Source organism: Vanellus vanellus (assembly GCF_965231255.1).
Source record: "Vanellus vanellus genome assembly, chromosome: 2".
Lineage (NCBI taxonomy): Eukaryota > Metazoa > Chordata > Aves > Charadriiformes > Charadriidae > Vanellus > Vanellus vanellus.
Genome location: NC_138906.1, coordinates 118,646,649 through 118,709,815, shown reverse-complemented (window position 1 = coordinate 118,709,815; position 63,167 = coordinate 118,646,649). Strand labels below are relative to the sequence as shown.

The 63,167-nt window shown below is 37.4% G+C and overlaps 1 protein-coding gene across 1 annotated transcript; it reads right to left on the bottom strand.

The window, feature by feature from the left end:
- Positions 1-3,654: 3,654 nt before the first annotated feature.
- Positions 3,655-38,116, bottom strand: RBBP8 (RB binding protein 8, endonuclease; the record flags this gene model as incomplete). Its single annotated transcript, XM_082479824.1, has 18 exons — positions 3,655-3,752; positions 6,339-6,480; positions 10,824-10,920; positions 11,930-11,999; positions 12,601-12,771; positions 13,647-13,719; positions 14,530-14,630; positions 15,741-15,867; positions 15,962-16,847; positions 17,796-17,923; positions 18,576-18,673; positions 19,763-19,864; positions 21,302-21,471; positions 24,562-24,637; positions 26,355-26,467; positions 28,450-28,545; positions 32,768-32,810; positions 38,005-38,116. 18 exons carry the CDS (start codon positions 38,114-38,116, stop codon positions 3,655-3,657), a joined length of 2,703 nt encoding a protein of 900 aa, XP_082335950.1.
- Between the last annotated feature and the right edge of the window lie 25,051 nt (positions 38,117-63,167).

The window sequence follows — 63,167 nt, the reverse complement described above, 5'->3', positions numbered from 1 at the left end:
GCAGCTCCACTGACCTCCTTGAAGTCTTTTTTAAAATCTGATGACAGAATCGTCACTTTGTACTCCTTGACCATCAAAGCTGCTCTAAGTGACAAGTTCCATGCTACAGTGAGGGTGTTAGCAGTTTCTTCTCTCTTTCCAATCCAAGGGAGTAGCCTCCGGTCCTGGCAGCTCGCTGACACTCGGTTCATTGACCTTTTCTGCTATTTCAGTTTACAACAGCTCTTCCCGCCCTCCCTGCAAAGAAAGGTTCTTTAGCACTTTCAAAATGCACAACAGTGCAAGAATCCCAGCTTTTGCCACCTTACCTTTAAACGTTCTCGTCATAGTTTGATCATTTATTCTACCAACTTACTCTGAAGCGTACTCTTTCTGATAGTTCTCAAAAATAGGATTTATAATTAATTCTTTAAGAAACTTTTTCATATAGCCTACTTTATAGCAAATTTTACATTTGATGAGTTACAATGTGCCTCCACTTTTCATTTTGGGAACGTAACTTCGACTTTGTAAAGGTTCTCCCTCGTTAAAAGCAGTCTCCTATCTTACTTTCTTCATCAAAAACTTTTTTTTGATGGATAAATATTTATTTAGAGCATGTAATAGTTGTCTTCAAACAAGATACTTGAAAGAATTCTGCCTTTTTGACAGCACCTGTTAATTTTCTCCAAAGTTTTCTAATTTTCAGGAAACTAGACTTTGGCATGGATTCTTTGACTACCTACTCCAAGAAATGAACTTTTACAGTGTGTAAACATTTAATGTCAGCACATGTTAGTACATATGGGAATGACTCAAGATTTTCATTATTTGGCTTTATGCCTTTGCTATCCCTTAGGATATATCCCTGTGAAACGCTAAAGCAAATCAATCAGCTAAGCAGGTAGGATAGGGACAGCGCCTAGCGATACACCTTCTGTTTTTCTGCAAGGCCTGTGAATTCAGCCTAAGAGGATTTTGTTACTTAGTGTTACATTTAATCTTTTTTGTTTGTTTGTTTTCTTTTTAGGCATATGCCATAACCTCTCCACCTGCAGAACCTACTGCCACTCCTATATAACTACACCTGGGATTAAATGGTCCTATCCACCAAGTTTTTAAAGACGTATCTTTTTATATGCACACACACTATATAATACAACAATAGAAAGTACAGAAATATTTTGTAAATATATGTACAAAATAAAAGCATCTGTACTTTCTATTCTTTCATTTTGGTTTAAGGCATTTAACTAGTTGCTTGCTTTATGATCTCATTTTAAAGAGAATTCTCACTGGTTGAACCTCACTCTGTATGCTGCTTGGACATTTTATTCTATTCTAGAATGCTATTTTGTTCTTAAGTATCTTATAGTGGTCTGTGGCCTGCCTACTTACGTAAAAGCATTACACTGCCTCTGTGATACTGTACGCTTTTACTCTCCAAATGCAAGTACGAAACGATATTCTCTGCTATAAAAAAATAATTTAAAATAGAATCATAGAATCATTATGGCTGGAAAAGACCTTTAAGATCATCAAGTCCAACTGTTATCTAACTCTACCAGGCCCACTTCTAAACCATGTCCCTGAGCACCATACCTAGACAGCTTTTAAATACACCCAAGGATGGCGATTCAATCACTTCCCTGGGCAGCCTGGTCCAGTCTTTGATAAGACCTTTCAGTGTAGAAGTTTTTCCTAATGCCTAACCTAAACCTTGGCACAACCCTGGCACAACTTGATGCCATTTCTTCTTGTCCTATCAGTTGTAACTTGTGAGAAGAGACCAACACCCACCTCTCTCTACAACCTCCTTTCAGGCAGCTGTAGAGAGCAATATGGTCTCCCCTCAGCCTCCTTTTCTTCAGGCTAAAAAACCCGTTGCCTCAGCCGCTCCTCTTAAGACTTATTCTCAAGACTCTTCACCAGCTTCATTGCCCTTCTCTGGACACTCTCCAGCACCTCAATGTCCTTCTTATACCTCGGTGCCCAAAACCAAACACTCAAGGTGCGGCCTCACCAGTGCAGACTACAGTGGAACAATCACTTCTCTAGCCCTGCTGGCCTCACTATTCCTGATGCAGGCCAGGATGCCGTTGGCCTTCTTGGCCACCTGGCCACACTGCTGGCTCATGTTCAGGCGGCTGTCAGTCAACACCCCCAGGTCCTTTTCTGCCAGGCAGCTTTTCAGCCACTCCTCCCCAAACCTGTAGCACTACATGGAGTTGTTTTGACCCAAATGCAGGACCCGGCACTTGGCCTTGTTGAAGCTCATACTATTGGCTTCAGCCCATCAGTCCCGCCTGTCCAGGTCCCTCTGCAGACCCTTCCTACCCTCAAGCAGATCAACACTCCCACCTAACTTGGTGTCGTCTGTAAACTTACTGAGGGTGCTTTCAATCCCCTCATTGAGCTCATTAATAAAGATATTAAACAGGAGTGGCCCCAACACTGAGCCCTGTGGAACACCACTTGTGACCAGCTGTCAATTGATTTAACTCCATTCACCACCGCTCTCCGGGCCTGGCCATCCAGCCAGTGTTTGATCCAGTGGAGTGTATGCCTGTCAAAACCTTGAGTAGCCATTTTTTTTCATGAGAATGTTGTAGGAACAGTATCGAAGGCTTTACTGAAGTCTAGCTAATTAACATCCACAGCCTTTTCCTTGTCCACCAAGCGGGTCACCTTGTCATAGAAGGAGATGAGGTTTGTTATGCAGGGCCTGCCTTTCATGAATGCGTGTTGACTGGGCCTGATAGTCTGGTTGTCCTGTAAATAATATGTAATGGCACTCGAGATGATCTGCTTCATGAGCTTCTCCGGCACTGAGGTCAGACTGACAGGTCTGTAGCTCCCGGATCCTCCTTCCAGCCCTTCTTGTAGATGGGCATCACATCTGCTAATCTCCAAATACCCCTGGAGAATCCCTCATAATCTAAGAGAACTCCACACATAGCTGTCATCCAAATTTAGAAGTAACAATGCTTATCTTCTTATCAATAAATGAGAGAGAGATACACAAACAGATCCAAATTAAGAAAAAAGATAATTGGATATTCTAATTTAAATGCTGAGGAAAACATGGTGCTATACCTTTAACACACAAATTTAAGACAGACACTTAAACTACAGGGTTTGTATACCTCCAAGCTATTAACAATAGATACCTTTCATATTTAATATAGCTTTATTACAAGTAGATATAACCATTATTGCCAAAAGAGAAAGGCTATATAAAAAAAAATCCAGTGCAAAATAAAAGCACCCTATAAAATCTGCATTTCTGTTCCCCATTGACAGGGATTTAGACCTCGCAAGAACAACTGATTTCAGTGACTTCAACGCAGTTACTCACTGACACAAAGTTTAGACAGGATTTGCTGGAATTTTAGCTGTTGACTCCAAAGGAAAAAAAAAAGGGAGACTCATTGTCTGACAGGTGCAAAAATTAATACAAAATGTATTAACAAAATATGAAACAAACATACATTAAATAGTTTTGTTTCCTGGTACATCAAATTTTCAAATGAATGTTATAAAATTTACATATTTAATTAAATGATTTATCTATCATTGTGGAAAACAGTTCTTTATTTCAAGTTTATATTAACTATAAATATCTAAGATCAGGAAAGATACTCTTCAAGTTGGTGTGCCTTATTTCCCCATCCTTTATGTCTTCTGCTCTTTGCCTTTTGGAGAAAACATTACAGCATAAGGCTGCCGTCGTTTTGGACGTTGACAGGGAGCAAGATCCTCTTTAATATATCCTTAAAAGAATAAGCACAAATCTGAGGTAAGAAATACAGTATAAAAACATGCATAACTTCAGTTTCATTTCTTTGTTTACCCTCAAAGAATAAATTGTCAATTTTTTTCTTTTATGACCACTGGTTCTCACTTGACAAAGTGTTAGAGATCCCAGGGTACAATATCATTAATGAAAACACTCAGCTGCTTTCTAGTAGATGACTGTATAGTAATGCAATACGGACAGATAATACTGAAGAGAATGGAAACTATGAAATGTTCATCTATTCAAAACAAAATTGCATTTTTCATGTCTTTTCTACAGAAGATTTTACATAAGAGTAACAAAGTATATAGGTACTGCAAATCAAGTTGACTAATAAAAATCACTTTAAAAAAATGTATTTCCTAGTCATACACAGGAAACTTCAGGCACGTGTGTTTTGTGGGTCTAAATAGTACATCCCTCTCTTTTAAAGGCATTGTTATTTATTAAATACTTGTGCATTTAAAAAAGCCAAACATGAACCTATGGTCAAAACACACCTTGAAAGCTCTCTGATAAGAAAAGTGTATAGAAAATTTCTAATGTTCAACTTAGCTAGTGTTGATAGTAAGCAGACATTTTATGCAAATCAGTTACAGTACCTGACTTTTGTCAAACCTTTACTGTTTATCAGCACTAACATCCACTGAAGTGGGAGTAGTAGATTCCTACTTCATAGCTGGAAAATGCTGTCTATGCAACCCAGTTATTTAAAAAAAAAAAAACCCAAAACAACACAAACCACAATTGGTTCAAGATACCAATTAAAAAAGTAGAAAATACATCCTTTGTACCCCACTGCTTCCGAGTGACAGCTGCAATTGCTCATCACGGGAAGTCTCCCCATTGTTATGGTTTTCTTGCTGCAGTCTTGTATAATATGGCTTTTTACCAAGAAAGGGCTGGTCTAAACTCTGCCCCTGATATGCTGTTGAAGACCATTAGCAACTGAACAGCTCTTACTCTAGCAGAACAAGAAGATAGCCAAGAAGCTAATTTTAACAAGGTTGCAAGCAGATTCCAAATGGGTAGTAACAGACAATCTCCCTAACAGGATATAAATGGACATGCCTAGTTTAAACCAGCTTTCTCATCGGCTTGAACAGGTAAGAGGCAACCAGGTTGGAAGAGCAAAGGCTATGATTTATTCATTTTAAAAGATAATGATCAAGAACCAAAGCTGGTTCTAGAGCGCTGAGAACTCCCTGTCGTTACTTAAGGAAAGGAGACATGGATTAGCCTCAGCCAAGCCTTGTCTAAGTGGACACACAAGACAGGAAAGAGACTACTCGCAAAGAAAGTGGCGATTCAGCAGCGTTCCTGAGGTGCTGGCTAGCTGGATTGAGGGATTCACTTTCCATTATGTTATCAGAGGCAAAATGATGAGAAAAAAAAAAAAAAAAAAAAAAAAAAAAAAAAAGAACCATTTTCCCAAAGCCTAACCAAGCCTGAGGAAGCTTAAAAGACTGCAAATTCTATGACTAGCTTAAACCTTTGCAGTGGATATTTAAGAAGGGGAACTTGACTAGGGCTTCAACAGCGAATTTGACATTTTTCCCCCAGAATGCAAGGAGAGGCTTAAAGTTCTGAACACCATGTTTGGAATACATACCTCTTGGAAATACAGCTTTAAATTTAAATGAACTCAACTGAATATATTTTGATTAGGCAGTATGATTTGCACTATGGAAGTTATGCAAGTCCCTAGAAATCAAGGCTCCCTGTTCTGAAAGATTAAGGATGACACTGCAACACTATCACACAAGAACACATACACATCTCTTGCTACATTTCCCTATGCCTAACCTGAAACTGTTACAAGAACAGATAAAAATGAGTGAAGATTAATGCTTCACAGCTAATAACATATGCACAAAGGTATAAGTAACTCGAAGAGAGTTCATATAGGGCTCCTAACCTCAGAGCTTCACCACTTCTAAAGAAATGTACGTATAGTACACTACAAACTCATCATGCTTTAACATTATTAGTTGAAACTCACTTTTACACTAAGCTCCAGGATTTAGAAGAATTAGTTAGGAAAAAACAATCTTCTGTGTGAAGAGGAGTGGAAAAAAAAAAAAAAAGACAAACCACTAACCAAAACAGCTTTTGAGTGTCACTAACAAGCAAGGTACCTGTATTAAAAACTATCTAATCACAGCTTACCTTCAACATTTCCCATATCATGTGGCATTACGGAGCTCTAAAGACACAGACAAAGGACATCAACAGTGCTGCCTGTCTCTCCTCTGCAAGTACAATCTCTTAGACTTTGCCTCTGAAAACGTTGACCCAATTCTTGCTTTGGTTCAAAGAGACGTAGGGTTTTAATTAAGTTCTATGAAAATCCCAATTATTTCTGCCTTGTCTATCTAGGCTCTAAGAAAGTTTCCTTATATTCCCTTATATTCAAAATAATGGCTGCTGATAAGTAAACAGCTCTACAAGACTGGGTTAGAAAGGCTGCTTTATGAAAGAAATAATTTCAGGAAATCATTTTAGAAAAAAAATAAATTAGCTTTCAAAAGTGCTTTGTAAGCCTTTTTTTTGCACAAACCTCTTTCCACACAAGTTTGGGTGGAAGGAAACCCAACCTCCCAGAAATTTTCAGGAGTATTTGGAGGAATGTAGCGAAATCTATGTCTTGAACAGGAAGCTAATTTCTTTTCTCTCTCTTCTTCTGGAATGTCTGCATAATACTGAATGTTAGAGGGGGGGAAAAAAATCCAAGTTAACAAATTCATACATATAGAGCAACTGCTTTACACAACAACATTGTCAATCACTGTTTATTAACACATTTATCTAAAAAATAATGGTGAGGATAGCCAAGAGTAGAGATTTGTTATCCAAATGACAAACACCTGGCCATTATCCTAAAAGCTTGCTGAAATTACAGATTACGTATAACCTTATGGTGGCAAGTTTGTTAGCTTTATATCTTTAAACATACCATAGGTACAAGGTTTAGGCATGTGTACAATTACCTATGTCAACAGTTATACAGATTTTACAAAGCTAAGTAGCCCAGGTGTTGAAATAGATGGGAATTTTCTAATAAACTAACTTTCAGCTCGCATTTGCCAATAAAATAAAAGTGAAAAAACGTACCACAAAATCCATGCTGCAGAATCACTTCCAGTGTCTAAATTTACAGTAGTAACAGCAAACTTAAGTTAAATGCTTCCTACTTTATTACCCTCAAATAAAGAGCTAGTTTAACTATCTGACTGACACTGGGACTCCAGAAACTATCTGCCAGCTGGGCATTCTCTAGAGTATACAGTAAATTAGCTAGCTACTCTTTCATCCCTGTCAGCTGTACTGGGAGCTGCAACAAGTACATACTCTCCAAACTTTTTTCCTGGGTTGTTCCCATGAGTAGCATCATAGAAAGACAGCTTTTTTTTTTTTTTTTAATGCAGTTTTCTACTGGTTTAGTTTGCTATTTTTAGGAGATGCTAACTAGAATCACAATCTGGCACTTTGAAGTTGTAGAGTACGAAAATATTTTCAAAGCGAATGCACTGTTTGATTCAAGTGGCAAGCCAACAGTCACCATCTGGATTGCACAAGAAACCTCACCCTCATAAAAGTGGTAAAACAATTCTACTGAAATGATAGCGTTACAATTCAAAAAGGCAAACTAAAGTTTAAAACATTATTCAAACAGCTGGAAAGTGATCTAGACTGGTGAAATCAGGAAACAAACAGAATACCTCTGTCAGTAGAGATTACTTCTCGTCCCCATCTACTGGCAGGATTTCAGAAAACCTACTTACTTGGAATCATGAAGTACACTAATAAATTCCTTTCTTCCTACTAGATGGTAGACAAAGTATAAAATGGGCATAAAAATCCTCCTCCAAAAAATCCGGAGAGATAAATATTGATGATTGTGTAGAAAAGAGTAATCACAGCTCTGAAAATATTAGTGACAAAACTGAATGAACTAAGAAAAGTAGACTTGTTTCATTTTGTGATTCTGCAGTCTGTGGGAACTGCAACTCTGCCTGAAACCGAGGCACATTTTCTTCCCCCTCAAATCAACTCAGATTTCTCACCATTCTATAAAGTGTGACACCAGAACACGTTCTGCTCTCAAAGCCCTTACTAGTACAGAAATCTGATCTAGTAACATGCGGGTCTCCTGGTCAAGAACAGAGATTCAGGTTGTTAGCAGGTTGTACCCAAAATTTCAGATTGCTGGTCTGTCTACTACAAAGTCCTGGTACACAGGATAGAATAAACTGCCAGTTCCAAAGATAACATTCAGAAATGGTTATAAGCCCCCAGTGAAAAGTTCTTCAAAATATATTGTGTATAAGCCCAGGATACTCCCACACTCTTGACAGCAGAACCCCTTTCAGTCTCTGAATTTGGAGACACTTAGTTTGAAAATGTTTGCTACTGTCTTATACAATGTTCCCTTAAACAGGAAAAAGCCTACGCCAAGACCAGCACTTAAGTGGATATCAGCAACTTGGGGATTGAGTCAGATATAGTAAGGTCACTTATGCACCTGGACTTCAAAGACCCCGCTGGAAAAATACCTGTGTAACTCAGTTAAAGATCTAGAGACTAATGAAAGAAGAGGAACGGGTAATTATCATCAAATACACATCGATTTTCACTGATAAAATTTAAGAAATGACATGGTGTTAAGTCAACAAAATTAATTATAAGAATTCCATGGTATCTGTGTAAACCAAATAGATTAATAGCTGAGTCTTATTTACAGATAATTAGCAGTGCAGCTTATGTTTGTCCTTTAAATAGCCTGGAATTTTAGAAGTTCACCCACTAAAAGTTTGCAGCGTGCTACATTTTTTGGGGGAATTAAAATGTTTATGATTGATGAGGAATATTTATGGATCAAACAATGAAAAATATAGTACAGTTCTGTAGGAACAGAAAATAAAAAGACCAATGAATAATCAAGCTAGGTGTATATTCAAAAGAAATTAGTAACTTTTTTTTTTTTGGCTTGTTTAGAAATCTGTTAGGATTGACAAAGAATAAGAAAGTTACATATATGTCTGCTAAACAGCAAAAAGAACTCTCAGCTTTCCACATTGATCTCACTATACACAGCATTTTCGACCCACACAAAACATTTGAGCTAGGTTTTTCCATGTGTGAAAAGATATGCAAAACCTCATCTTGCAGAATCTTCACTGCAAAAGAATTGTTTACAGAACTGCACAATTTAGTCTCAAAAAGAGACCAAACCCTTAAAAATGTTCCGCTCATTAATTTGGCACAGTTACTTACAGAGTAATTTCTGTAATCTAAATATATATAAAAGCATCTGACTAATTCTCCTACTTATCTAAAGCATAGCTAGACTTAGTAACCACACTAACAAACATTACTTTTACAAGCTAACAGTAACTTCTGCATACAATCTTTCTCTGATCACATTGCAAAGTCATAACAAACCAAAACAAGACCTCTTATCAAATGTTCTACACTGTAAAGTTAAATCTCTCGCATCTACTTAAAATGACAGATAACTCTCCCTACTCTCATACTGCATGCAGCACATGGCCAGAAACAATTTACTGATTTCTACCCCCTCCTTAAGTATTTCCTTAGACTTTGGAGACTCTTCAAATCCATCTGACTAATAAGTAAGCCAGTACTTTTTTAAAAACATCATTTATGCTTTGTCCAATACTCCCTTTTTCCATAGGCATTTCATTCAAAGCTAGTTTTATTATGGTGCAATGACCCAGCCAAGCATTTCACACATTAATTTTGAATGGTGTAGACTTAAAAAAAAAAAAAAAGCCAACAACAAAACCCCCTATAAACCCAAACTTTTCTGAAGTTTAATGCAGAAACCTAATATTGTAAAATGGGAGCTGTAAATGTTTCCAAACACCAGTTACCACTCTAACTTGCCAGAAAGCAACAAGAACTGGATTTGCTGAGAGGAGATCTGTAGCTTCCAGAGACAGGAAATTAACACACTTAACAAGTCTCTTGGCCAAGAAACAGAATAAAAGCTTGGGGTTTTTTGGTTTTGTTTTTTTCCCCCAACACTTTGTTTTCTTTCAAACTCTTTAAATCAAACATGGTTTTGAAAATGGTATTTCTAGTTGACTGTAAAACTTAATTATTTGTCTTTAATGAGTTTTACAAAAGCTATTTTTCAGGACTGGGTTTTTATTAAAAATATACTCTAATAAATTTCTTCAGCGAAGTAAACATGACTTAACTACAAAGTGAATAGCAGGAGAATCTATGAAATGTGTTGGTTCTATATAGGTGTGGAAATTAAGATTCCAGAGAATCCATCATCATTCAGTCATTAATCCACACTACTGGTGAGTCATAATGTACAAGATCATTGCCTAATTAACTCCAGCCTGAAAGTCTATTAATGACCAAATGAAGTATGTCCTTATTATACATGTAATTAATTCAATATTTTATCTCTATACCAAGTATCTGAAAGCAGTTTAGTAATTTGAAAGGGAGGGAAAGAGTGCGATGTGAAACCTTAAATTTCATACTTTTTAACCTGCTAATGTAAATATTTTTTCATGCATTTACACATATATAGACATTGGCATCTATGTTGGTGCAATTATCTGAAAACACAGACACCCCAGAAAACAAGGAAAAAAAACCCAAATCAAGATATATCTCTATATAGGTACAACAGGACATAGAACAAATAGCCGTAAATTTCAGTAGAGCTTTTGAGCTAAGTTTAGAAACTTGTAATCATTCTTTGACTAGCTAATGTATTTCTGATTAACAAAAATCTTGCTAGAACCATGATGTGAGAAGTTTCTATCCTCAAACAGATACACAAAAAAAATAAGACTTTCTAAGTTATATGCAGTTACAATACTTAAAAACAAACCAACCCATCCAAAACTTGGTAAAACAGCTTTGGTAAACACTTCTCTGCTACTGTATGTACTGATGATGGTGCAATCAGATTCATAATCTCAACAGCACTTTAGCACTTAGACACTAGTGGAGTTGGAAGAATGGAAGACTGACCAAATTTTAAAGAACTACTTACTAGTTCACATTCCTTACAAGTATGGCCAAGCAATTTTCTTCTTTCTTCTTTTTTTCGAATAACCTCAATATGAGGAAAATCTAACACAGTATTCTTTCTGAAAAACAAAAATGTTTTCACACGATAGTACATTTATTTCTCCTACATGTCTGGAAATTTTCAGTTTTTAGAACATAATAAAGGAGAGTCTCAAGAAATTAAAAAGTATCACAAAATGCCTGCAAAACTCAGAAAATTCCTACAAAACCCAATCATACTGCATTTCATAGCTGAATAGGACTATCCTTGTAACTAAATGAGTTCCAGGACTTTTTAAGCGTACTATATCTTTTACGTAACCAGATGTGCATCTCCTCATTATGGCTTTTCATAGTGTGAAAGGAATTACTAGATCAAAATCACTTTAATATAGATCTTCTGTAGAATATTTATTTTGTCCATGACACAGTTGTGCTTGCACTGATTCCTGCAAGAGGAATATATGTTGGGTTCAATAAAAGAAGTAACAGATTCTTTTCAAGTTATCTGATCACAAAACATTAACTGAGTTTTCTCTACAAAGAAAACATATGCTGAGGTAAAAAATAAGCTAAAAACTATTTAACTGAAGGGGCTGATATGATTATGAAATGAAGATTCAGACTACCAACGATAATTATACAGAAAGGCAAGAGAGGAAGCACTAAGAGGTACAGTTGTAAAACACTACTCATTTATTGCCTAGAGGAAGAGGCAAAAATGACAAAGAAGGAAAGGTTTATATTTGCACAAGCAACTCATAAGCTCTTTGCTCATAAACTTATGCATGATCACATGTGTGTAAGAAATAACATGGATTACAAAATACTGCATTCAAATAATTATAAAAAGCAGAAGAGGCAATCCCTTCTCTTCAGCGAATGTGATAGATAGGCATCTCAATGTTTATTTTTTCCCCCACCCCAGCTTTTATCTAAGGCTTTTATCTAATTCACTAGGTCTTTTACCTGTGCATCTTCAGCTGCTAGTAGGTTACACACAAACATGTTTATTTTAGGGAAGAACAAGTTCCCTATAGGGAGGATATAAAAAGCCTTGAAATGCCTGTACAGAACAAACTAAATTACCTTTCATCACTTTTGAAATATGGCTCCACAAAAGCTTTCTGCTTGGCTTTATCTTGTTTATCCTCATATTCTGCAAATATACATGCAAGACAAAAAATTACATCATAAAAAGTTAACAGACTGCCTGGAGAAACGTCTGTAAAATTATTAGCCAGCTATTAAAGAATACAAAAATGCCATGTAAATTCAGTCTGAGACAACAGATTCAAAATACTAAAAATAATGTAGAACGAGCAATCAAAAAGCGTTACTGGAGTAGAAGGAAATCAGCGAGACAAGTGAAAAAGATAAACAGAATAGCAAAGGAAAGGTTGCTTAAAATACAAAATACTGTGAAACCTTTGATAGAACCTAGGATAGGGAGAAGAAAGGAAGCAAGTAACCTGCAGCCAAAAACTGGTGTTTTCTGTAAGAGTCACTTTGCTGTACAGTTCCTATGCCAACTTCCATTACACATCCCATATTTGTGTGGTGGTTATACAAGTGAACTACCAAAATAATTTTCACATTGGTTTACGTTATGTCCTTACACTAAGTAAGTTTTCCCATGAATTTATGAAAAATGAACTAATGCTTCTTTGGCATATTTGTTCCTAGAGAACAGAGCCCAATTTCAAATCAAGTTTTGTAGTTTAACCAGGCTAATAAAGACAAAACAAATTATATCCCACTCTTTAGTTTCTTGCTTGCTGCTGTTACTCCCTTATCCTGCTCTTCATCATGAAGAATTTCTTTTTCATCACATGCAGAAGGACTATCTTCTGGTAGGCAGGATTCATATTCTTCATGGGCTGTCCGCTCAAACATTTCTGTTAAGGTATCATTCTTTTTTTTTTCTCCTCCTATTATAAAAAGCATAATGAACATCCAAATCAGACTCTCACCAGTTTAAGTCAAACAAGCTTATTTTGATTGAATGTGTATCAAAAGAACTAACATTTACTTCCTGCTCCAGTACTGCTTAACTCAAGTCCAACAATACAATTACTCTTTCTGAAACTTCTCTGTCAATCTTTTAGATGCAGCCAATGTTCATATATTTTTCATAAAGATATCTTGATTCAATTTCTAAAATATGATTAATTACTAAATCATTTTGATATAACTTTAACTGGATATATGAAATTTTGTTCTTGTAGATTATGAAGTTATCCAAGCAGAAGGAAATACTTTCTGTGGGTAGGAGATAAACTACGGATGTGTGATCAAGATGCAACAGCTTAAAAAACACACCATTAAAAGTCACTGCCCTGCAGCCATGATTCACCACATACCATAAGTTAAATGCGATATAAACACATTTGGATTTATTTTAAGTATATTAGTTCTATTTATATGCCATTAAAAACTAAATTAGTCTTCCCATAGTAAGTCCTATATGATTACACAGCAAACTCAAAGCTGTTTGTTGTAAGAATGATTGCAGCAGGTGAGATCAGAACTATTATATGGTTATTTAGCTCTTTAAGCACTGTAAAAGCATAGCTACAGGCTCTGACTCAGCACAAATCCTATCATTTTCTTAATCTAAGTCAAAAAAAGCTCAACAACCTCAGCTCCACTATGAAACAGACTGATCTTTGTAACCTACAAAAATACATCAGTGCTGTTGTACTGCAAAAAATTTTCAACTATCTATTCATACAGGGGAAAAAAAATGCACTCTTTCTTCCTCCAAATAAAAAAAAAAGCAAACCAAAGAAAAAAAAAGTCTTACTTGGACTGCTTTGACTAACATATGTATAATCCATATCAACAACTTCCTCTCTGACTCTTGACTGAGAACCATCCTAAATAAAAAAAGCAAACATGACAATTACACTCAGAAACAACTGGTGTAGTCAGTGTCATCACTGCATATCTGAAATGTTTTCACAACAGTTACTGGCATCTTTTTGGACACCTTCTGTGATGTTTGTTCTGCAGTAATGTCTGCATGATAAAGACATAAAATCTAGGTAAGAGAATAATGTTTTGAAATTCAAGTGTGAAGCATTAATCTGGTGGATTACTTTACTTGATGGGGCAGAAATGTCTTAAAAGTTTTCATGTTAAATTCTACAAAGATAAAAAAAGTAACAATGAAACACAGAGAAAGTAAAAACTGGACAAATTAATACATGTTAAGATAGTCTTTAAGTCAGACAAAACAAACAGACGGCAGGAAAATTCTCAAAGATCCTAATAAACAACCTGCACCCAACTCAAAGAAAGATAATAGTCATTATCTGCACTTTTTCTATTACTCAACATAAAGAGATATCAAAGTGAATATTTTCACAAGAAAAAACTATGATATTTTGACTTTTCTTTTTTTTTTGTCTTAAAAGAAACCCCAAACCACCCCCAAATGCATCAGTTTCATACTGGGCCACCTGGCTGAGTTTATCAAATACAATTAGGCAGTGGAAATGTTTTAAGATAACTGTAGTGTACTATGCATAAATAAACATTTCAGGAGTGCAAACAAATATCAAATGAGCTGAATTTGGATTTTTCTTAAAAAGTGGTTTTAGCCTGCCCAGAATAAAGTTCATGATTCTACTTTTGTAAGCATTTTTTGGTATCATAGAACATGCAGACTTGTTACAGAAGTTTACCTTTTTATCAATCATGGTAATGTCTGTTTTATACTGTGAAAGATCAGCTCCTGGGTCTATGCTCCACTGGAGGTTTTCTAAAGAAGGTTTATCTTTCAGGTCTGGATGCAAAGAATGTGAGAAAAAAGGCAAATAATCAGAATCCAATTCTGCCAACAGCATCCTATAGTATCAAAATTATAAGTTAGCTTTCTTTTTATCCATTCATCTTTGGGTTTAGGGATTGATTTTTCTCAAACAATAAACATGTTCATTTGGTGTACATCATATTTTGTCTGAAGAGTCAGAAATAGATCTGTAAGTTTTTTGTCATATTCAGGCAGCACACCACCCCTTTGTGTTTGTATGAGGTACGTAATACATAAAATACTCTTGCAAGAATCTCTGTACTGTGTAAATCCAGTAGTATTAATACTGGATAGAAGACATTAGATTGATAAGAATACAAAAGTCAGGTCTTAGAATACAAAAGAGTATAGAAGTGTCTGGTCATTGTTCCAGAGGTGGCTCTTGATTTGTCTTTGAAGTAGAGATTTAGATTGCAAGCTACATGGCCACATCAACTGCTGACAGATTTCTTAAATTTACAGTGCAAGTATTTCTAAATAAAGCATGCAGTGTAACAGCTCAGTTGAGGAGTACAGAAGCAGCGATTCTACAATCCCAGTTCAAAAAACAGAAGTTTTCAGACTGGGACCACTTAACAGGAAAGAAGATACAACTTCCAGGATGAGTACTTGGCAGCATCTGTTCATTACCATTAAATGAATGGTACAAATTTCTTTAACAGATCATCAGGAATCATGAAAAATATTAAGTGTAAGGATAAGCCATTTTATTAAGTATAGTTTTCAAGTATTTGATACAGTTTAAACTCAAACTTCATGAGATTTTATTTCAGTATCTATTATTCATATGCTGCATTAAGAAACAACGTTAGAACAATGAGAAAGAACAAGATCCCTAGCCTGATGAGTTTACAGCTGAATGCCAATGGTATATTTATTATACAGTGGCAAAAGAATGCCAGGAAAACACAGATTGAAAATGTGGGGGGTGATCTTGAGAAGTCCTGAATGGGATGAAACTAAGTTAGAAGCAGAACAGAGAAAGCGATTAAAGCAGAAGAAAAGAAGATACGCAAAATTCTATTCGACCATAGCACAGGCTGGAGGTGGGGGACAATAAAAGAAACATTTGCATCAAGTTACCTTGCTCATTTTGCAGTGCTTTATTTTTTGATACTCTACAAGGGTTTGGTTGAAGTACAGATGCTGGTTCAGACTCTCCACGTCCTATCCTTGTTTTCTTTCTATTTGGTACATGGCCACTGGCAACCTAACAACATATTGCAATTTTACTATTTCCCAAAACTTAAATATAGTATTTCAAAGGAGAAGAAAAAAAAAAAAAAAAAATCAGAAAAGCATACCTGCACGTCCTCAAAAAGTTGTTCTGTTTCTGTAGAACTTCGCAGTGGTGCAATTTTGAAGGGAGGAATTTCTTCTTTCATTTGGAGCTGATTTTTCTTATCTGGGAATGTTTTCCCTAGCATTGCCTCTTGTACATAGGATTCCTCTTGTAAATCTCTGCCAAACAAACAGCTTTCATTGTTGGCATTTTGAATGGATGATGAACCTTCAGGAATGGGCTTCCCTAGCTGTGAAAAAATGTCATGCAGAGTCACTTGTTTCAGTCTATTTTTACAGGTCTCCTCACTTCCTTGTTTTTTCTCTTGACAACGAACTCCGGAGAAGCGATCAGACAGATCCAAGGGCTTATCAACTGTATGTTCCCCATTAACATGCTGAACGTCTGATTGATAGGGCATAGAGTTCTCTTTGTTGAAGGATGCTTTTTCACAGCTTATTGCATGCTCATCTTCAGCTTTCTTTCTCTTAGCACACCTGCTTTCTAGCTGTCTCTGGTGTACGAGAAAGAAATCGCTCTTGATCACCTCATTTTTAGCTGCACAAGTGTTTCCAACACAGGTTACAGCCTCATTAGTATTCTTTTTCACAACCATTTGCCGATTGATAGAGGGTTGGCTGATAACAGAGTTGCTCTCAGTTCCAAGATTAAGTGGTGCAACAAAAGCAACATCTTCAGATTTTGATCTACTTTTGTGACATTTGGAACTGGAAGGATTGTTGAAGAGGTTGGTTTTCAGATTAGGCTTCAATCCTGAATCTAAGATAGATGAGGCATGACTTGTACTTGAGTTGTTCTTCATATTGCTAGGAGCTCCAAAAACAGGAGAGGCTACCTGAGAATCCCAGTCAACATGTGGTGGAGTATTCTGAGATGGATCTGAAAGACTGAATACAACGAGAGATCAGATCTTTTTCTGGAGTACACAGGGGGCTGGGAGGAAATAAAGGGATATACAAAAACAAGTTTCCTATCAGTGATCTACTTTAAAGCTGTCAGAGCTGATAGTATCACATAAAAACAGGAGGAAAAAGAAAAGGGAAATATTTGGTCTAGGAGTAACTACCTTTGCACTTTGAGTTGTAAAAGACAAACAAAACACAGACCTTGTCCTTCATTTTAGTATGGTGTGAAATTCTGTTCCACATTCAGCTGAGAATCAAGGACAGAATTAAGCCTGCCTAGGAATCTCTTCTACCAAAGACTCCTTACCTTTCAATGCAGCGAAATGGAAGAAAGCAAAAATGGTTGTGATAGCAGTCTATCTAGGTTCTTGTATAGATCTTATAACAACAATAACAGATTCTCAAAGCTTCTGCAAGTGAAAGAAAAATGTGCAAGCTTCTTTCAGGTACTCTGTTTTTCACTTGTCATCAATAAAACATATATTTAAGATGACAAAGAGGGGCTAAAAAAAAAAAAATCAGTTTAGACCACAACATCCTGAGGATAGTGGGAAGGGCAACAGTCAACTGGTATGACATCCAGTCAGCAGAAAGTTTTATGATCATTTTCCTAGCTCCAGACCCCTTACCCCCATGTTTATGGGCCCCAAAAGATATGTCGCAATAACAAGTCAGTGACAGAGGGACTGTGTACATAGAAAGCCCAAATCAGAAGTTTGAGAATGAAGTAAAAGGTCCACAGTTTTGCATTCTATCAGTTCCTTTGCTTCTAATGTTATTTACTTGAAGGAAGCCTTTATAATATGAAAATATTTATTTCCATGTTTCTACCTTTAAAGCAAACTGCTGTAAGGTTTTAAATTCTCCTAAATCCAGAACTTCATATAAGCCCGTTTAAAACAATATTATTATAGCCATGTGGAAACATACCCTAAATTGTTGTCATCATTTCTTGATTCAGAAGCTGGATGTTTTCTTGAGTTTTCAGACTGCATGGTCTCTGGGGCGCGGCTCATAGCAGTATTAGTGCAGGGAGGACTCAGTACACTCTGGGACTCCTTGCAAGTAGTGAAAGAAAGCAAAGAAAGGAAGTGTGAGAAGCTATTAGAATTAAAAATTAGAAATATGTTAGGTTTGTACATAAATACTCTAAAGACCCATTCAAATGGAACTATTCAAAATTCTGAAAAATAATAAAAAGTTACAAGTGTGATGAAGTTTTGACTAACAATTTTCAAGAAAACTTACAAAAATTAAAAAATTTCATAATTCCAAAGGACATTTTAAAAAAAAAATAGTCTGCACACTATCTTTTTCAGTATAGTTACCAAGCAAAACATCAAATAATCTCACCTGAGTCACCAAACAGTCTCATCACCAAATTATCGTTTTTAGTGTCCTAGACTTGATTACTGCACAAAGGGAGTTTGGCAGACCCAAGGATTTAGTCCACTGTCCTAGTCAAACTTGGAAGTTGTATACACAACAGGAACCTTACCCTCGTCCCCAACCCCTGGACAGGTCAGCACAGTTGTATCTCTTCTTGCTAAACCAAATCTATAACAACTATGTAAAAGCAAATCAAAGTGAGCTTATTGGTACTCGGAATACTTTTGCAGAATTTTAATGGAAAAGAAAAAAAGACAGTGTTTTCAAAAACAACTGGCACAAAAAGCTGATTATGTAAAAAAATCTGGGAATACTACTTACAGATTCGTCTTGAACAGCAAGTCCAATTGTTTCTGCCACAACTGCAGCCAAGTTAAAAGATGGCTTTGGAACAGGATAGCCTCCCATCCTTGGCTTATCTTTATGAGTAGAAAGAAGCTCACAATAAATTACACATACATTATAATATCTTACACCACTCACACAGATGGTACAAAAGACAGAACTAAAAAGATCACAAATTAAAATCCGTAATTATGAAAATAGTTTGACCTCTGTCAGACAAAAATTTTATCTGGAAGTGGTAAGTGAAGAATTTCTGATGAGAGCAAACTGCTGCATCATCACAGAGAAGTATCCTTCCAATCTGAATACAGCTCCCCAAAATCAAAATACAAAGACAATTCAACATAAAAGTTGTTTTCAAACTCCCAGTCCAGTGCATGAATACTCTGAGAAAAGCACGAAGAATGGTAGCAATGTGTATTTATAGTAAAATGCCTGTGTTCCATATTTAGGAGGTGACACATAATTATTTTTCTTGTGTTTTTATTAGGAAAACAAATAGATGAGTTTCCCTCCTTTCAGGGGGTTAACATTGCTCAGTTTATTAAACTAGGGCAAAGTAATATGATGGGAAAGTACAACAACTACAACCACCACAACCCTGACCTGCATGAATAATTCCAAAATTCTTACTGTCGCAGCCATTTATAGTTAAATACTTCACAGAAAAAAATCAGGGACACAGAAAGTTTTGTCAAAGAACTGTTTATGGAGAAAGACATAAGACTTAAAGACTTGGACCAATTCACAATTGCAAAAAAGGGAGTAATTAACAGAAGCACTTTTAAATGTTACATATTCATGTAAGACAGAAATGCAATCCTCAGAATATTTAATCTCCTGTATGGTTGGAAAACCAGATATGAGACCATTGGATAAGTTGCCTAAAATATAAGATATCTGTAGAAATACCTGCACTGAGCTTCTTTTTACTTCTTGACTATAAGCCCTGATGCTATGCCACTAGATCATTCATCTAGTGGCATACAGACAGGCATCACAAGATAGGCATTTCAGCAGCAATTCTGTGAGTAAACATAATACTCTTTTTCTGGCTCCTGTGTTTAGAGAGATGAACCCTCAGCTGTTGATGAACCCTCAGGTTTACAATATTTTTGCCCTATTTTGAATAGAATTAGAATTAAATCTGTTAATACACTTACTTGGTACAGGGGACAGTTGTGCATCACAGGTGTCTGCAACTAGTATCTCTTCTTCATGGTGACTGTTCACTTGTGTGGAATACAGCGGAATTTTTCCAAACTCTAGGAGAAGATGTAGAAAAATTTTCACACAATGAAATTAGGTATCCTGTTGTGGTAATTTTGTGTAGATACTGACAATGATCCTGATTTTAAAAGCACTTGAATGTGAATTTTGATATGTCAGTATATCCGGTAACCTAAGGACATCCAATTATTTTTATTCTGTGGTATCACTATGACAATTAGTCAAAAATATTTCATATTAATCCTTTCTCTCACAAATACGAGCCTAGCCAGTCAGTGATAAAACAATACTGACACATGATTACATCACTTTCTATACTAACCACATAAAAAGTACGTATGCAATGTATATTTGACCTGTTGATATGGCAATAAAACTACTAAAGAGTAAACCATCCAAGGGAATAATTTTCTGCATCATGTGAAAACCCTGACATTTTAATCATGACCAACTTTGTGCCATGTAGTCCTTTTTATCTGGACAATGACAGCTTTTTCATGGCTATTAACTGTGATAGGTATTTGCACCATTTCCATACATATTTAGCTTTGCTTTAATTTAGGAGCTCATTTTTTTATTCAGAAAATGGAGAGGAGTAGGTATGTTTAGAAAGGAGAAACTACTCACAGCCCAAAAATTACATACGTAAAATAAAGGGCATGAATAACCAACCTACTCTCTTCACCTCACAGATGTGCTATTTTTATTCTTGGAGAGAAGCTTTTAGTCAAAACTTACATTTAAATATAATCATATATTATTTAAAATATGTTTTTATTCCACAAGATAAATTAACACATTAAGGGCACCTGGATTGTTTATCATATGTCCTGTGTATCATTAAAATACAAGACTAAAGTCACTTATTTCACAAAAGTATTTCTTACAGTTAAAATACATTAGAGGTATTTCAATGACATTACAGAACGAAGTTTGGAAATTAAATGTGAACAGTATTTCTGGACGTAAACACAAAGCAAATGCAAACAGTATATCAATACCAGAAAAAGAAAGATCACGTAGCTGCTAAAGTTATGTATCTACCAGCGTCAGTAATATTACTTTAATTGCAGAATAATTGCTGAGCCGCAAAACATTTATTTCACTCTCCACTAGGTGGTGGCATAGCTGTACGCACAAGTCAAACCCTAGCAGATTTTAGTTCATTCACAGTTACAGAAGAGATAAGGGTTGGAAATCTGTTGGTTTTGCATGTGCATGTGGATGAAGAAAAGTAGAAGGTTGTGATAAGTTTTGAGCATTTCACTGATATAATAGTTACTTCTAAAGACGTTTTTTCCTGACTCATGCATTATAGCATAAGTGGAAAAAAAGCCAAACAAAAAAACCCACAAGATTTTTTTTCTTTAGTTTTCACCACTTGCAATCAAATTTATACATCATCTTTTTCTTTAGCCCTTAAAAATATATTTTAAAATTAATTAAAAAAAAAGTGAATACAATACTCTTACCACTGTTGCTTTCTGCAAGTTCCAAATCTGGGTGTGTGTGTTCTGTGTATCGGATATGCCTATTCTCTTTTTTTCTTCTCATACGATTAACCACAGAAAAAGAAGCAGCCAGAACTGGAGAGTCTGGAATGACTCCTTCTTCTGATTCCACTGCTTGTTGCTTTTGCTCCCTGGAGACCAAATTAGGTCGTCAAACAAAACATCAAGTCAGCAAGTTGAAAAGCTTGCATTTCAGCAAGCAGGACAATCATATAGTTCAAGAAAGCAACAATTTAGAAAATACAGCCATCTCAGTAACATCACAGTGTAAAAACGTAATACTAGAACTCAGGTTTTAGACATATTCACACTTGTTCCATCAAGCCTAAGAACAACCTAGGTCTTCAGATTCAAAGTCAACATTTAACTAGTGCACTATGTAAGACTTTCTCCCTGGAAAAAAAATAGGGACTGCAGAGTTTCTAGCTTATCCTCCGAAGCGTGTGCTACTTGAATGAAAGAATGCTGAAATGGATGGACTAGTGCCTCTCTCCCCGTATAGAAGTCCCTGCATGGAAGTCCCTGCACACCCCCAAGAATACTAACTGTCTTAAAAACAAAACAGAAGCTTTTGGACAATTTTAAATGGTAATGAACTGCACTGTATTAAAAATAATCCCTCTCCAGACCATTGGACAATACCTCCTATTCACCTTACGAAGGTCTTCAGAGAGGAGCGTAAAAAGCAATGTAAACCACATAAAACAAGTAATGTAAAACACAACACGAGCTATGAAGTTTATTTTCTCTCAGAGTCAGCTCCAACAGCATGTTGCAGAGTCAGTATATAAAAATTAGCGTAACAACTATGTCATTTCTCTCCAAAAACTCTTATCCAGACATAGCAAGGAAGTAACAACAAAAAATGTTAATGTCAGTTCTTTTAACTTAAATACAGTTTGTTTAGTACATAATAACGGCATTGCTACCTGTTGTATGGTGGTGGCAGTAGCAAGAAATGGAAGAGGCAGTAAAAGAAAAACACGAGGAAATCTAACTCAGCCTGCTTGGTCATCATTTTGCAGTAGCACTTTTCCTTACGACTCTCAAGAGAAAACATGAGCCAAAAGATCAATTCCTAACTATAAAGAGAAGGATGTAAGGTTTTGATCTAAGGGAAGAAGAGGAAATGTGGATATATTTCTGCTTGCATTGAAATGAACCACAAGATCTAATATAAAATAAGTTAATAACATGATGGAGAACCAGAGAAAGCTGCTTGGCTTAAGACAACAGGCATTTTTGCAGTTGGTCTTTTTATCGTGACTAACTTTGAACACTTAATGACAAACATTGATGCATTGATGCTCTGAAGTCTTGACAAATCCTATTGTGCAATTTGCAATTTGCAAATTTACAAAGAAAGCACCATAACTGGAAAACTAGATCATCTACTAACAATATCTTAAGTAACAAATCAAAACAAACAGTAAAATATACCCATCCAGTTACTTGGCAAATTTAAGTTAGCTCTTAGAGTTCTCTTTAAATTTACTGGCACACATGGCCCTATATGACAAATTAGCCTGCTATAAATATATTTTTCTGTACTTTATTTCCATGCAAACTAAGAGGTAGTTCCTACACACCACCACAAAAAACTATCAAATGAAGAAGCTGCTGTACATATTATACATCATAAATATGCAATAAATAAATGTTTCCATGATTCAGGAATTATCTGAGACCCCAGAAAAGATTTTTGCAGAAATTTCCTTGCCATTTCCATCCATTGATAAAGAAATTCTAACCTGATAAAGGACCAGATAATACAATTCTTCTAAAATTTCATTGATTTCACTTTTCTAAAGGACACTTAGAGTTTTTTTTTCATAAAATATTAAACCTTGGTAACAGAATACAGAAGATTGCAAAAATCTAATTCTGTGTCATGCACCTGAAACAATCTGTTGCCTTGCACCTACATGATGACATCATACTGATCTAAACTGTTCATTCTAAATAAAGTAACATGACAATAGTTCAACCAAAATGACCAAATGCAATGGCCACATCACAAACAGCAGGACCATCCTTGTTAATTACTGCTTATTCACACAACTCATTTAAATGACCACTTAACATGCAGAGTAAATAACTTGGTGTCACACTGTTTATTCTCAGCTTTTCTACAGCGGCCAGGGATTTTTACTGGAAGCTAAATTGCAAGACTGGGGATCAAACTTAACATTCGGATGGATCTGTCTGGTGTCAATTTTTTTTAATGTCGCCTCCTAACTGCTGTTAAGGTGCATAGGAGAACCGTTACTGAGAAGCATTATACAGTGGGAAGCATATTGAAATTTGTTCCTACTTGTCATTAAAAAGGAGTACTCCTAAGGTCATAGAATATGTTAATCCGAGAAGACGAAATGCGTACAGAAAAAGAAAGGATGATTAAGGGGAAAACAGTGGGAGACAAACCAAGAATTACAAAGCAAGAGGACCACAGCCATTTTGAACTGAACTCTAGGTTGTTTTACTCCTTTACCAAAGTTACTTTCTGACAAAGACAAAAAAAAAAAAAAATACATGCAGAAGAAGCTGTATGTATCAAGTCTACACATCCTGTACCATTCCCACCATGCATGTATGCAACCTTTCCACACACATGCAAAACTGAGATGAGTTTCAGATGATGTCACAGCACAGCTATACAAAAAAGGAATACTACTTCTGCCTTGCTCAGTGCATCGTATTTGCATATTAACCACAACATTATATGACACATTCTTGCTACCATATCAGTTTTTTCCTTTTTAAGATTGTAAAATTATAAGTTTATTAAGAAAACTTATTGCAAGATCCTTGGACTTTTTGACTAACTGAGAAACTACTTTTCTAAGGTCTTAACCCAGGAGGAAAGAATTGGTAAAGACTAAACAGAGGAATAAAAGAATGAGACATAAGGCTTTGCTATGAGCTGTGACCAGAATAATCTTGAACAATCATGAAGTCAAACAGAATTTCTATGATTTATCTCTCTCTTACAGTTTAAAAAAAGATGCACACAGTTAAAAAAAAGCAATAATTCTGCACAATACAAAGATGCTAGTTTTATGTTGTTATAGTGGCTGTAGACTGTCTTTTCGCAATCTATTAAAAAAGAGGAAACTCAAGTTTTAAAGACTTAAAAGCTGATATTTATCTTCCCTGACATTACTACTGAGGAAGGGGGGTGGGGTGGGTGAAATATCAAAAAAAAAAATCTCAAAACTTACTCCAATTCCTTCTGTAATTGCTGGAACTGTTCAGTTATCTTTTTATTTTCATCCTGTAAGTTGTTTTTTTCATTCACTGCAATTTATAGAAAAAAAGAGAAAAAAATAAAAATCAATGTACGTATGTTAACATCATATCTAATTTTTTCAGGTCCTTTCAGGAAACAGAACCAATTCTACAATGTAGTATCATACACCCTCTATGGCTTACCAAAATGAATTTTTAAGCTAGTCATTAAAAAGGTTGTAAAATGATGTGCTAGCAAAGGCAAAGGTGTCACAAGTACTGGATCATAGTATTAGTTCCACATAATCATTAACTACTCTTGTCCACGCACATAAAAGTGAGACTCCGGTGTAAAGACGAATTAATCGCTCACTCAGCTCGAAGGACAAAATTGCTTCCTTAGGTTGAATACAGCCTATGAAGTAATTAGAATTTGGTTTTAGCCACCGAAACAACAACTAATTGGAAACAACAGAAAAAAAAAAAAAAATCTTAAAAATCACTTAAATATTCTGTCAGAAATTTTTTATTTACTTTTCTTAATTTCTAATTCGTTCTGCTCATATTTCACACAACCTTATTGCATCACCTTCAGGCTTTTTTCCATGTGTTCTCAAACTAATGTAGTGATAACTCCCAACTTTTCTGTTCGCTTTAATTTTTATTTTCTTGGTCTACTTTTTTTGCTGTATATTTTACCTCTGGATTATTCTTGACTGTCCTTTTTTGCTGGCAGAAAAGACATAAATTGTCATATAGATCTCAACCCAAATCCATGGAAGACTACTGCTCTGTCAGACAGTATTCAAGAAAATTTGTACCTAATAGGTCTCACCTCGATTTTTAAGGCTCAGAGATTTATTTAAAGATTGTTTGTACTCTGTTGTTAATCATTAAACTCAAGAATTGAAAATATTTTTATATAAATATCCAATATTACAAGTCCTTGAAAAATTGATGTATTTTATATTAGTACAGAACCTAGTATTTCTATAATTTAAGCACTCAAAAGCTATTTTTTGTGACCGGCATTTCACCTATTTTATATCTCACTTAATGTCTGCTTTTTCTTGATCAAGCAAGACAACTAAACGACACAAAATAATTAACTAATGGTAAAGATACCTTTAACATTTTAAAATCCTCTCCTGTATTTTAGCACTTTATACAACCAATCTTTCCAAACTCTCCTTATGAAGACATTTTATTGTGTCCTGCTTTCATGTCCCCCAGAACAGTTTATTTTTTCCTGTCCCATATGTACGACTTCCTGATTTCAAAATGAGATGGCTACAAGCTGCCCGGCACGAAGGAATTCTTTTGTGGCTTCAGAGGGTTATGTGAAGGTTATGGGTTACTGCAGTCAAACTCCAAGACCAACTATAGGACACAAGCTGGACCCAGAGAACTTCTGTTTGATCAACTTTGTGATCAGCAGTTACTTTGGAAGTCAGGGTTTCCTTATGAAAACTGACAATCAGTCATTCTACAGCTTTAGCTGTACCAATAAACAGAAGCACCCACATTTTATCTATAATAGCTTCTTTACACCCTAAGATTTTCCACATCAGTTCACTTTCAGTATCAGCACTTCAACCTAAGAAAGTGTGTGAAATGACTAGTAATTGGTATGTCACATATTTTCAGACCTTAGAATTAAGTATCCCCCAACTGAACTTGGGTTTATTAAACACACCATATATAAATTATATCAAGTTACAGGAATTCAAGAGGACCTAGTTTACAAAACAGTACGTTTGTCTTCAGACTCATGGATAAAACTCACTAAGCTCAGTGATAAGTTTAAGATTCTGCTGCCGGATATTTTCAAACTCTTGCTGCTTCTTTCTCATATGTTCTTCGGTTACAGCACAGCGATCACATAATCCCGCTCTTAATCTACAATAAAATTAAGATAAAAAAGCCCCTCTGTTAAGAAAATATTGCCATACATGAAGTAAATCTCCACACTTAACTGGCCTTTTGAACAATGAAAACCAGAAAATTTCTGACAACTATGCGGAACACCGCTAAGTACTGTGGTTTTATACATTGACATCGCAATATTTTGAGATTTCTTAACAATCTAATACTACGTGTGCTAATATTTGTATAAATGACTGTAGGTACTGGATACTTCTAAAGCAACATGCATTACTTCAATATTGAAGTGGAGCATGCTACACCTTGCCACTGAAAGCCTTTGTGAGGTATCCTACTAAGAGTACTGTCAGATATAAATTACCATTCATTATAAGTGAAGTTCATTCTCGCAAATACAAATAAGCAAATCATTTCAGTAAATACAATTACTACTTCACCTAAGGAGGATGAACTGCTTCATATATCACTGCCATTTAGCAAAGCAATATAATAAAAGGGACAAATAGTAAGTTTGCTCTGTAACAAACACCAAGCAAATGTGAAATTATTTATCTTTATCTAGACACCAATACTTATAAGTGGATATAGAAGTCCATTTAAGGCATCACCTCCACTGACTCTAATGGTTTAGATCAGCTGATTAAAGCACATCTGCTATCAGAAAAGGACTTACGATCACTCCATCTTATTTGATACATTCATTCATGCAATGAAACGCTTGTTCATTTTATGGTGATAATAGAAGTGCATTTACTTCTGGTACACAACAAAAAGCTAACAGTATTACCAAAGTGAAAACCACATTCTATTTTGCCTACTAAATAAGAGAGCAATTGGTTAAGAGTTCTGCATTGCTGCTGCTAGCACATGATGTATTAAAAAAACCCCAACCAAACAAAACCCTTAAGTTTCCAGTTACACAGTTGAATATTGGAAGCAAAAGCCATCTTGGTTTATGGGTATTTTAATATTGTGGAATTATGGAAAGAGTAAAATATTGAAATGGCTCTTCATACCAGATGATCTGACTAATAGTGTAATAAACACAGTATTATAATCTCCTTGTATTAAACCACTTTAAATACCCTTTTCATTTTCTGCAATGCGAGTACTTCATCTGCTCAGGGATTAGGAAAGTCCATCCACTCTGCAGATGTCTCTCTACCTATGTGGTGTGACAGTTTTATTATCTGCATGGTTACAAGTTTATCCCTAATGCCTGTCACAAAGAAACACGGTTGAATGCAAAATGTGAGTACCATAGCTCTAAAATTTGAGGTAGCACAGGAATGTGGGAAAATAATTTACTATGTGAAGGTCTCCTGTTCCCAGAAAGCTTCTGTGAGCCTATTAGCAGCAAATTTAACATACGCTTTCCAAAACAGGTACTATTTTTAAAAGATCAAAAAATGCACTGTAATTTCATGTCTATTGGTTTTATTTTTCTATACCACATTAAACAGGAACCAATAAGGGAAAGACAGAATGGGTCAAAAGGTGATCAGAATGTCTAAATCCAAAACAAGGCAAGAGACAGAACCTGATTAAATTTAGGTAAAACAGACAACTGGTAAAAAAAAGATCCCCCCCCAAATCTGAAAGATTTCCTAGTGAGTTATTTCATAAGTTTCAAAGTATATTATTTATTTTGCCCTGGGGTTCTGTACTTGTATTACATCTCAATTGATATCAATCTTACCTCTACAAAAATGGATGGAAAAGAATGCGCTTTACAATGGCCGTCTGCCTCCCAAGCCAATCTATTCAACATCTATTTATCTTAACTGAGCTAAGCAAGCTAAGCACTTTGAAAATAACAAAAATTTAATTCAGACAGAAGAATCTAAATTCTACACTTTTGTTTAAAACACACTATTTGGATTTTATTAGAAAAGGACTGGTTTACAAAAAAAACCCACACCAGCTTGCGAAGTATCCAGAGCTACTCTGTAAGAGCAAAACACAACAAACCCAAAAGCTAAAAGACACTACTTTACCTGTCTTCTAAAACCTTGATAGTGTCATGAAGTGCTTTTTGCTGTTCTCGGAGCTGCTGGTTCTTGGTATAAAACTCTTCAAGCCTCTCTGCATCCCTAAAATCAAATAGAGAAAAAGTTAGTTCTAGCTTTAAATTACAGCTATTAGTTTTTCAACAGAGGATTCTCTCTGGCAAGTTTCTTTCATATTCTTGGGATATATGATTATCATAAGCACAAATATTGAGTTGAAGATAAATGAAATGTTTATGATGAATGGCAATTTAGAAATGTCTGACTTCGTAAAGGAGCAGTTAGTTTCTAATTCATATTACAGATGAGCTTCTGTTGATAAACCTCATTTTTGCTCAGGACAAAAATTAGAGTTGATGAGTCAATGCGTAAAAGCTAATAGTATTCAAGCAACAATCTCAGGGAACGTAAGCGCGAGCACTTCTCTTATTTTACTGTGTTGCTGAGATGTTGGGAAGCTAACTGGGGGCTTTCATAATCAGGTAATTTTGGTCTTGTCTTAGCAGTGAGAGCTTCTTGCAGTGTGGCAAACCACAGTAGGTTTGTAAAGCTCGGACAAGTCTTTAGATCCATTAGAGGTTTAGGTCCTCAAAAAACAATTCTCTAACTCTATAGAACATGGATTCCCATCATATGAATATGGGGAAGAGAAGTCTCTTTGCAAAAACCTCAGAAATAGAAGATCTTGGGGCAAATAACTTTCTCTAAAAGCTAGGACTATTTAATTAACAAAGAACATTTCCTCCTTAAAAGAGCTAAGGAAAAGTGGTAACATGAACTTCCTGATTTTAGCTCCCCTTCACTTTTATTATCAGATCACAACACCGTTTCAAGATGCAAACAAGGTTTGAGCAACAAGCATGGAATTTTTTTCTACAAGGAAATTAACTTTCAGTAAAAGCTAAGCAGCTGAATCTATATAACATGACAATGACTAACTTCTGAGAATTCGTTCCCAGCTCTTCTTTTTACCATGGAATCCTTTGTGTATTCCATGAAAATGGGTGTTTGCTTTCAGTGTGCCCGAGATGGATTATTTGAGGAAGCCATGAAATTGGCTGCTAAGCACATACACACCAGGAAATAAAAACATATTTACTAACTTGTTGGTACAATTCTTTTACACAGACATACTTTTAAACTGGCCCTATCCCTTTAAGATATGTTAGTCAAACACATTTTCATATTGCTGTTATTAGAGTAATACAATAAATTAACAATCATGGGTCAAAGTGAATGGGACAGCTGGAAGCTTCTGCAGCATACAATCACAGGCATATTTTATGAATTCTGAAATTTAAGAACACATATTTTATTTTTCTGTACTACCATTCAGACCAATATTGTCCTTTTCAGCTGCATATACAACATATAAAAGTTACATGCAAACAGCATGAGGAACCATTTAAGACTTGTACTTTTACTTGGGGATAACAAAGCATTAAAGTTCTGTTAGCTCATTAACCAAGTACAGCCAGGCCGTGGCAAAATTTGAAGTCCGACAAAAGCAGTCTGTATTTTTCTGATGTTTATGGCATTAAGAAAATATTTTGTTTCAGTTTATGCAACTCACACGAGGCCTAAAATACCAAATTTTAAAATCTTTTCATGAGCTACCTTTAAGTCATTAGGTTATTTGTTAAAAAAAAAAAAAAAAAAAAGCCGTTAAGATAGTAAAATAACAGAAGGAACTATGATTTATTTATTTTTTTTAGAATTCCAGTGCATCCGATAAACATGACAGACATTTTTGGCTATGAAGGCATTCTGCATAATGAATGGTCTCTGACCTAGCATTTACAAGTCATTAGCTCCAATGCTGAAGTGGGTTACAAAATAAGGCGCTCATTGTCAGCTGATTACCAAGTCTGAAATACTAAACCTCAGGTATTCAGATGCACCAAGAAGAACAAGACCTCCTATGTAAGAGTATTGTATCTACAATGTGGTAATTGTAGAAAGATTCCAACAAACAATAATTAAACCATTTGGTATGTGTTCAGTCACATCACTGATAATATTAAATTGATCAGTTAATTTTCTAGATGATTAAGTTTTCAGAACATGGAAGCAACTTGTGACACACCAGTTTAAATTAATAATAACAGCAAGAGATAATTTCATCCTTTTAGATTAAAAATGAAATAACTACTTCATTTATGAATTATACATAAGAAATAACAAGATGTTAAATTGTTTGTTTTTTTTTTTTTTTTTTCCAGGAAAGTGTAGCTTTTAAGTATAAAACATAACACCAAATATTTGCTAACTGAAAGTCATCTAATAACCTAATATAATTTAATCTACTAACATAAATATATTCCTTGTCATACTGCAATATCAATCTTAATGTTCAGAAAGCATATCTTTAAAATGTAAGCAACACATATGCTGTTTGGATTTTAATGAAAGATCTGACAACATTCCATGATACACCCTGAACTCAAAATCTTGATAAAGTTCATATGAATTCATATTTCCAATTGACTAAAAATTCACCTAGAGACCAAATAAGCAACCGGACTATATTGCCACTTTTTTTTTTTTTTTTAAATTTGAGAACTCTTATGCACCATTTAACAGGAGCTGCAAATAGAATACACTGTGTTCTACTAGTGTTGGAGACTGAACAAGAAGCTGTACAATAACTGACAAATCTTGATACTGAGTGCGCATGCTCAAAGTGCTACTGTGGATTATCATATGCCAGTAGGATGGGCCATATTTAACTGAAATAAGCAAAACAAAAGCTCAGAGGAGGTTTGAGCACTACAAAGGATAAACAAATCCAAAAAGACATCTGCGGAAGCGAGCAACATAGACATTACACAACTGAAGGCCATTTCTTCCAAAAGCCTGGTGAAACACAACAAAAACAATTTTCCTGGCAGTTAGCCACAGTTGTAATTACAGAAGAACAATTATAATAAAAGTAGAGAGCAAGTTAAGTATGTACTGTTGTACAATCAATTTATACTAGAAAAGCTAGTATCATTACAAGATACCTTTACATATTTCATGTTACAGGAAAAGGTAAGATGGGTTCCACTAGAGGAAATTTATTCCCATGGAAAGAACAACTTTGTTTCCCTCCCAACCAGAAATACAAGCACATTGGGGAGTTAGACAATAACTGTCAAAAATGCTTGAGAGTTGCTTGAGTTACTGTTGTACAAAAAAGCAATGGTGACCTAAATTTTCTAGACTAGGGGAGGGTTATTTGCTGCTTATACAATTCAAAAAATGTAACTAAAAAAGAGACAACTAAAAAAACTAACAGGAATTAACGAAGAAGTAAACTGACTAGATAATGACAGAAATGTTAATTCTGAAAAAGCACAGACTACGGCTGAGAGCACTGTGTCTACACTTTAAGACTGTATATCTTTGATTTCACTTGGCAATGCTGGGAATGGAAATACGGAGTATTTTTGCTAATTTTAAGAAAACTTTAATGTCTTCAATATATCTAACATAATTATATTGTTTTCCAAATGGAAAAAGATCAAGTAATTTATTTTTATTCCTCCTACACAGCAACTCAACATACAGGTCATATGTAATAGTAACATAATATTAATGTAAATAAACCTGAAGTAAAAATTTAAATAAAGAATCACATCAGCGTATCTCATCATTTAATTAAATATGGCTTTAGTCAGATGGAAAATAAAAGCCGATTTGTGCTGTAAACACATATTGTGATGATACTGTACATGTAAATCTTGTAATTCAGATTTTTTCCCTCCAAATTGCTTCTATGAACAGATCTAAAAATTAATAGCAAATAATGACTGCAAAATAAGTTACATGTCGTAAAATATAAGAACTGAGTGAAAATTAGCAATTACCAGAATCTTTACTAAACAACTGAATGCTGAGTTGAGGCACAACACCTGACATTGAAGGCAAACATGTAGCAAAAAAAAAAAAAAATCTAAGTAAATTTGGCTTATTGTCTTGTCACTTCTCTTTTACAGGTTTGACCTCAATTTTAAAATGCCCCTTAATTATCTTTCCTATTAAAAACGTCAACATACTGATAAGCATCCTAGAAATACTGTTGATAAGAAAACCTTCCAAGTCCTTTGTTAAAGGAAGGGAAGCCTAATGTTCAGGTTATACACGCTATAAAGAGTTACGTACATCTTTAATAATTCAGCTGAAGCCATCTAAAGTAAGCAGAGATTTGTACATATCTGAAGGAACAATCTATGAAACCTCAATCAATCTTACAAGAATTACAGCTCATTAATGGTAGCCAGATTCTCCTTTAATAAATTAGACCACTAGGATGAATACTTACAAGCATCTTTCCTTTTTCAACTTAGATATTTTCAGCTGTAAGCCTGAAAAGTGGAAAGAAGAATCTGATTAAAATAAAATATCTGTGAAACAAGAAACTAATTCTCCTTTTTCCAATGACATCTGCAAAAGAGAGAAAAAAGGTCACTAATTTGGAGAGAAAATGGTTCTTTCTGGACTTTTTGAGTATGTTCTACAGGATCTTGGAAACAAATACAGCTATTATGATGTCTAGGAAACAGGGACTTCTTAAACAAACACGCAGATTCCCACTTAAACAGGTATAAACACACTTTTGTAAAAAAAAAAAATACACATGAATACCAAGCACTGTCAACATATTTTCATTAACTATGCCTACATAAGTAGCACAAAATATGTTCTGTGTACACATAAATGCGTAATACTACACCTGAAATGTAGCATCCAACCACTGAACTGAAAAATGTATTACAATGTATACACGTAAAGAAAACATTAAAAACACGTGATTCAAGGCTTTAAAGCACAAAAGGACAACATACTTTATTGGAGGTATGCTACGAGGCCCTCTCATCCAAAGCGTCTTTGGAACACTTCAAGGTGAACTGAGGAACAATATTTCATCTGTCACCCACACACTCCTAAACATATGTTCTGCGCAGAACTAAAAAGGTTTGCAAATACAACTGATGTTCTGGGCAGGAGTGGCCAGCTGACAGCCCAGAGGCTAGACAGCAGTCCAGTCAATCTGCTTGTGGGGTTTTGGGTGTGTGCATACATGCATAGGGGCAGGAAGATAAAGGTGCTTTAAGTATGGAACAGCTTAACAAGTGGGATGCAGTGCTATGGAAATTAATGTGATACTACCCCCACACAGACTGGCCATTCCTACACCAAATAAATGGCCAGAAACAATCAGACTCCAAAGGTATAACATTTTCTTAAATACAAATCCAATTGGAATTTTTGCATTACACCAGAAATTAACATAACAATTTTTTCCCAATGCCTTATTTTCTTCAAATTATGAAAAGCTGTGAGCAACTTCAGTATGAACATGACATGTCTCATGAGTTTTCTTGCAAAAGCATTAGTCATTTAGGATAACAGGGTAAACTTATAAATGAACACTTTTAAGAAAACTTCTGGCAATTTTGAATTTAAACCAAAACACATACCCGATACTACATCTTACTACAGAAAATGTAGGTTAAGGCAGCTAATAGCCTTTTTTTTCTCTCTTCTACCACACTCAACTGGGAACAGTTCAAAGGTCAAAACTGCTCGCTTGAGAAGGTTCACTTTTCAGGCCACTTACAATCTAGCAGTCAGGCCAGCCAGAACCTCAGTGAACCCACGACACAAGCAACTACAAGATGCCAGCGAGACGAGATAAAAATGCACAGAGACTACTTAAAAAAACAAGTTCTTAGGAAATATAGCAAGATTTCTTTTATCTCTAAGTCCTCAACACCTGTGAGATGTTATGTTCTATCATGCAGATCAGCATAGAAAGAGGGTTTATTTTTTTAAGTAGTTGCTATTCATCAAGTCAATTAGGCATCTGCAATTAGAACCCCTATAAAGTGTGCTTTAATGCTGCTCCACACCCATCGGAAGGAATGAAGCTGCACAACAATGCATCTCCTGTATGAACAGGTAGTCTGTTCAGCAAGTATTTAGGATTGTAACATTGGCAACCTGAGCCACAAATTGAAGAGGCAGCACTCAAAAGCCCCAGTACTGTGCTACAGGTAACACTATCTCCCCTCTCACCTGAATTCAGGAGGAACTAAACTAGTTACTTAAAGGATGCATTTTTTTCTTAATTCAAATGACTGCAATGAGAAGGCAGGAAACCAGTTTGTTACATTTATCCAAGAGCATTGAATTACTACATCGGGTGTAATATCTTCCTTTTGCTTTTCCAGAGCATTGGGAGGTTTTAAGCATACTGAAAGAGCTTTGCTTTTTCAGATTTCCTTATTTAACACTTCTGATTCAATTTCATCTTTCACACAGTATTACTATGGAATAGACAAGACACAGACTATATAAACCTACATTACCTAAAGCTCATAAGCACTTTAAATGACACAGTCTCTATTAAAGTGATGGAGAGTTTCTTTAAACTATCATTAGGCAGATTAATTAAACACACACTATTTAATGAAACTTGCAACTTGATTAGACTATGTACCCGCAATATTTCAATTAAGGGCTATGACAATTTCTGTTCTGATGATTTTTCAAATGCATTGAATGTACTTTCTTAAATTTGACAGTGCCTGGGAAGATTGCAGAATCTTTACTGCTGAAGTTTTCTCAGAATGGGTTGGACAAGCTTCTGTCAGCAATGACACAGACATAATCCTACCTTAAGGGTATAGAGATGGACTAGATGACCTCCTAAGATCCCTTCCAGCCCTGCTTTCTATAATTATTTACTTCTGAGGAGCTTTCAGCCATTTCCTTTCTTACAGCAATCTATCAATGAGATTGCTTTCCTCATCATTTTCTCTGCATCTATGACTACAGTTTTTTCCCGTATTTATACCTTCTGTTTTTCAGACGTAAGGAATAATTGAAAAAATAGGCTATTTCTTGTACACAAAACTGTCCTCACATTTCTATGCTGAAATATGTTTTGTTTTAGTATAGAGCTTTAGTCTTGAACTCATCCTCAGTAACCGTGTTGATAAGACCCACATGCAACAAATACACATATAATTATTTTGAACCAGCTGCAAGTAAAACACCTGCAGAAATTAGTCACTTTATAAACAGCATTATTAAATTCCTTTCTAATTTGTGAGCACTACGCAAGTATCCCACACATTCTACAGGTAGGAAATCAGAGTAAATATTGTTTTACTGGCCATTATTCTGAGTTGCTGAGCACCTCTGAATTCCATGAGAAGTCAACTGACATTGACCATGCCCAGCATCGTTGGAATCTGGGTTGTAGGAGTCCTACCCATTGTCACATAATGAATTTCAGAGCAAATGATAGCTATTTTACCTGAAGAGGGCCAAAATTTGGAAATTTTTGCACATGATCAGTTTAAAAGAATAAAAAGATGTTTAGCTAACATGGTGGAAAAACACACCCTTTACAATATAGTAATATAAAAATTCAATAAAATCCATTTCAAACTGTATAAGTTTGAAGTATTCTCTAGTCTATATTCTATAGATACATAAATATTATAACTTGTATAATATGCCTGAGCACTTCAAGCTCATGTGTCATAAATCCTACTTTTCATGGATTTGTAATAAATAAAAATTCCACCATTACAGTGTTCAGTACATTGTGCATTGTACACGCAAAAAGCTGCTTCTCCAACTAACTTTCCCTTAATCCACCTTCCACCATCTTTAAAATAATTTTTTGCTGACATTTAGATTGGAAACTCATGAGTCAATTTTAATTCTTATTTATAGACTTCAGAAACAAGCAAAGTCCAGGCAAGCCTGTGTTTGATGTTTCTAAAATATCTTCCAGTACCATTTTCTATAAGAGGATCCCCACCTTTTGAAAAAATTAACTATCCTTCAGGCATGCCTTTGATGTTATCATGGAAGACCTAATTTTACCTAACACGGTGCGGGACATACTGACAAAGGGCTAGGCATGAAAAAGGCTGCCTAGTGGCAAAATTATCTGGCCACACCCAGCATGCATTCTGAAGAGTATCTTCACTTGCATAAAGAAAACCAAAACTTTAGAATCACGTGCTGCACATCCCAAGAAACTAGAGAAAGGGTCACTTAACATTACCCTCTACATTAGAGTTTTTTGTTTGTTCAGTTTTTATTGTTCAGACATGCCACAGATTGCCAGATCCCATTCTGTCAGTACTTCCGCATTTATCTGCAGTTGACATCACACCCACTCTGAAAAGAACCATTTAAAAAAAGGAAAAAAAAAAAAAAAGAAGAATAAAGAAAAAGTCATAAAAACTAAGATTTCTTTTGTGTTTTGGGACACAATATAAAATTACATTTCATATGGTTATACATACTTTTTAAAATGTAACAAAATGCTACTATCTGGTACATCTTTCCTTTCAGTTGCCAAACTGATAGAAGTCTTTTTGTTTGGTTGGTTTTTTAAAAAAATTACTAACACAAAGTGTGAAGGTCCAGGGTTGCAAATTGTTGAGTCAAGACTTTCAGTGGTAGGTATGAAACATCTATACATTATAAAACAATCCCTCACAGTTTTTGAAATTAAAAAGTGATTATATAACTGGACAGAACTGGAACTATTTTGAGGCTGGTGAAAACAACCAAGGCCACTGCAATGGTCTGGCTACAAAGATGCACTTGCATGACTAAAGCTCTTAATTCACAAAAACTCACCTGCTTTTATTCCAGCCTAATATAGATACTATTTCATGCACAAGGATATAGTTGTTGGAAGATTCAGCCAAATACTCTTCTAATTCCATCCAAAAGAAAGGATCTTGTGACTTAAGATTAGCAGAACAAAACTCTTAACCTCTTATGAAGTATTTTTAGCAAAATATTTGATGAATACTACTTGTAAAACATTATTATAATAAGAATATAAATATATGGTGCAATAATTAATCTTTACTTTGAGTGTTATTATTTTCCTGCACTACTGAAGAATGAACAGACACTAACAGTCAATCCATAGTAAAACTGATATCACAGGTCACAAAATGTAATGTAAGAATAAGCAATCCTATTATGAATTTTCATGAGAAAGTTTAGAACACTATAAAAACTTAAGAAATATTTTCCATTTCAGTAATATTAATCTGCAGTGGTATTTTGCACAAGTTAGCAGAAATACACAATGCCAACCATTTTAATGTATCTGAAGGGACTAAACCTAACGGTAAAAGAAAAAAAGCAAAAAATTCCACTGAATAATTTGATTTGGAAACTTTGAATCATTTGAATCCATTAAAGGTAAAGTAATATTTAAATATTTCCTAAGCAAACACAGATCCCATGGAACGTCTTGTTACTTTTCCTTCAGTGAGCTAGCAAATCATTTATACTTGTTGATAGTTTAAATCTAATCCTGTTAAACCAGGCTTAGGTGGTCAATCTGTAACGATCATTTGTAATCATCCAGTCCAACTTTCCACATCACATTAAAATTCTAATTAGACATTAAAAATCTAATTATTTCCATGCAGATGGAGTAGTACTCTGGTTCAAAGTTTTCCTGTGGTAACAGACAGTCTTCTGTGAACCCAAACTTTAACAATTTACCTTGTACTTCTTTATCGTGACATTCTTTCAGTTTGGACCACAATTCCTTGAAGAAATCTCCTGTAGGTTCTGCAGAACTAGGGCTCCCACAGCTTCCTCCAGAGGCATTCATCTTGCTTTTTTCTGCTCCCAGCTTCTTTGACTTATTTGCAGAACTGGCTCGCTCTCACACTTTAAGTTTTAAATTACATAGTTATGGAGCTGTTTCTGAAGACAGGTGTATGCCTGTAATGACAGATCGACAACACTTACGTTTGCATTTATCAGAGTATAACTTGCAGCCATGGATGAAATACAAAGCTTACTGCCTACTCTTTTCGAGTTGTACTTATATACTGACAGTCACCCTGAAAGTGTGAAAGATGCTAAGTGTTTTGCTACAAGTAATTATAAACTAACAGCATTCCTCCCCCACCCTTCCTTAAACAGCCATCACTTTAAAACCAGATTAAGATGCTTAGGAGTCTTCATTCTTTTCCTATGTAAAGCTACAGTTAAACAGAAACTCTTGCTTTCCAAAAGTAACCCATGCTTCCAGAATCTGGCTGTCAGCAAAAGCATTTGTTAAAAGTTTTATCAGAGGTGTATTTGTGTATATGCATTCTTTACCTAAACATGAATTCAAATTACACCTTTCTGTAAAGAAAAGCTCACATCCTCTTGCAGTCATGATTCTATATTGAAATAATTCCCGCTTCCTGATGAAAAGGAAATAGAGTAATCTCAAAATTTATAAATCTACAAAACGTTAGTAATTGAGAACTATCAAAGTCAGACAGCTCTGTATTAAAAGCCAGACTGCCTACAGAACTCAGAACAATCTTACCCATAATTCTTATTTCTTTTGAAGGGTTTCTTAACACAGATGATGCCCTCAGGTAAACTACAGAGGAAGTACGTTACTCAGATTTGTGTCTGAGCCAAGTTAAGATTCAGTTCTATTGGCACTGGGTGTCCAATATTGAAATACTCATGTAATCTCTCTCCTTCAGTCCCCTGTGTGTGAAACTGGACATTCTAAGTTCTCCCCATTTTTATGTGGTCAATTTTAAACAAACACTTTCGAACAGGGACTGTGTCATTACCAGGTGGACATAGCTATCTCTATTATTCCGTAATGTAAGTTACAATAAGAGAAAAAATCTAAGGTATTTTGTACTGTTCCTAAAGTAGCAGCCTAAGCAAGCAAACCACAATGTCTATATAGACAAATAAAAGGAGCAATTGGCTCTCAAATTTTTGAGGCACAAGTTACAGTTGTAGTTCAGACAATACAAGATCTACAATCAGTCAAGAAACAGCATTTCCTTTCTTGAGAACCTTCAAGCAACTTAGAATATCTGAATGCAGCTACTGGTTTAGCTGGTCCCCTAGATTCACCATGATAAAATGTTCAGTCCAGTGGTCCTGTGACCTAGTGTAGGGCCTGGAGGCCTTGGTTCCGGTCTCCTTTCTCATATCTCTGTGCACAGTCTGAAGCAAGTCACTTTTCTTTCAGCCTGGCTGTCTTTAAAACAGAATAAAAATAATAGAATAAACAGAACAAAGCATTATTCTCAACAACACAGGAACACTCGAACTGTATGTTTTATACGGTATAAGGATACTTAAACACTACAGTACTGGAGCTGACAGTACCCTCAGTAACCATTAGGTAGTTCCACATCTGCTTTAATGTGCTCTGTCCATAGAAAATTCAGTGCCCATTTCAGTACTTGGTTTCAAGTTAGCAAATGTTCTTACACTAGGAGAAGTCCTTAATAGAAAATAAAGTTACCTTTTCAAATTAGCAATGCCTACAATTCTTCAGCGGAAGTTGAACAGTAATCTGCTTGCATCTTTGCAGCTGAAACGCTCCACTTTGCGTGCAGTCACATTAAGCCATCTTACAATGCTTCTTTGTGGAACCGATTGCCTAGTGACATTAGGAATGTCTTTTAAACTCTTGTTTTTCTACCTTCAGCAACAGATATCTCAAACCATCTTATTCTCTGTCAAGCACTAGGGCAGTGAAATCAACAAACTTGTTCTCACTCCCTGTCTTAGAGTCAAGTATGTCAAAGGAAACATTTTCAAGAAAAGTGCACCTGACTCTCAGGAATTAGTAAAGGCTGTCCCTAGTGTATTTCTTTTGATTCTTTTTTTTTTTTTTTTCCCAAAGATGACTGTAAGAAAAAAACGCACAAAACTTGCTCAGAGTTCCTGCAAATGATTAGTACACCAACTGAATACAAACAGGAAAAAACAGGAACAGGTTTCCCCAAGCTTCACCTGCTCCAAGATCCCAAAATGACACATTGCTTTCCACAGGTGTTCAACCTGCCTTCAAATAGAGGGCTCCCAACAAGTGTTCAAGTAGAGCCTTTGACAGGTCTGGGCAGTTGCACAGGTGTAAAAGGTGTTCAGTGATGTGAGCTTCTTCACTTAGTCTCCAGCCCTAAGGAAGGATTTTCCAGTCCTTAGGGAATAAACCGACTGAGCTGGATGTACAGACCCTTGCAGGCAGGGAGAGAACTGGAAGCTGCCTGAGGAGGCCAAGAAGCACAATGCCTGCCCCTCTCGCGAACATCCTGCTGCTGTATGCAGGCAGGGAGCAGGGCTGCTCCCTCAGACTGGGATTTGCTCCTATCTTCCCGACTAACCCTTTCACAGAACAACCTAAACGTTTCTATTTCCCTCTTCTTCCAACCACCACCAACTCCCTCCAGCATCTTCAAACTTCACAGAGCTTCACAGACGACTGCCTTCCTACACACACCTGCATCAGCACTGGCAGCCACCACCGACAAAAGCACTGAAGCTGCTTATCTGTATTTATACTTCGCTGACAGGAACACGTTGCCTCTCCGATTCTGGAAAGCACAAAGCTTCCTGAACCCCTAACCGCCACCAAAAAGCCTGGGCACCAGCTGCTCCTACAAACTCAACTCTCCTGTACCTCCCAGCGGTGATTTTAATTTTTTTTTCCTTTTTCCTTTCCCTTTGCACAAACACTAGACAGAAAACTCACTCGTAAGACACGCCGGAGTGCTCTGAGAAATCCTGCCATCACCAGCACCTGAGAGCTTGCCACCCGCGCCTCAGCCGCCCCGGCTTCCCGCCAGGCTTGTGTGACGCCCAGGAGCCAGGGCGGCAAAGGAGGGATCGGGCACGTCCCACTCGCCCCTTCTCCTCAGCGGCAGTGAGGCCGACCACAGCCTCCGAAACAGGGAATGGGCAAGCGCAGCCCGCCCCCCCCCCCCCCCGCGGCGGAAGGAGGGAGGGCCAGTGTTAGCACCGTCCCCTGCGGGAACCCAGCGGGACTCGGGGCACCGGCGGAAACGGGGGGTGGGGGAGAAGGCCCCGCTGGCGGCACGGAGCTCTGGCGGAGCCCGTGCCCGCAAGGGAGCGGGGCGCTCGCGGCCGTTACCAGGCGGCGGCGGTGAGGAGAGCGCGCGCCGTTACCTGGTTGGCTGCCGGCGGCTCCGCGCGAAACGGCGGGAAAATGGGACAGCTCGGGGCCGCGCGCCTTCCCCGCGGAGGGAGGCGGGGCCCCGGCGGTTCTCGCGAGGCTTCTGCGCTGCTCTCGCGAGAGCGGGGCGGTGAGGGGCAGCCGCCCCTGTGGGCCGCCCTCCAGCCCGGCCGGTGGGGCGGGGGCCGCCGTCCCGGTCCGGCCCTCGGGTGCTACGGGCCCCGCCATTTCAAACGCCCGTCGCATTTGTCAGGCGTTGTCCGAGCCTCTCTCCTCGTCCGCCTGCGTCTGGCCTGGCGCTTGGGATTTCCAAAGAGAGCAGCCAGAGGAAAGCCAAGGGGACGAGCCAGGCCTTGGCAGGTGACACGGTTAAGCGTGGCAGGCAGAAAGCATTATGGAAAAGCAAAGGGGTGTGTGTGTGTGAGAGGCTGCGTTAAGGCAAATGCAGCCCGCACAGGGGGAGCCTACCTGAAAGAAAACTCTTGCTGGTTTAGCTGTAAAGAGGGTCTTCGATACTCTCGTGGCAGAAGTGGCTTTGCTAGTATTCAGGCTATGCTGCCAAGTCTACCTTTTCTGCAGGTAAAAGTAAAGTTCTTTTTCATTCATGGTCTGCTGACAGACAGAACTTAACACACAGAAGTTAAAGATGTATTTGCAGTGCTTCCTGACCCCCCTCATCTTAACAGTTTCTATGGGTGTGTCAGTTTAGCATACGGCAGAACAGCCCAGAGCATATTTTAATGTTTTATGTGCATTTGAAAATCTGTGGGCTCATATAATTAGCACGGCATAAGGCAGATGAAATTTTGTGTTGCTTTTGAGCTTTTTACCAACTTAAATTTTTTGCCCAAATTGCAGATCAGTGTTCTTTCATTCATTGGGACCAACCATGCTGTTTGCTATGCGATAAAACCCTTGATTTTTAGTTTGTAGTTCTCCTTAGTAATAAAATAGAAACAAGACACAGCTTTTCAGTGTTCTGCCTTCACACGATTCCACTAGGCCATTTTGCTATGTATAGGAATACTTGCCAAGACAACTTAATGGCATGATTAGAGGACACAATGGTCATCAGCTTGCAAGGGCCAGTGCTGCAAACCACATACTTTCTAGGTTATTAATAACGGTATGAAAAAAGTTAGATGTTCAGGTATTTAATAATTGTTCATAACTCTTCCTTCTTACTCTTGTTACATCACTCAGATCTCCAGGAAGTGTCAGAAATACAGAGCTACAGCAAAAATAAAACTGAATCTGAAATACTATTTCAACATTTCTGAAGTATTTTGAAATACTATCAGACAGGAGTCTAAGATGACCCGTGGTTAAGCAGGCTTTAAATCTGTTCACCTTTGTTGAAAATGCTCTTGGTTTCCCATCAAATATGTACCTTGAATTTTGTATTTTGAAAGTATTTGAAAGTATTGAAGTATTTTGAAAAATCTTGTAGTTGGCTTTTCTGCTCATTCCTCACCATCATTTAACCACTTATTTTTCAACTAAAATAAAATTAATCCAGTGTTCAGTAGCTCAGCAGCAGATTACCTATATCGTAAGTTTGATCCATTATCATATCAGTACACATATGGTAGAACTAAAATTAGCTACATCTTATGGAAGAAACAGCCATAATAAGTTGTGATAGACACTCCAGTATTAAGTAATTTTTGTTGGCAGCTTTTTATTCTACTTTTGAAATTTATATAATCTAAAAATTTGTGATGTAGGGAAGTAATCATTTGCTCTGAGTTAAGAGAAACAGATGTCTTAAATACATACGCAGATTGATAAACAGCAATAAAATAGCCCTCTTGCTGATTGTTCAGCTATTTTACCATAAACTGGACCTTTCTTTCTATTTATAGGAAGCACTCTGGAAAAGAATTATGTTGTCATCCATTTTATTTCCCAGTAAACTGTGTGACCAGTTTATTCTCATATTCTGTCATGTTGAACTTTACAGCAGTATAAATGAATTGACTTCTACAGTGTTATCTACTCAACAATAAGTGATAACGGATTAAGATCAGCAGTTGAACTTTATTTCCCTTCCAGATATATTTGATTTCATGTATTCCATAATCATATACTTGGCCACTGATTACTGAATAGATCCATGACTCATCAAACGTACTAGAAAACTACTGAAGGGTCTGATATTCCACATTTACTTATATTGGATGTCTGAAGATGACTAGTCTAACTGGAACTGCATCTCATTCATCTCATAAGAGTAAACACACACACCTAGACAATAAAACTGTGGGAAAAATACTTCACTATTGTTGCGCTTGAACAGATACGAAACTTTCTATGGTGTCATGGCTCATGTTCAGGTTTCAAAATAACCCTTAATAAGGCACATTAAACTAGGTGGCAGAATACTTATCCATGAGCAACTCTGCAAAAAGGGAATCTAATTTAATCCTAGTCCATTTTAGACCTGGCTGGTCTGAAATGTTTAATCTTAGTAATAGTATGTGAAGTTGTGATTTTCAATTACACTTTAGTGGTAATGCCTTCCTTCTTGATGACTGGACTATTTACCACCAAATAAGCTAATAACTGAATTTCTCTTGTAAGAGTACTGCAATGTTGCAGCACAGATAAAATAAAAAATAGCCTTTAACTCCCACCAAACCCTTTTTGGGGGGTTAGTACAGAGACTGCATCAGTGTTTCTAACCATTCAGGTAGCAGAAGGTGACGTAGCTCACTGCATATGCAGACAAAATAGGGTTAAAAGAGATTAGCAGAGAGTTTACATTTTTTTATTCTATTACCTTAAATTTAGATGGAAAGATTAAAACCAGCTTAGAATTACACTGGGGAACGTCAATTTAAATATTTTAATTGTTTTAAACACAATGGTAAATATATCACTCTTTTCCTGTATATATAAATACATATATACATATATATCTATATATAAGATAGTGAAGCCCTTATTTATTTGCATGAGATTTAGTAGATTGCACATATACATACATGGCCAGTGTGATCATAACCTCCTTAACTTGCAGATGTGCATAATAAATATATTGCTTAGCTCTAGTCATGTTAATTTAATGAACTATATGTTGCAGTTGGCAATAAGGATGTCAAAGGAGCCCAACTTCAGGTGCAGAGAATAAAAGCATGTGGCACAGTTCAGCTGCTACCTAAACAGGATTTGAACTGGGAGTGTAGGAACTGGCAGTCCTCTGAATGGTATGATTTCTTACAGCTGGGAGGGTGCACAGAGCACACCACTGCTGTCTGGCACAGGTAGTTGCTTTCTCTGGAAAAATAGGGAGGAGCCACTCCATCACCCCCACTAGCTGAATTTGATTCTTCTCAAGCTGCTTGCGTAGCCACTTTTGAAATCGAGCCAAGATCAAATTCCCTGATGCCAGTAACATTGTTCACTTTAAGAAACCCTCTTTGAAGTGCTTTCACTGCTCCTCATCTGTAGTCAGAAACAGCCAGGATTTATTCAACTGAAACTCTCAGGTCTTTTAGAGAGCCTTGATGGAGAAAAAAAAAGAGCAACCTGAGGGATGCTGTTGCAGGACCCCAGTGCAGTTTTTCTGGTCCTCAGACTATGCAGTAGCACCCATTTGTGTTAGCTGCTTGCGGAAATGTTTTGCTCCTACTGATGTTTCTAGGTTAACATAAATAGTCTGACTAGTTAGGCATATTTATTTCAGCCTTGGAAGGTTGTTTCAGGCTTGGGATGCTGAAGTAAAAGTTTACAGGTCTGTGTACAACACCATGCCACCTACCTTTTACTGTAGTGAACGACAAGAATTCAGGACAGAAATCACACAAAAGAAACAAGGTATGGGAAATAATATTTTACTTACCTTTTGAGACAAAAAATCCCCAAACAATGGCCCCTGGCCTTCCTGCCCCCCCTTAAAAAAAGCAGCTGAGGAAAACAGAACACATAAACTAGAGAGAGAGAAGATGGCAAGCAGTATTTTGAAAAACTGATTTATTTGGTTTGAATTTTAAAAACGTGCTGTATTAAAAATCCTGTAGCTTTAGAAATCAAAGCTCTCTTGTAGCATGTTACAGGCTCTACAGAGAGTCGCCGTGCAAATCATACAGTTCAGCCAGCTATAATTTTTTCTTTTGAAAATGGTTTATTCCTTAACAAGCTTTCCTTCCATATTTGATAGCAAAATCAACAGAGATGATAAAAATTAAACATCTTTTCCTGATGAATATTTTTAGCTTCTGTGAGAGTACAAAACTTTCCCTATGTTCTTTTCCATTTTCCCACACTTTTTGAAGAAAAATTTTTACACACAGATATAATGCTGCTAGTGAGAAGGTCATTTCAATCTGCTATTCATTGAGTTTTTAAGCTGCTCAGGAGGCCTTTTTATTGGCACTCTACAAAAGAATAATAATGTTAATTTTTGCATCAACCTGGAAATAGCTGGCAGTAAACACCTCCGTAATTGAAGCTTCCTGTTGTGTGACTACCATATAGTCTTACATAATCCTGTATAGATATTTTTGTATCTAGAGGTTTATGTCCACTGGGGACTCTGATTTATTTTTTTACATCATGACAGAGAACAGTAATTGTTTCACTTAAAGACAGACAAAATTAAGATTTCCAGGGAGATGGAAGTAACTATGAGAGGTCTTTCAAAAATGTAGTTACACAGATGATGAAGAGATTCACATTTACTTAAGTTAAAGAGTTATTTTTTCCTAACAGGCATGATAAAACCTGTCTTCATTCCTTTCTATTCAGCTCAGCAAGTACTTCTGTGCTCCAGTAGTTAATCAGTTACCAGATTCCACAGCTTTTGTTTTCATACTGTTTAATTTTTCTTATTTGACACAGAACCTGTGAATGAATTCTGTTGCAGACAGAGATACAACTTTCAGATCTGCCTACTCTTTATGATTAGGACTGCATTTTGTTACCATTGCCACCACTGTTACTCATTCTAAACAGGTAAATTTCTAATAAGTATATAGAAAGAAAGCAGTAAGAATGACAAGTACGTTTCCTATCTTACATGAAGCCAATTCTGAAGATGTAATTCTAGGTTTAATTAACTCACTCCATAAAATTGAACAATTAAAAAAGTTAGTCTGGCAAGAATTAGTAACCACACATCTTATCGTACTGGCACTATGTCTTGTCACAACAGTGCTGTTATGAAATGGGGATTATAAAAACACTGTATAAAAGAGAAGACCAATAGGCAATACTTAAGTGACCTGCTCAAAACACTAAGTCATTGGCACTGGAGTTTCTATTTCTCACTCCCGTGCTTAGTTCATTGAACTGTCTCTCCAGTAAATACTCTTTCAGACAGAGCAGATGATGTTGAGCTGCACACAGAAGGGTCAAAAAGCTGCACTCATAAAAATCCTGTCAACAAGCACCATAGAGACTGGCAGTACTTAGACACATTAAGGAGATAGCCATTATACCACTTCAAGCATAAGAGAAATTTTTGCTTAAGGTTATCTTAAATTAATTTTAAAGAAAGACTTTCAAAACTCACCCTTCTGTTTGAATTGTGAAAAGTTCTGTTCTTGATCGGGGTGATAAATATTTACTATTGACTTCCCCTCCAGCTATAAACCTCAAGTGTAAGTAAGATGAGGAAGCCACTGTGGACCACACTAGAGAATGCCGAGAGGAGATCTGCTGCACCTAAGATATATACAATGTGCAATGGATAACCTAATATGCCTTTCATTTAACTGGCTGGGCAGGTTTCTGCATTCTGGAAAGCATGGAATCATACCAGAATTTGTTGGCATAACAAGCCCGTCAGACCGGTTCCCGGGGCGCCCAGGAACCTGCTCAACCAGTCTGCATCAAAGGCTGGCCCAACATGCTGCAGCTCAGCTCAGCTCGGGGAGGCTTCATACACAGTGAATTATTCATGCCTCTGTCAACTCCCAACATACTACTCAGAGAGAATGATGTAGCCTCCAGCAAAATAATTTACTGAGGGGTGGGGGAGTGATACATCCTTGTTAAGTGTAGCAAGATCTTATTGTTATAAATTTTCTTTCATTTTATATGCAGATGCACTGGGCTAGAGGTCTTGCCCAGCATTAAGTACAAAGAGAAACAGGAAAGAAAATACCTTTTTTTTTTTTTAATAACACTAACCGTACAGACTTGTTATAATCAAATAACACCAAATCTTTAGTGTGACCAGCTAAAAAAAAAAAAAGATTATGCTCTTAATTCAGATTTATTTCCAGTCTTGCTCTTAGTGTTTAAGTATACCTACTGTAAGTATAGGATTCAGTATAGTTTTGCTACATGTGGGAGACAGGACACTGGGAGCATGCACATGGAATATCCACTTCGTTACTTTGGTGGAGCCCTAGGTCAGTGCAAGCTCACCCTGAATTACTGCACAAGACAGTTCTAGGTGAAACAGATCAGAGAACATGGATTGTATGGGACATGCTTCCATAACCATGAGGAACTACTTGTGAGGCAGCACCCTTCTCCGAAGGATACAGCAGTTGCCCTGTTACAATAGCGCAAGGGCTGCAGGAGCAGCTGTGCTGCTTCTTGTTTATGGCTGGGGGGCAAGAATACTTACACATCAGTCCTGCATATAGCATAGTTATTCAAGCTGTAGGCAGAGATCAGGATGTGCCCCAACAGAAGCCTGCATCTGTGTAAACTTATTACTTTTTTTTCAAATACAAATATAGACCATAATTTTCAGATCTCCTCCTGTGATTGTCAGAAATGTTGACTAAAATCAGTAGGAGCTGTAGAAGTTTAACACTTCTGGAAATGTGATTATGGGTACATACAATCAGTCTGCTAAACCTATGGTTAGGCAGGTTCCTTTATTTTTTATTTAGGCACCTAAATTTAAACACTCAGGCTTGAAAAAATTAGTTCTGTTGCATGTTGTCAAAGGCTCTGAGTAATTGTAGAAACCTATGTTTGTTCATAAAATGATCCCACAGTGCTGTCATTTATCCTTTTTTAGATCTTTTCTTACTTACTCATTTTAATAATAGTTACTAGACAAATAGTGGTCAGAACGAGAAGTTACCATCAAATTCAATTAGCGTTATATAACATGGGCAGTTTTTTCATCATTAACCAGAATACGTAAAAGAAAAAATGCTCATATTTGAATATACTCTGCTCAGATTATTTCACTATAGGAAAGTAACCTTTCTTATAAGACTACATTTTATGACAGCATTGAAAGGAAGGCTTAATTCTGAAAAAGGCAACTAGATTACTAACTGAGCTGAAATGACAGATGTACGCTGTTTGTGCTTGCAGTCACACCACCTTAGGCTATGATTTCATACAGTTGAGCAGGGCTGGGCTTGGTCAGTCCTTGGATAAGAGATTTACAAAAAGTCCGCTGCAGGAAGTGGTTTTGGTGATTCAGTAGGTTATACTGAATAATTGAGCATTAGTGCCAAATGTGATGGAGACACTGGGTCCTGAATATGCCACAGTCTTGGTGCCATATAAAATCGAAGTTTTTAAAGGCTCCAGAGCCCCTTCCATAGGCACTACATCTTGAACTATAAATCCCTCTCCAATGTGAATGTACTTTATCTGGAACCAATGCCTACAATTTGTTTTCATGAGTGTCACATAATTGGATAAACTGCGTAACTGATTAACAGAGGTAAATTACCACCCAAAATAGCTGTTAGACTTGACAATGTGGAAAAGGCTCTGCTTGCATAATAGACTTAAGGAGGGCTGGTGTGCTTCAAAGCTGGTCTGCTCCATCCAGCTATGTCAGCTGGTTTCATAAAAGATACTGTCTGAAATGTTATGTATTGCATCCTGAGCTCGTCATGGCAACACCAGGGCTGAGGAAAGAACATTTTTACCATTTTTAAATAGATAGAGTAAATGCTGGCTTTCTTGATACCTTTTCTCCAGGTTAAACCTGGAGCCTTGCAGTGAATCTGATGGCGGGCTTTTAAAAGACATTGGGTTTGTTATTTAACTGTTTACTGGAGTCTGAAGAGTATAGGGATAAAATGGATCTTTACTGTCTCTTCTTTGACTTGGTAGCTTAAAGAAGGGTTTGAACATCTTTCCTCTCCAGCCTCTTGCGTCCCCAAACCAAAACCACCGTGTACACACCTTACAGATTCAGTAGGGGCTTCTCATCAGTAGGGGCTTCTCATATAGGGTTGCTGGTACAGTTGAGAACTTTAATTAGGCTTTTATATTCACTTCCACAAGTTACAGAAATAAATTTTTTTATAAGTAAAAAAGCAAACGTATAGGACAAAAGAGTCATTGTATGTATCAATACATTCTTGAATAAACATGAGTTGACTGTTGTTCTCAGCCTTGTAACTCATGACAGTTCTAAAAATACATATACCACAGAAATAAATATTGTAGTATCAGATTTGCTCAGAGTTCTCTGTGAGAGACATTGCTTTTCCTCCTGAAGAAGGCAGTATAATTATCTGAAGTACTGAATCCTCTCTTATTTCAAATATAATTTGCAATAAAGGGATCTTACAGATGAATGCTCTTTCAAACCAAACCTATTATTAAATGCTTTTCCAATTGAGAATAAATTGTAAGCTGTTTTTCATCTCCAGCTTCAGTCAAGAAAAGTCCCATAATGCTTATCTGTGAAGTCTTCCAATTTATACAGTGATCACCAAATCTTCCTCAGGAGAAGAGACTTGGAGAGGTGCAATTCTGAAAAGTAAGACAATCTAAATGGTGCAGGCTTCAACTTGTTCTTATAGTGAAGGTATGCACAAACATTCATGTCTACAAGTATTCATTACAGAGAGTTTACAACATACCTCCCCGTAGCTATCAAAAGCTGCTCAGTACTTTCACAAACAAATTCAGATAACACACATGCCCCCACACCCCTATCAGAGTTAGGTAATATCTCTCTGCTCTTGACTGGTCGTGTAGCAGTATAAGGACAGGGAGACTGTAGGTTCATAAAGGGCATATTGAAAAATAGGCCAAGTCCTACCTTGAATAGGGAAGTGAGGTAGCAGCAGTTTGTTTCTGAGCTAGAGGCTAGCTAGAGAAAAATGCCTCAAAGTGAGCCAAAGAATGCAACCTAAAGCATTTTTTGATGCTTTTCTGATCAAGAACAGGTTTAGAATTTGTTGCAACTAATTTGCTGATGACGACAATTTCTCATTTACCTCAGCTGAGAGAGCAGGGCTGGGTGCTGGCAAGATACCAAAAAAAAATTACAAGAGAACTATCACTATTCTCACTACAAGAGTAAGCCTGATATAAAAGCTTGGCTATTTTTCTCTGAGATGGAAAAGCCTTGAAATGTTATTCTTCTTGGTGTCAGTCTACTTCTTTCTCCACAATTCTCAAGATTGTCTTTAACAGTTGGTCCAGTTCAGTAATTCAAGAAGGGAAATCAGTTTTGTGAACTTTTGGATGTAGAGAGGTCTCCCTATGGGCTGTAATGCTACAGGAATGTTGTGAGGAAATGTAAGAGAATTAATTTCTAGGAAATTCCAACATTCCCTTCTGCGCTCGGAGAGGACAGAAAGAAAGGAAATACAAACAGTAGCAGAAGCACCTCAGACCATTAAACTGGAACAGTTACTGTGAAATGAGATTGCACAAATGGCTGGAACCTCCATTTTTGTCTAATTCAAAGAAGTCCTCCCTACAGATAGTCCTTTCCAGCACTCTCTTATATAGAGAGTGATTGGTTATTACTTATTTGAGAAAAGACTGCCACAGACTAAAGTATCAACATCCCTTGTCGTTGGATATTCTTCTTGTCTGTTGTCTGTATTTGACTGGGTTTGAATTATTATTATGATGCATTGCAGCTCATCCTCTTACAGACATTTAAGAATACTTTGCCTTTTTTGTGGACATTAGTCTTTACAGAAAAATAAGTGTTTGCTATAAAGAGGGTTATAAAGCGGGAACCAGAAGTGGCATTGCTGTAATTATTTTGGGGTCTGAATAATAAATATTTTTCTATTATTTTTCTTCTTTTTCCAATGATACTGTATTAGGCAACAGGCTTCCTAAATGGAGACGTGGAAGCACGAGATATCAGGGACCTCACAGTTATCTTTTTTAAACATGAGAACTACTTTCCCATCTCATGGTGATTTAGCTTGTACTTACAGCTTCTTCTGCAGTCCTTTGTCAAAGATCTTGGAAAAACCAAATTATCTACTACTCATTTATCTGCTGTTTACTCATACACCAGTTAGTTTTAATAAGGAGCTACAGTTTTGTATTGCAGGAGGCTTACTGAAATGTCCTTAGTATATTAGGTTTCTCTTTGTGTTTCATATTGCTAAATGTAATACTAGTTAAAATCAAGCTGTTACTGAAGAAAGACTCAGTAAAATTTCCCAGGATTATTCACTAGGTCTATTTTTTTTTTTTTAAAGAATATATATTTGTTGCTTTCCAGTGCTTTGAAAAAATACATTTTTGGCTCGAAACTTGATATCAGCGAGAAAATGTCTTTTGTTAGAAACGTAAAATGCCGCTTTATTATTAAGCATCTTCAGAATTCAGAACATCAAGAGAAACTCAACCACTCTTGCATTCTGTTACTTCATTCAGCAGTTTTTTGTTGCAGCATTTTGTCGTCCAATACTTTAAGCTTTGTTAGTCTGTCATGTTTCTTGTATTTAGAAACAGCAAAAGCAGGAGAGTGTTGGGAAAATGCTAGATGGAAGTAAATGTAGGTGCCAACTTTTCAAAAGAAAAGCAGACTTTTGCAATTAGTATCTTTCAGGCAAAATTCTGAACTTCTGAAGTTAAAAGGAGCTTTGCTAATGACTTTACTGAAGCCAGATTTTGAATCCTCTTATGCTACCTTTCTTGTGTGATAAAATAATCAAACAATATTTTGAAAAAATTACTGTTCCACTATATGTGGCTGTCTTGTGCTGTTAAGGGAGCTACTTGCTTTTTGAAGCAAGGGGGAAAGATAAACTTGAGTTTCCCTTGCGGTGCTAGTCAATACACAGAATACAGGACCAGGCTTTACTGTAACCTGAGAATCCCTTCCAGGCCTTGCATGGTAAAAGCAGCAAATCAAGACACAGATCCATCAAGCTTCTGTCTTTGACCTTCAGCCTGTGACTTGAACCATAAGTATGCCTGTATCAGTTCAGCACATCAGCTAGCAGATCACTAGCTAGTGACCATCTACCTCTGCTGAATTTGATTCTGTGGGAGAGGTCTAGCAGTATTGAATTGAAATAAGCAGGAACGTATACTGTTTAGCAATGCCTTGTGCTCACATAAACCCATTAACTGGCAGACTCCCCAGCTACATTGTAGGGTTTTTCCATCATGCCTCTTGCCTGCCAAGTAACACTGTGTCAGTTGTATCCTTTTGTCTTGAAACAGGTTGAGATACTGTGTTGCATGTCAGAAAAGAGGACTCATAATAACATTTTTAATGAAATCCTGCAATCCTGCTTTAGCAGGGGAGTTGGACTGGATGATCTCTAGAGTTCCCTTCCAACTCTGAAAACTCCATGATTCCATGAAATGCACTTTATTGTATTTAGTTCTTCTCCTTCCTTAGTGACAGCACTTCTAGGGCTAAATGACAGTAATTTGTCAAGGGCTACAAATGTATATCTAGAATATATTGGGTAAGACCAGTCTTGCTTCATCAGTCTATCTCCAAAATAGCTTTTTAATCCACTTTGCAAGCTACAGCATATTGAAATTACAAGGTACTATGAGCAGGGATGCTGAATCTGAAGTTAACTGCTGTTGTTTCAAAAGCAGTCACTCCCAGAATAATCGACTAACCTATAGAAAACCTGGGGAAACTGGTGTTTATATAGGTCGTGTCCAATTCTTTAATAATAGTCTGTGTTTCTTACGGATATCCATAATTAAACAGAAATTGGTTCTTTTCTCATCTTTTTATTTGTTCCCTGTATGACGAGAAAAGGACCTCTGATTTTTGAGAGCCATTTTTTTGGTCTTGTTTGTCATTGTTTCTTTTGTTAAATTCATTTTGTGACCTTTAACAGGTATCCACTGTCGCCACTTAAATGTCTGAGCAGTTATTTATGTCTTGGCTTAATCACACTGAACTAAATTAATTTCTGATAAAATTAATGTAACTAACAGGGAGATGAATTGGGCCTACTTGTTTCATCTGATCTCCTCCTTTCCCTCTCTCATTTCTTCAACTTATGTCATCTATGGTCGGTTGTTTATATTCAGCAGCTACAAGAGAGTCATATCTTCATTGCTTAACCTGAGAGAGTTGTCAACTCTCTCAGGACTTTAAAAGAAAGAAAGTTCACACTAGTATGGCAGCTTTATTGAAATGGGATGAACAGAGGGTCCTATTTTTATGCCTGATCCACTATTTCTTCTCTATCCTGTTTAAAATATACATCAGCTACCTTCTGGGCTCCCAGGAGGAGATAGCTTCTGGTGGAGGAAGGGGAAGAGCAGCAAGAGGTGGGAGAAAGTGTGGTAGTGCCTTCCCCCAGCACAGCTCTCTGCAGAGCTTCTGACCACCCTCCTCTGAGACACACAGCTGGAGCCCTGACTCTCATGAATGGCAAAGAGGCTGTCACTCCCCTTCTTTATTTACCCAGAAGCCAAGTTTGCAGACTGCAGTCTTCCAGTTGTGGCAATGAAAGTGTTTGTGGGTTTTCTTAGTGGAGGGCATCAATGAAATAATCTTGTTAAAAAATTCTAAATTTTAGCAAAAGAAACTTTTAAACCAAAATTAATAAATTAATATAATAGCACATCCCACAAACCCTGTATTAGGGTAGCTGAAGTACTGGCAAACCTTGGCAGGGCAGGCAAAAGTGATGGGCCCACAGGATTATTTTTTAAACAAAACCTATGGTTGATTTTAAAACAAAGCCATCAGTGGTAGCATGTCTGATGGGGCATGTGTGTAGACCTTTTCAATATATGAAAGGGATCAAACTTTTGGGAAACTAGCACATGCACGGTAATAAAAACCTTATTTAATATGATACAAATGCTGTTCAGGCCTTACTTTCATAAGGAAACTGTATAATGGACTTACAGCTACAATGTAAGCTCATTACTAGACTAATTCTCAAAATGATACAATACATTTTTGACATTCCCAACTTGTTTATTACTGAAGAGATGGGATCAACTAAGAAAAAAACAAACACAAAATGGTAATTGTGATTTAACAATGTCTTTTGTGTTAGATTTGTTTTCCTCCCTCAGGAAAGCTGTATAGCTAAAACATAAACTCCTCACCTGCACAGGAAAGATTTAAACTTTGAAGTGATTCTTCGTTACATGATGCTGGTCAAGTTTCTTTTTGCACTGTGGTTACTGTGCTGTGCATAGCACCACAGTATTTTCAATGCTCTAGTGATCAAAAAAAGAAATACAATAGAGACACAATGTAAGTATTGTTGTTTCTGTAAGTACTTATGAGCTTCTGAAAATTCCAAGGGAAGTGGGAATTTGCCTTAAGGAAAGTGTAATTTTTCTGGTACTTCCACAAGCTCCTGACAGAAGGCAGTTGTGTCACAACTGATGGCTCATATCACCTTTATCCGAGCCTCCACCCAAGGCAAGAACAGAATCCAGCTGATAGCTCATCAGGATTCTGAGTCATGCTGTCTGAGAAAACAGATACTACAGGATTTGTAGGAAGATGATCAGAGGGCTGGAGCACCTCTTCTATGAAGACAGGCTGAAAGAGTTGGGGTTGCTCCTCCTGGTGAAGAGAAGGCTCTGGGGAGACCTTATAGTGGCCTTCCAGTGCCTAAAGGGGGCCTCCAGGAAAGATGGGGAAGGACTCTTTATCAGGGATTGTAGTGATAGGATGAGGGATAATGGCTTTAAACTGAAAGAGGGCAATTTAGATTAGATATTAGGAAGATATTCTTTACTCTGAGGGTGGTGAGACACTGGAACAGGTTGCCCAGGGAAGCTGTGGTTGCCTCATCCCTGGAAGCGTTCAAGGCCAGGCTGGATGGGGCTTTGAATAACCTGGTCTAGTGGAAGGTGTCCCTGCCCAGGGCAGGGAGGTTGGAACTAGATGATCTTTAAGGTTCCTTCCAACTCTAACCATTCTATGATTCTATGATTTCAGTGTAGAAGGGCTTTTAAAATTACTCAGTTAAGATAAACAAAATTCATCTGCAGCCACTTATATTGATTTCCATTCCCAATCGGCAAAGCTAAACCGGGAAGTCTAGTTTGAATATGAGCTTCAGTGATCAGAAAACTTTTTGGGTTTGCTCAGTGCAGTTTGAAATTTTGCCTTTCATCGGTGCGTCTGACATAGGAGGATTAGAAAGCATTAAGCTAAGGCATGAATTTACAGCGCTCTAGCTACTTTGCCCTTGTCCCTTCTGAACTAACGCTTGTAATAAATGTTAAGTGTATCCAGCTTTCAAAGTGGACTAACTAGTGAGCTCTGATGTCATTCCTTAGTCCACTTGGCAGTGGTTACCTTGTATAGCTGAGACTTAAGTTAATCTACTGAAACTTGCTTATATCCCATGTGAGAGATTCATTTGTATTCTTGCATGGTTAGCACAAAGGAGGCAGAAATATCAGCAAGCCTGACCTGGACCATCTCGTGTAAAACTGGTGCTTGTTCAGATAAAGTGTGTCAATAAATTGGGTGCTATGTAATTCAGGTATCTAAAAGGGACTGTCCTACCATCCCTTGTGGAAGTTCTCCCAGTATTTCTTCTTTAGGAAATAAATTGTATTTTAACAGATGCTTTTTGGGGAGTAAAATAATTTGAATTTGATCTAGACTTATAAAAATGGATCTACTTGTATGGTGTGGAGGCCTTGAGTGTTTCTATTTGCAAATCAGCGATGTGGTTTTCTTGTTATATAAGCACCTAGAAATGCAAAATCAGAACATGCTGGTGCAGCCATTCTTTGTTTGGCCCAGCACTGAGAAAAATAACTCTGATGCACCTTCTAGAATTAAAAAATCCACACTTATAAGGAAAAAAAAAACACCTGACAATGTATTTCTAGCCAAAAACTAACTGGGTAACCATCACTCTTCTTAGCTGGCCCAAACACAGACTCTCCACCTACCTTCTTATAACTGGGCTGACTCATACACAGTCAGGACCAGACAGTATGCTCTGTAAAATGGTGGCAAACAGAAACCTAAAAGACACCAGAGAGTACTGTCTAACAAATCCCTTTTGAATTCAGTAAATGAAAAATGTGTGAGCTAAATGAAAAGCTGAGAGAACACCTTCCCCCACTGTAGTGAACAAACAGTGTATATGTACCTCCGGTAATATATTTTTTCTGACGCTCATGTCTGTAGTTCATTCCTGGCTCATATTCAAGCAAATACAGGAATATGATTAGTTCTATGAACAAATACCAGGGACTCATATTTGAGTTATGCTTTAAAAGGCACCGATACAAAAGCATAAGGTGTTAAACCACATCTGAGGTATTGATCTAGACTCTGCTACCATTTAAGCAGACTTCCTCATTATATATTAAGGTACAAAACATTTGACTAATGAAGTGCATAAAATTATTTTCCATCCTGAAATGGATGATCTCAATGTAGGTGAGGGAAGAATTTGTCCTGTTGTTCTTTCTCCTTTTATTGATTTGTTGCTTTTCAGGTTTTGTGCTTTAGGATTCTTCAGAGAAATGTCTCTCTTTATTCTGCGGGGGCACACAGAACCAAGGGATGAAATAGATTCCCCTGTCTTATAAACTGGGCTGGCAAGGGTCCTGCTGCCTACATGTGTGTGCTGGAAGGGTCAGGGAGCACTTGTCCACGCAGACAATTGCTGCTTCCCCTGTGCAGCCCGATACCTAGCTGCTCCTCTGTAAAAGGCCAACAAAATAGATGGATGTTGGCTATTTTGAGGTGAGAGCAGAGGGGAGGGAGGAGTTTTATGTCCCTGCAGGAACAGTCTACTACTTCCACTTTCTTTACTGCAGCAGCAGGGGTTAAACCCTCAGCTCTTGAGTTTTGTCAGCACTTGTGAGTTACTTTATTCTCTTTTTTAGGGGGCCAAGATCCAACCATCCCTACATGCTGAGAAGCCCTGGGACAGCCCAATGTTAGCAATACTGGTTTCTAAGAATCCTGCACACTTATATACTTACTGCTCAGATGATATCTTTGTTGTTTTTCCAATCATGTCTGCTGCTTATATTTTAAACACAAAGCAGTACAAGGATTAATGCAAGTGGAATGTGCGTACTGGAACATGGCCTATTTGTTACAGGAAACTATTGTCACGCGTTACTGACAATCTGACATAGGCTCGATTGTCTGAATTGCAGCGTAAAATGGGAAACTTACCTTTGAGGAAATATAAACCATTTATCAATGGCTAATCTCCAGGTTGTTTCTTAACGTCAGTGAGAAACAATAATTCAGTGACAAAGAGAAGTTGGTTTTTTGTCATAGGGACTCTACCTGGGTCACCAGCAATACCAGGTGGATTTTCTTCATAATTTTTTTTCTTTTTTGCATTTTTTGCAATGCTAGGCCAGAGGAATAGCACCAAAAAAAGATATTCCAGTCTCTGAATTTCACGGCACAATGGGGTTGATTTCAACTGGTACTGGAGTTGGATCAAAAACTGAAAACAGTCACTTTGGTTTCCCCCTCTCTCCTTTTTGGAAGTTTCTAGACCATGTTTGGACCCTTCCTGGGTTGTGAAAGAAAAATGTGCCCTGGCTCCCCACCACCTTGTTGGCTTAAAAGCTAGGCAGAATCCGGCCCAGCCTCTGTCATTCAGATCAAAATACCTTTTTTAACATAAAATATTTATTGGTGGAACAAAAGTTACCGCATTGAATGGCCTTGCAAAGTTTTTTTTAAGGGACACAAGAATTATTGAGAATTCAAATAATATTTAGCTTCAGTAAAACCATGGGAGTTTCCGTCTGCCATAGGCATGACATAAAGGTTAGACTGAGCCCCTGGGGGTGGGGGATATCAGGAGTGATCAAGGGCAGGAAAGCTGGACAGGGTGCCACGTTTTTTTGCTTCAGGCTTATGACAGCCCTATTGCACTGCTGCTTGGAGGCTTGGCATCCTCTCTTTTTCAGCTGGCCTAACAAAATAGTCCATGTCTTCTTCAGGATGCATACGTATATGTTGTAGGAACAGAGGGAGCATAGACAGCACTGAAAATTCCATGGGGGATCACAGAGCACACTCCAAAGCACTTGGCTGATGAGCTGCAGCTTGTATGGCAGCACCGTGTGCTCTAGCTGTTGACAAGTGTTGTTGAGGCCAGGGTTGGAGAAAGCAGCAGCTGACACCAGTGGTGACATTCAGGGTGTGAATAGGAAGGAGGGCATGGGAACAGCAGTGATGACAGCTGACACAGCAACTTAAGTATGAATCAGGGTGCAGGAAGGGGGAAAGAATTTGGACAAGAACACAGACAATTTGGATTTGAGTTCAAAAGTTTTCTTCTCATGAAAGTTAATGCCTGCTGCTACTTACTCTAAATATACTCGCTCCCAGGGGCTTTTATACTGTTACCCAACTGCTTATGAAGCAGTTCACCAGGACTGGTCACATGCAACCTGCATGTTCATTTTCTGAAGATAAATTAATCTTGCTTGTGTGGAGGAAGTGATTAGCACCTTTGCTAAGCATATTGCAATCCTCAGAGAAACCAGACAATTCCAACATCTGAAAAACAGTAACATGAATGTTTCTAATCATCAGCATTTTCAGCAGTATCAATCAAGCAGCATGCTTAAGAAATCAGGAAAACATCTTTATCCAAGCAACTTTTTCCTGTTTCTGTTCTGATTCAGATTTTCCTCTGATTCAACCCCAGAATAATCACCTTATGGCAATTGTTAGGAAGGTTGGAAGAGTTAAACCAGGGTGAATATGGCCCTTTTGTTTGTGCTATCTGTACTTTTTGTACTCTAAAGCCCAGGGTGACACTTGATATTGTACTTCGTCAAAGCCATTCAAGCAGTGCTCTCTGTATCAGATTAATGATGCTCTGAGTTACACAGGCAGCAAATCAACCAAATCAATACATATACAATAGTTCAGGTGGCTTTTTGTCAAAAGAATGAAGGACTTGCTGTGACAACAACACCGGAAAGATAGAAATATGTGGGCAGATGGCAGTAGGGCCTCGTTTGGACAAGTGAACAGCCTGAACTAGTGTCATCTCACCTGGTATGTGACCTGAGAGAATTTGGCTCTGAGTTCTTTCCTCCCTTTTGCATGGCCCTTTGTTCATTGTCTTTCAGCAGTGACTGATGTTTGAAATCCATATGCTACTGCTGCTTACAGAGCTCTAGCACCAGAGGAAAGCAACCTGAGCCTTAGAGACACTTCAAAAGCAAAAGGACATAGTATCTATCTTGGGAAAGTAATTTAGACTGGTCTTTTTGTAAAGTTTTGCCCCTGAGAACATGGCAGTTGCCTAATTTTGAGCAGCCATTACCTTACCTTTGTTTTGAGGGATCACACAGCTCAGCAGGGACCTCTGCACTTCCATCAAGGAGGCTAGACATCTTAATACCTAAGTAAAAATAGATGTGTGAAGTACGTTTCAAAAAATCCTGATGCTAGGAGAAAAAAAAGGAGATAAACCTGCCCATTTTTATGTAAATGTTTGGGTCAGAACAGGAGGAAGGACTCTGTTGGTAGCCTGAGGAGTTTGCCTCTGCAAGGTCAGACTACAAGCCTTCCAGAGAAATTGCAATGAGATTGTTGTTACAAATGCTAAATTGTCTTTTCTGTTCCTTTTCTTATTTTTTTATTAGATTGTCTGGTTTTATCGTGCAGCAAGATCAGAAGACATGCAAGCACCATGAAAGAAAGCTAAGAAAAGATGCAAGTGCTGAGAACCTGGCAAAAGACTACCAGGTGAGTGAGCGTGGGGAGGCTGGGCTGGCTTCTGGCTGGGTCTGAGATTACAGGGTTAGTAACTCGAGTGAATTACTTGTGCTGGCCACTTAGGAAAGGCAGATGCACAACAAGTGCGATTTTATTTCTGTGCTTCTTGTCCCTCTGCAACTGGAAGACAGCTAATAGCAGGAATGCTGTTGCCTCAGATCCCTACTGGAGGAGATGATTGCTTAAGGCAGAGCGTGTGTGAGGGAAGATGTTGGCTTCCTATTCTGTAGTACTTTCCCTGATGTGTTATACAGCATGACAAATAGACCAACACTTCCATGATGTTTATATGTTTTATAATACATGCTAGCAGTAAAATCAAGGCCAAGAAAGTTAATTAATTCCACTTTCCTGAATTACCCATAAGGTTTAAGTTATGTATGGCAATTATCTCCTTTAAACTGTTAAGCACGCAGAAAGTGGTTATTGCCTACTGTCTTTCTACGTGCTTTGTGGCAGGGGCAGCAAACCTTGCTGTGCCTTTGCTCGTACGGTGACGCAGAAGTGCCGTACGCCTTTCTGCTGCTTTTAGAGCCATGACAAGCTGTGCTGGCAGCCCTGTGGTCCTGGGCTGTGCACATGCATGCAGCTGCTAGCAACTCACTGCCTGAGGAGTTCCTATTCCAGGAGATGAGGCAGAAAAGGGTAAGGCACCGGTGTATCATCATCGTGGCTGTTATATGGAGGAAAAGAAAAGACAGAGGGAGATGAAGTGGCAGGCCCAAGGTCACCCCGCACAGCCAGAGTTACTGTAAGGAACTGAATCCCCCATTTAACCTATGTCTCCATCCCAGGACCCACCCAGAGAGCTCTGTGTTAAATCTTACAGATTTCTTTTACAGTTTAATTTCCTCATGCTGCTAAAACAATGCCAGTCCCTGGCCGTGCTTGCTCCATGTAACTTCAAGGGCTCTGGCAGCTTGAGCAAACAAGGAAAACCACAATCAAAGGGCAAAACATGCTACTCCTTGCTTGGACTTCTAGTCTTTTTCTTTCTACTGAAGGTGCCTGGTTGCTTTTTAATTATCTTAATCTGATTAGCCTTCACTGGAACTGTTGTATAATAATGAACCTAAACTTAAACCTAACAGTCTGAGCTGCTGTGTTACTCTGTAGGGTGATATAGTACCTCCCAGTCTGCTTGCAGGACACATTAGAGAGCCTCTGTACTGAAGCTGGTGGACTTAAGTGGTTCTGGTGTTTTATACCAACGAATTACCAGATGTGCTTTGGTGGGTCCCATGGCCCTGACAGCTCCCTAAGCTGCATGTGTAGGCTTTCACTGCATGGGGCCAATGTACTTGAGTCTGCTTTGGGCTGCACCATTTGCTTCAGTGATTCTTTCCCGGCATGCTTTGAGATACAGCTCTTTGTTAGTTTACAAGATGAAGATGGTGTATCTGACCCATATCTAATAGCTAGACAACCATCTATCCCAGCAATCCATAGTAAGTAGGAAAAACCAGAGGACAGTGTACAAGAAGGTGATGAATTTCAGCTCCTTCCCAGAGAGCTAGGTAGGGAGGAGGGGGTGTTCTCTAGATCACAGCTTTCCCTGCTGGTCTGGGGAGCCCTGGCAAAGTGGGGTGGTAGGAATCCAGCTCAAAGCTTATGAAGCTGGTATCCCTGGAGAGGCATGCTGCTATAAAAATGCTCACTCTTAGCCTACTAGGAAAATAAAATAGTTAATGGTGAAAAATTAGGGTGTTTTTACAATTGCATTTAAAACCCTAGGGGGGCCTGTAATGGGCTAAATGGACTACTTAGAGAAAAGCCCTCATGTTTTCCTCTTTTTTGTGTGTGTTTTAATTTACTGTGTGTAGCTGCCATTATCCATAAACCAAAACTTACGACTCTGTTACAACAGGAGAAAAGAACACTTTATTGTCTGCTGTTGGCAGATCACCCAAAGTCCCCTCCCAACTTAACAAGCACTAAGCTTCAATAAGACACAAGACACTTCAGAAAAAAACATTGCCACAAGGCTAATGATGACAACAGCTGCCAGCAAACTTTCCATTGCAAGCAAGTAAAGACTTGAAACAAATTTTAGCTTAAGTTTTGTTTTAGTAGCATCAGTGACATGTCTGTGCCGGCAAAGGCTCAAATTGCATTCCTTAACACTAGGACTGTAGACCTATCTCCCGGAGTCATTACATTGCAACAGCCTGGTAGTCATGAGTAGAGTTGTGAAGCCTTTAACGAATCTGACCTTTTTCTTCTTTTTAGAAAGGGTATTTATGCCCTAAAAGGCCAGTGAGGTAAGTCACTGGAGTCTCATACAGATTAGAATTTCTGCATGCCAAAGAAAGTTAAGGTGCCTTTTGTATTTGGAGGAGGGCATGAGAAAGAGGTTTTGGGTCTCAGCAAACTGGAGAGTCAAGAACTTTGTAATTCTGTTTACATTTCTGATATTAATTTTCTTCTTAGCATGTCATTTAAAGCCCAGTCTACATCAGTGACCTTACCTACATGAATAGGAGCTCTGTACAGTATGAATAAGTGAGGTCTGGCCTCTGACCTTTCCCTTCATTTTTCCAATTTATTGTGCAATGCCAATTTTACTTGTACACCTCTCTCAACTGGGTGGATCATGAAGCTGCTCTATGTAAAGTTGCCCTGTACAGAAAGCCTTGAAGATAATTAGATGAAAACAACTCCATGTAACAGTAAAATGTCTGAACAATATAACTGCAAGATGGTACAACACAGTGAGTACTGATTGGTAGGAAGAGGAGTTCACACTCTCTGTTGTTGATGCACTGTCAGAACAAGTGTTGCCATTTTGCTCAGCATCTTCAAGAGCTGCAAAGAAATAATGAACAA